The 72,089-nt window shown below is 43.2% G+C and overlaps 1 non-coding gene across 1 annotated transcript; it reads right to left on the reverse strand.

Annotated features, from left to right (window-relative positions):
* Window positions 1-20,582: 20,582 nt before the first annotated feature.
* On the reverse strand, window positions 20,583-20,716 carry LOC134603907 (small Cajal body-specific RNA 11). Its single transcript, XR_010090644.1, has one exon. It is a non-coding gene; the product is annotated as a small Cajal body-specific RNA 11 (non-coding RNA).
* Window positions 20,717-72,089: the final 51,373 nt, after the last annotated feature.

A 72,089-nucleotide genomic window follows, 5' to 3' on the forward strand; every position in this document is an offset into this window, starting at 1 on the left:
CAGCTGTTCCCTGAAAGTTTTGTAGTAAGCACCGTCGAACCCATCTGGGCCCGGGGCCTTCCCCCCCTTTAGGGCTGTGATTGCCCTGTCTATTTCATCGTGTCCTATGGGTGCTCCCAAGGGCGCAGTTTTGTGCGCTGGGAGTAGCGGCAGATGGGCCTGCCGCAAGAAGTCCGTAACAAGGTCTAGGTGCATGTTATTCGTAGTCGTAAGTGTCGGGGAGTGGTTATAGACTTGGGCATAACATTTAGTAAATTCTTCGTTGATATCCCTTGGGTTGTTAAGTACGTGCCCCTGAGTGTCTTTGATGGCTATGATGTTAGACGTTGTGCGTTTGGGTCTCAGGGCTCGCGCTAGTAACGTATCCATTCTGTTGGATTTTTCATAGAAAAAACGTTTGGAGCGGACCATGTCTCTACTGACCTCGTCCAGCATGAGTTCTCTGAGTGGTCGCCTAATGTCTGCTAGGTCTCTAGTGGTATGTGGGGTGGCTCCCTGTTGGTTTCGTGTTTCCGCCCTGCGTAAGAGCTTCTGTAGCTCTGCCAACTTCTCAAGCTTTTTCTTCTTTAGGTGTGTGGCTGTCTTAATAAGCAGTCCTCTAATCACAGGCTTATGAGCCGCCCACAGTGTAGTGGGTGATACGTCCGGGGTGTCATTGTCCTGAAAGTAGCGTATGATGTCTGCTAAAATTGCTTCCTTTGTCTGGGGGTGTCTGAGTATGGAGGCGTTGAGCCTCCACCTCCAGGAGGTATGGGGGCCCGGCGCTTTAAGGGTTATGGCAATGTCGGCATGATCGGACCAGCTGATGAGGTTTATGTCAGAGGTTTTCAACCACGACATGGCAAGCGAGTTAACTAGGAACATGTCTATTCGGGAATAAGTGGTGTGGACAGCTGAGTAAAAAGTGTAGTCACGTACACTCGGGTGCTGTATCCTCCAAGGGTCTAGAAGGCCCGTGTGGTCTAGGAATGCGTTGAAGAGTTTGTCTTGTCCTCCCTTATTCTGGGACCTAGGTAGTCCCGGGCCTCCACCCCTGTCTAATGCTGGGCATGGTGTGGCGTTGAGATCACCACCTAATAGCAGGATTCCCCTGGGAAGTCCTAGGATCAGTGTCTCCAGGTCTGTCCAGAATGCTCTGTCAGGGACATTGGGCGCATAGACATTGATCAGATGGTATGTGTTAGAATGAAGCATGCCTGACAGGACCACGTACCGACCCTCTCTATCCTCATATGTGTGAGTTACAGCGAATGGGCAATCTTTATGGATCAGTATCTCAACCCCATTCCTCTTACAAAGTGCCCTAGAGGCGTATGCTCTGGTGTACACATGGTTCGTGAGCTGTGGCCCTGCGATGCGTGAGAGGTGGGTTTCTTGAATATATGCTATGTCGGCCTTCTGCCGTCTGAGTTCGCGGAAGAGAAGCCGTCGTTTGTTTGGGCTGTTGAGCCCGTTAACGTTTAGTGACGTTAGTTTTAGTTCCATTTCGTGTAGTTACTTTGAACTGTAATATGCCTGGTTATGTGTGTTCGGTTGTCCGCACGCCCAGCTAGTCCAAGACAGGCGACCTAGTCGTCTCCCCCAGCAGGTCTGGGTGTGGTGGGTTGGGTCGGGGGGGGGGGGGAGGGGGAGAGGTAAAGGGAGAGAGGGTATGGGGAAAAAAAAAAAAAAGGCTATAGAGGAAGAGAGAGAGAGAGAGAAAAGAAGGAGAGAAAAAGAGAGAGAGCGAGATTTACGTTGGTATTTCCAACGTTAGAACAAAACACTTATATACACTGTACTGTACAATTCCGGGACTTATACTATGCCAGGAGCTCTGGGGGTGGGTCACCTCCGCGTCAGAGGAATCACCTCAAAACGGGGGGGAAACTCAGCCGAAGAGCACCCCGGCATTGCTCAATCAGAGCGCAACGTTGTATACCAGCTCCCGATCCCTGAGCCCTGTTAGCAATGAGGGAGGAGATGGGGGGGGGGGAAGACCTAGGGAGCCGCGCCAGGATATCCCTGCAGCGCCACGAGGCACGAGCGGCACCGTGAGTCACCCCACCCCCCTGCGCGCACCCGCAAGAGCACTCGCCAGAGAGGCTGCATGTGCGCCAGATGTGTAGAGGAAGCCACCCAACAGGCGCGTCTAAGTCAGGGTCCCACCCCCTCCCCGTGACTTTGCCTTGAGGCGGGCTCACACCCACCGGCCAATCAGCCAGTGTGGCCTGCGTCCCGCTCTATTGTTTGTATAAGGGTACTTGCCCCCTGCTTCCCGCCATCTATAGCATACCCCTCCGCTCACTATGTGGAAAGCGTTCGTTTGTCTGTCATTTTCTGTGCTGTTTCTTTATTTTTTGGTTTCTTTTTTTTTTTTTTTTTATTATTTTTCCCCATTATTTTTCTGGCGTGTTTTTTTTTTTGTTTTTTTTTTTTTTGGTAATTTCTTATTATATATATATATATATATATTTTATTTTTTAATTATTTTTCCCCCTGCTGGTCGTTAGCGAAAATAAACTATTAATAATAACCTGCCTCCTCAAGGCGTCCCCTCCACAATCAAGTCCCCCCCCCCCATCCCCCCCAACAGAAGTCACCTCTCGATCACCTCCCTCTCTCCTCCACCGGAGGTGAGCGTACCGGCAGAGGCCCGCGCTGGAGTGCCAAAGCGCGCCATATCATGGTATCCTCCCAGCCCATTAAACAGTGTCAACCTGTACCCTGCCTTCACCCCGCTAGCATCAGGTTGAAACGGGACCAGAATTATGGGATGAAAACCGGTGTCAGGGCATTTCAGGGCGCACTATCTTTGCCCACAGACTACCAGCATATAAAATATACATTATAACATTGCATGAGGAGCAGCGGCTGCTATCTCAGTCCCCTGAAGTATCATGCAGCATCAGCTAACTATGGGAGTACCAAAGCTAATCCCCTCGGTACTAAAGCCCAGTGTGCCCCCCAGGGTAGCAGAGGGCTTCAGGGGTAGTAGCATACATCTGATGACATGTCCCCACACTGTTATATTCCCCCATTATCAGAGTTTATGGAAAGAGAGGAACCTAAAACTAACACAAACCACTAACAGAATGAAACCATGGCATTTCTGTATACTTAAGTGATATCAAAGCGTCCAAAGGCTGTAGCAGGTCCCCCAGCCTTCTGCAATGGAGCTCCTCTGGGCGCTCCATCCCGGCGTCATTCCCGCTGGATATCTTGGGTTTCGGCGGCAAAGTCTAGCCTGGCGAGAGTCCCTGTGTGCGACTGTGGGGGCTGGAAGTCCTCCGGCAAGTCCAAGCCCAGATCAGCCAGAAACGTGGGTATGTCCATTGTAGGGAGCAGCACCGATGGCCTGGGGCCCTTGAAGACCAATATCTTGAACGGGTAGCCCCAGGCAAAGCGCAGGCCGTTGTTTCTCAGCAAATCAGTGACCGGTTTCCACTCCTTCCGTCGGAGCAGAGTGGCCGGCGCCACGTCTTGGTAAATTTGGAAGCTGGTCCCCTCGTGGGCAAAGGCCGTCGTCCTGCTGTGTCTCAAGATGACCTCCTTGGTCGTGTAGTAGTGCCATTTGATGATAACATCACGGGGCGGGCTATTCTTTGGTCCTCGGGCCCGCAGGGCTCTATGTACCCTGTCCACCATCCACAGGTGTGCCGGGATGTCGGGGAGGCTCTGTTTGAAGCAGGCGACCAGTGTCTCCTCAAGGGTCGCATCCGCCACCGATTCCGGTAATCCACGTATGCGCAGATTGTTTCTCCTGGAGCGATTGGAGACGTCCTCAAGCTCCAGTTCCAGGTTCGTCACTCTGGTAAGGAGGGTGTTTGTGACGGAAACCGCCTGATTGTGGGCTTGTACCGCCTTGCCGAGTTGCAGCTCGATGCCATTGTGCGGCCTCCAATGGCGGCTATCTCTGCTTTAACCTCCGTGGCCGTGCGCTGGATTTCTTCGGCCAGGTATCCTTTAACGTCCGCTAGGGACTGTAGGATGGCACTAGAAGCTGCCTCCGACGGGGTGTCGTGGGCCCGGAGGGGGTCCTCGAGGAGAGTGGCACTGGGGCTTGCGGTCGAGGGCACGCCACGTGCAGCAGGCCTCTGGGCGGCAAACATGTTCGCCACGGATAATGCTTCTGTGGTGCCTCTTTTCTTAGTAATTCTGCGGCTTGACATTCGGCCGTGGTAAAGGGGGTGCTCAGGGCACGGTTCACTGCTCCGAGATAGGGGCTGTAGCAGATTACAGGGCTTTATTGAGCGCCGGGGTGCGGAGCACTCGTTCTATGCGGCCATTTTCATCAGCGTCCAGGCCACGCCCCCCTAAACCGAAGGTTCTTGCTGGCATTTGACATACTAGAACCTGGTAATGCACTTATGAACTGTCTTCTATCTATATTTTATTATTTTTATATATTTTTTAATGTTTAATAAACTGGACTTTTTTTGATCACCTATCCAGTTTACTTTGCTTCAGTTCATCTGTTATACAGAGTATCCAAGCTTGCAGTTCCATATACTGTATCGCTTAGCAGCTTTTCATTGTTACTTTTTATCTTTGATAATACAAAGTATATCATCTTGAAATAGGCATCATCTACCCCCCACTTTGTTGGGGATTGAGATACCTGTATTATACATTTTGGTCCAAGGAGTTTATTCCATTATCTTGTGGTTTACTATTACTTTTACACATATTTATTACTATTATTATTGTTTAAATTAATTTTATATATCTTTCGCTTATATCTCAGACCTGAATCTTCACTCACTTTTTCCCTTACTGCAACATTTTAGTACTTAAAGGTACAGCACTCATTTCCTATTCACTCCTCATTCATTTATTTTTAACTTTTTTATTTATTTCTTTCTTTCACATCTTTTATAATTTTTCCCTCTTATTTTCAACTACATCTCTATTTTCTCTCTATCCTTATTTTATTTTTCTATCCTTATTTTATTTCTTCCTTATTCCTAATAGTTCTATGTCCCATGTTCAGGCATAGTAATCACTCATAGCTTTTCCACTATATTTACCACATCTTTAGCTATTAGTCACGAGCCAGCTCCTGGAGTTCACACACTCTTACTTTTAAGGTGGTTGTATATTTGTCTTTTATATCGGTTTTTAGTGAATCCCTATTTCTTCCAGTTTAAGCAACTCAGTGTCTCCCTCTTTCCTGTGTGTTACACTAGGTATACCAGAACTATCCTTTCAATAATTTATTATAGTTTTACCATTATTCTTAGTATTATTTGCGCTTTTTTATCTATTGACATATTTAACAGGTTTTGGGAGAAGCCCCAGAAACGCACGCAGACAGCCATTATGGGGTGGCAAGAAGTGGATGCGAAGGGTCACAGACAACCAGGAGAGAGGGGGCTACCCTCGGGCACAGCACCCAACAAGCCATCAATACTCACTCACCTTAGCCCACCCGGGCTAAAGGCCAAGTGGGTTCCAACCCAAAAGCATTGACCACACAGAAAGCAGCCCAAGCACCGCAAGTGGCGACTCACCACCAGGCTTTCCGACACCCCCTCACAGGGACTCAGTGGCAAGGAGATGTGGGCCTATACCCCAGCCTGGGGCTGGAGGGATACCCTCACTCACACCCATGTGGCAGCAACCCCCCACAACTCATCAGAGGGCTTCGGCTACCTACCGTCAGAAGGGATCGGATGAGAGAGGTGACTTAACACAAACTCTCCTACGACCCGAACACTCTCTCCACCGGGTTCTCGTGCATGTAACGCAGCTATAATGCCTCACATATTTTCACTCTGGATTTTTATTTTCACTCCTGATTTTTACTCTTGCTTTATTTCGTTTCGCACACTTAGGGTTTAGCATGTTCCCCTTGTACGCTACTAAAAAGCTCCGGACGGCGGCGACTTGTATTCCTCCACGTAGCCTGTTATGACAAGCAAATAGTCTTTACCAGCATAACCTGCTCTTGACAAAGCACACTCACAGACTAGATAGTAAAATGCATTTTAGTTGACAGCAATAGGCTACCTCTACCAGCACTTTTAAACAAACATAATTTATCTAGCGATACTCTACGTAATTACTGTGATTTCTATGTGCATGACTCCTCTAATAACGACTTAATCCTGTTTATATATTTAAAAAAGTGCAATGTTTTTTGATGCCATACTACTGCTACCGTATGTCTACATATTTGTTGGCACCAGCTGTTGTGGCAGTGCAAATCTGCTTGTTCAAGCACAACCCACAACTAACATTTATCTAGCTTTCAGATTGCTAAAATAAACTAAACTGGGTCAGTTCTACTTTAAACCTATTCTTGACAGAACATTATGTGAAGGGCTAATATGCATGGACAGCTATACTGGTATAATATACACCTCCCCAAAAGTAATCAGCAGCTGTTCTAGTGTAATGTATTCTTAATCATTAGCTCTACTGGAACAATATACTATACCCCAAAATTAACCAGTAGCGGTATTGGTATAATTCTCCACCCCAAAAATACAGGTTCATGTTACGGTGTCCATTAGTCAATCAAAGGCTGGACAGGATATGGATTTCACCATATAAAATGTATATTATCATGTAAAATGAAAAGCCTCAATATCTTTTTGTTGTTAACTTCAGTTCTGTGTCAAGGTGACTGCAACTGCTAGAATTTAGCTTCCAAGTTGTATGGTCGTAGCTTTCGCCAGTGCACCAGTTAGAACTTGTAGGCATGAGCAAACGGTGTTTCCTGTAACCCGAGAATGGTTTGCTACTCTATGTAGAGAACAATGAATTCCACTTCAGAAGGGACGTAAATGATTTAATAGTTTGTTTAACTTATCCCCGAGTTACTTTCACAGTCACACTGCTCTTTTGATAAAACTGAATGCAATATGTATGCAGTTATTAAAATTCTTATCTCAAGATGTAACATTTTCAAATAATATTGGATTCCACTTCCCATCTTTTAAAAGAACCCTTTAATTGCTGTGTGTCTCCTATTTATGCTCTCCAACAGATGGGATTCAAAACATAATTTCCCAGCAGATTCTCTGAGTCCTGATGGAAGTACTGGAAGTGCATATCAACCCTACAAAATAAACTGATTTTATTCTAACTAGCTACACTTGGTGTGAAACAGGAGAAACCTGTTGCAGCATATTTCAAAACAGGGTCCTGGGAACAGGGACTGGGAAAAAAATTAGGCCCGGGCATTTTTCAATCAGAGCGGCCCCCTAAGGGGGCGGGGCCAGAGATGGTGTGTTTTGTCATCACTAATTACAAGCAGGCCCCCTCTCAAAGTGAGCATGTTGGTTCAATGCGCAGAGCCGCACTGAAGAGCTCTAGCATTAGAAAAAGGCCCTGAATTTGTTCTGCGCAGCGCAAGCAAATTTAATAACATGCTTGCGCTGTGTTTCCTTTTAAATTGTCTCTGGTGTCTCCACAAGTGGGATACCAGAGGACAAAAGGGCCAGGAAAGTGTATGGTGCATGTTTTTGGAGCCTGCTTGAGGGATTGCGTGTGTGTACAGTGTGGTGTGGTATTGTGTAAATAGGTAAATTTAATTTGTGTTTGTAGTGTAATATGTGTGGCTAGGGGCTGTAGAGAGTGTGTGTATAGAGGGCATAGTGTTATAGGGTATGTAGCGAGTGTGTGTATACGGGCTGTAGTGTGTGTGTGTGTATAGGTGACGTAGTGTGTGTAGGGGTTGTAGAGAGGGTGTGTTTAGAGAATGTTGTATGTGTTTGCTGACAAGGAATGCAGTGTGTGTGTGTAGGAGTTCTAGTGTGTAAAGGACCCAGAGTGTTATAAGAGATTGTGTGTGTGTGTGTGTGTGTGTATATATAGAGGATTAAGAGTGCATATAGGGTAAGGGATCTAGCGTGTATCTGGAGCGTAATGTGTGTAGTGGTGCAGTGTGAGGGGTGCTGTAGTGTGTGTATATATATATATATATGTATATATATATATATATATATATATATATGTGGACGTATTGTATGTGTGAGGGGCGCAGTGTGTGTGTATGTAAGAGGGGTGCTGTGTGTGAGGGTGTTTTTATCTGCCGTCCCATTCTAGGTTTCTAATTTTCTTTGTTAACTCACTGAGGGTTATTTTATATATATATATATATATATATATATATATATATATATATATGTGTGTGTGTGTGGGAGTGTGCTTTGTGTGTGAGTGATGGTGCTGTGTTTGAGGGTGTGCTGTGTGTGTCTGGGTGCGCTGTGTGCGACTGGGTGCGCTGTGTGCGTCTGGGAGCGCTGTGTGCGTCTGGGAGCGCTGTGTGCGTCTGGGTGCGCCTGGGTGCGCTGTGTGTGTCTAGGGGTGCTGTGTGCGTCTGAGGGTGCGTCTTGGGGTGCTGGGTGCATCTGGGTGCTGTGTGTGTGTGAGGGTGCGTCTGAGGGTGCTGGGTGCGTCTGAGGGTGCTGGGTGCGTCTGGGTGCTGTGTGTGTTTCTGGGTGTGCTGTGTGTGTCTGAGGGTGCTGGGTGTGTCTGGGGGTGCTGGGTGTGTCTGGGGGTGCTGGGTGAATGTATTTTGTATTTAAATTAAAATATGTATTTTTTTATTAATAAGAAAAAAAAAAGAAAAAAAGTTATATCCCCCCTTCTCTTCTTACCTTTAGCTTGGTAGGAGGGGAGCCGTTCTGCCATGAGGGGGGACACCATGCTTCCTTCCCTGGGGGTCCAGTGGTGAGAGTAAACTCTAACCTGCAGGCTAGAGTTCACTCTCGCGAGGTCTGAGCGTTGCCGCGGCAACGCTCAGACCTCGCGAGAGGACCCGGCGGAGCTGCTGGATAGAGCTACGCTGGTCCTCTCTCCTGCCTCCCTCCCTCGCTCTCCTGCCAGCGGCCGCATGTCAGTGCCTGTGGGCCGGTGAGGGAGATCTTTGATCTCCCCACCATCCATGGAGGCACACAGCAGGGCCGGCGCTCGGGTTGCGCTGGCCCTGCAGGGGCTGGCAGGGGAGATCCTGTGATCTCCCCTGCCGGCCTCGGCCCCACGGCCATCGCGGCCCACCGGGCATTTGCCCGGTGTGCCCGATGGCCAGTCCGGGTCTGTTTCAAAAGTTAAAACATCTTAGCTTGACTGATGCAAATACAATGTTTAATTACACAGTTTTACAGGGATTAATAAACTCTGAACCCTGCCTGAATGGCCTCTGGAGAACTCTCAATTGTGTTACCTTATTATACCCTGCGTATTTTGGTCTTACATAGAGGAATAATATTCTAGTTAAATAGGGGTCCATCTTTGCGCTTTCTTGTAAAAGGACCTACAGGACCAAGCAATCCTACATGCTACATCATCTAGGAGGATACGTTTGAGATTTAGTCTTATTGTTTTCCGTTTCTCCAACTAAGGATGGATCCATCTTGTGTCTTGCCTCTTCCTTATGTAAGGCTTTTTGCAAATCGAAAGTGACTTGTGTCTTAACAGTCTTCCTATTGGTAGCTAGTCTAATTAACCCATTAAGGACACATGACATGTGTGACATGTCATGATTCGCTTTTATTCCAGAAGTTTGGTCGTTAGGGGTTAAAAGGTACTCTCACCACAGTATTGTGGGTTGACCACTTCGTGTATAGGAGGACCTCAGGAGTGGCATCGGTAGTGAAATATTCTTGGATTGTTTAGGTTACCTTCTCTACCAAGGCCTGTTCTTTAAGAATGGAGGAATTAGGTCTTCAGGATAAGAAGCAGAATTAAATGAGTGATCTGTAGTGTAGGGTAAAATTAGTGTGTCCTCAGTAATAGCAGAGACTGTATGTTATAGAATGTGCCCAAAATGACAGGCAGTGACCTTTGTTAAGTAAAGGTACAATGCCGAACCCCAAGGTACTTGTTGATCTAGACAGTCCAGGCTCAGGCTGGAACCTCCTCAGGTCGAGCGCATCAAATACTGAACTCTCTTCCTTGGAATGCCATTCCTTGGGCAAGGGTGTTAAAGCCTCTTTTGTTTCTAGCGGTTGTGTGTCTATTCTTTGTTCCTCAGTAAATTCTATATGTAACAAATAGAGATGAGCGAACCCGAACAATAAAGTTCGGGTTTGTACCGAACATTACGATTTTTGACCCCGAACCCGGACAATTCAGTAACAGTTCGGGTTCGAGTTCTGTGTTTGCCAATTTAATGGCGCGTTTTGAAAAGCTGCAGGGCAGCCAATCAACGTTTGCCCTTAGAAGCCATCACAGCCATGCCTACTAATGGCATGGCTGTGATTGGCCAGTGCAGCATGTGACCCAGCCTCTATATAAGCTGGAGTCACATGAGCTCTTATTAGTGTAGGGAGAGGATGCCGCAGCTGTGAGGGACAGATTAGGAAAGAATTCTGGTGTTGAATCTGCAAACGACAGCAATTATTTTTGTGGGTGCTATACTACATTTTTGTACCCTGCCCTGAGCCCAGTACCACAGAGAAATAAGCAGTCTGTTTGTTAGGTGGGCACTTGCAACTGCATGTGTGCCAGGCACATTACTTTAATCCTGTTCCGGTAGCTCAGTGGGCAACATCTAGGCATTTTTAAATACTGCTGTGACATTGCAGTTTGACAAATTCAATTTTTTTTTTGTTCTTGTGGCGTGCACTTTATATCTGAGAGTCAAATAGAACCGTCAAATACTATGGTTACATCGCACTTTAAAAAATAGTTTTTTTAGTGCTAAAAAGTAAATTTGTTGCATGCACTTCATATCTGAGAGTCAAATAGAACTGTCAAATACTGTGGATACATCGCACTTTGAAAAATAAAAAATTTTTGGGTGCTAAAAGTACATTTGGGGCGTGCACTTCACATCTGAGAGTCAAATAGAACCGGCAAATACAATGGGACCTCGGTTTATGAATTTAATGTGTTCTCTGGGACGTTTCTTATTGCGAAAAATTTGTAAACCGAAAAGCGGTTTCCCATAGGAATGCATTGAAAACCTATTAATCCGTTCTTAAAAAGGTCAGAAAAAAAATCACAATGAGCTGGCATGGAAACCAACCCACAATGCAGAACACACAGACAAAGCTCAGCTCCCTACCTTTCCACAGCTTGAGAAATGCACCAAAATGTCCCAAAACAACTGCAAACAATTTCCAGAATGGCTCCAAAACTCGATGCAAAAGTCGCTCCAACACCTCCACACTATGTCCCATGCTCAGCATAGTAATCACAGCTTTTCCACTATATTCACCACATCTTTAGCCATTAGTCACAAGCCAGCTCCTGGAGTTCACACACTTACTTTTAAGGCGGTTGTATATCTATTATAAATGATTAGCTGCTAAACACATAAAAGATTATTCCTAAAATCTTAAAACAAATAGTGCATTGAACGTGTAAGCGCTTAGTAGATCGGTCCCATAGTAAATTCTAATACAGATATATTAGCAATATTGTGCAGAGCCTATATTAGCAATATAGTGGGGAGGTGTGTATAGACATATAGGCTCTGCACAATATTGCTAATATATCTGTATTAGAACCCATTCGAATTTACTATGGGGCCGATCTACGCGCTTACACGTTCAATGCACTGTTAAATATGTAGTTGATTCGCTTCATATTATCAGCGTTGTGGTCATAGCTGGGCTTAAGATTTGCAGGCTGGGTCTGCAGTCGTTGAGAGCTCTCTGCCGCCATTTTTTTTTTTTTTTTAAGTTTGTATTTTTATTAAGTTGAACTCAACGTATACAGTTATGCAATATACTTAGTTGTGCAGTATATTTAGTTATGCACTATGTTTGGGTAGACACATTTATCACTATAGTCACTGTGGTATCACATTGGGGACCTATGTTGGTGCCCTGGTTTAGTGGCTCAGAGGCTCGGTGGCTCAGCGGCGGCAACCGCCATAACTCCCCTGCCTCAGCTTTGTATAGAGGGTTCGACAGTTAGGTCTCGGTGGGCAATGCGATATGGGGTCACTGTGGACTCTCTGTGGGGCTTTTTGGGTAGTTCTGGCTGGGTCAGAAGTGTTGTTGCTGTGGCTTGTGTAGGTATGCCGGTATCTGGGTCTCTGTGGGATTGTCAATCGGGACAGTGTCTGCTTGGTAAGTAGCGGGCTATTGGTTAGATGTTGCGATCGCCTCGGTGGTATATTCCAGGGTCATTGCGTTCAGCCCGTTTGCCAAAGGGAGTCTCTGTTAGCAGCAGTTTTTGGTCGGTCCTTCTTCTCTGAGGAAGGTCGCGGTTCTGTGGCTCTGGGTGCTGGAGTCAGTCTCTTCACTTTGAAGCTGGGTGATTTGCTCTGTCTGTGGTTGTTCTCACTGGGCCCCTATGTTTTCTCGGGTCTCTTGGTGGGTGATGGGGTTCCCTGTGCTGTGGGCAGACCCATCTTTTGCAGGAAGGGCTCTGGGTCATCTTCTGAGGTCAGGGTCATACTCTCTCCCTCTATTTCTATCAGAATGGATCCCTCCACTCCCCAGCGGTATCTTATTCCTGAGTCTCGCATTTTCCTGGCTATAGGTGCCAGTTTTCATTTTTCTGTGAGTACGGTGAACGGTATGTCAGGAAATATTGCCACCCTGTGCCCTTCATTAGTGATTATCCCCATTTCTCTGGAGCGTGTCATGATAACTGACCTTGTAGTTATGTCCAGGGTCACCACGATAACGTCCATGGGTGCTCCGCTTGGGGCTGCCGCCGATTTCCACACCCAGAATGCTGCCTGTCCTCACCACCCCCCACACCCATGTTTGTTATCAGCTTGTGAGCATAAGGCAGGAGCTGCTCATCTGTCACTGATTTGATCCCCCTGAGACTTTTTTTCACCGGTGCCTTGCCTCAATTGTGGTCACTGAGCGTCTCAGTTGTTGCAGTTGAGAGGTAAGTTGTTCTACGTGGGTGTCCATGGTCTATAGGTTGTTTTCTCTGGCGGACTCACGGATTTCCAGTACTTGGACTCTTTGGCGCACCTCCCCTACCTCTGCCTGGAAGTGCTTGAGGTCTGCTCCCCAGATTTTCCTCATTTCTGTTAGGAGTCTTTTAATATCCTCCTTTGTAGAGGGTGTTACATAGTTACATAGCTGAAAAGAGACTTGCGTCCATCAAGTTCAGCCTTCCTCACATATGCTTTTGCTGTTGATCCAAAAGAAGGCAAAAAACCCAGTCTGAAGCGCTTTGAATTTGGCAACAAACTAGGAAAAAATTCCTTCTTGACCCCAAAATAGCAGTCAGATGTCTCCTTGGATCAAGCAGCTATTACCCCACTAATTAGAAATTATAGCCCTGTGTTTTATGTTTTTGCAAGTATTTATCCAATTGCAGTTTAAACATCTGTATAGACTCCTGACAAAACCACCTCTTCAGGCAATGAATTCCATTTCCTTATTGCTCTTACTGTAAAAAAAAAAACACTTTTCTTTGCCTTAGATGAAATCTCCTTTCTTCAAGCCTAAATGTGTGACCTCGTGTCCTATGTATAGCCCTGTTTGTGAATAGATTTACAGATAATTGTTTGTACTGGCCCTGAATATATTTGTATAATGTTATCATATCCCCTCTAAGGCGCCGTTTTCCCAAACTGAAGAGATTTAAATTTTTTAACCTTTCTTCATTACTAAAATGCTCCATTCCTTTTATCAATTTTGTAGCTCGTCTCTGCACTTTTTCTAGTGCCATGATATCTTTCTTTAGAACAGGTGCCCAAAATTGCACAGCATATGCAAGGTGTGGTCTTACCAGTAATTTATAAAGAGGCAAAATTATATTTTCATCTCGAGAATTTATGCCCCTATTTATACATGACAAAACCTTACTGGCCTTAGCAACGGCAGATTGACATTGCATATTGCTACCTAATTTGTTGTCTATAACAATTCCCAAATCCTGCTCGTGTGTGGTTATCCCTAGTTCACTACCATTTAGGGTGTAAATTGCTTGTGCATTCTTAACCCCGAAGTGCATAACTTTGCATTTTTCTACGTTAAATTATTATTACTTTACAAAGTTTTGTGTCATCTGCAAACACTGATACATGGCTTTCAATGCCCATTTCAAGATCATTTATAAATATGCTAAATAGAAGCGGTCCCAAAACAGAACCCTGAGGGACACCACTTACCACTTTTGTCCAGCTTCAAAATGTACCATTTATGACAACTCGCTGTACTCTATCCTTAAGCCAATGTTCTACCCAAGAACAAGAATATTCATCTAGACCAGGGATAAGCAACCTTTGGCTCTACAGATGTTTTGGACTACACCTCCCATGATGCTTTGCCAGCATTATGTGTGTAAGAGCATTATGGGGGATGTAGTCCACAACATCTGGAGAGCCGAAGGTTGCCTATACCTGATCTAGACCAATTTGTTTTAGTTTGAAGACTAACCTATTGTGATGAACCGTATCAAATGCCTTGGCAAAATCCAAGTAGATCACATCCATTGCAACACCCTGATCTATATTTCTACTTACTTCTTCGTAGAATGCAATTAGGTTAGTTTGACATGACCTATGTTTCATAAAACCATGCTGATTATTGCTAATAACACAGTTCTTCCCAATGAATTCCTGAATATTATCCCTTAATAGCCGTTCAAATAATTTCCCAGTCACAGAAGTTAAGCTCACAGGTCTATAATTTCCAGGCAAGGATTTTGAACCCTTTTTAAATATAGGAACAACATCTGCCTTCCTCCAATCCTCCGGTACAATACATGGAACTAAAGAATCTTGAAAAATTAAATACAGAGGTTCACTTATTTCCCCACTTAGCTCCTTAAGTACTCGTGGGTGGATACCGTCAGGCCCCGGAGCTTTATTTACATTAATTTTCTTTAATAGCTGTAGCACCTTGTCTCGAGTTATCCAATCACAAGTTATCTGCAAGTTTGTTGCAGCAATCATATGCATATCTCTAATGTCTCTAACAGCAGTTCTTCCTCATTAATATTTACATTTGGTGGTTTGTAACATATCCCAACCAATAATGTATTTCCCTTTGTTTGCCCCAAGCAGATATCTACCCATAAAGCTTCCACATTTTCCTCGTCACACTCCACATGCCTAAGATTTGACTTGAACTCATGGCTTACATACAAACATACCCCACCACCCTTCTTGTTTTTCCTATCCCTCCTAAATAACATGTACCCATTTAAGTTAACTGCCCAGTCATGTGTCTCATCCCACCATGTTTCTGTTATGCCTATTATTTCGTATTGTTTAATGTATGCTATTGCCTCTAGTTCCCCCATTTTGTTATGTAGGCTCCTTGCATTAGTAAGCATACATTTAATATTACCATGAGTCATTTGTACTTTGTGAATTATCAATATTGCATACCTCCTCTGTTCTGAGCTTCCCCCTCCCCCCATCTCCACCTGAGCTAAAGCCCATCTCATTTCTATCCTAGCTCCATTTTCTATATTGCTTTGACCCTCCCCCCTACTACTAGTTTAAAATCTCCTCCAACCTTCTAGCCTTCCTATCCCCCAGCACAGCAGACCCTCTTCCGTTTAGGTGCAACCCATCACGACTTTACAGGTTGTACCCAAGCGCAAAATTGGCGTCTCATCCTCCTCCGACTCAGATAGGCAGGATGGTGTCTCTGACCGGGTGGAGGATAAGGATTCCTCTTCGTCCTGCAAGGCCTCATATGCCGCGTCATCGGGCGCCATCTTTACTGCCTGTGAGTTTGTCGTCCGCTCGAAGGAGACCCTAATATCCGGCTGGCGGGGAACAGCCGGTCCTTGAGCTTTCTTATTTTTTCTCCCCATTGTCTTGGTAGGGGGATGCCTGCTTCTAGGGCGAAATTTCTGTGTTTTTTGTGGCTGTTTGATGGTCTCGGGCCTGAGTGGAGCTCTGCTGGGAGACGTCCTCTCGGTATCGCTGTTAGCCACGCCCCTGCCTCTGCTGCCATTTTAGTTATGCCTCGTGCGTCGCTTGTCCTGATGTTTATCCGCTGTTCAAGGGTCAGTTCAGACAGGTAGCTCCGGTCACCTTGTATGCCACAGCTGACTTTTTTGGGGTTCCCGGGTGATTAGCAAGCTGATTCAGGTGTCCAGGTGTGTACCCAGGTGTCCCCAGCACGGCTATCACCCTCCAAAGCGTGTTTGTGCTAAGTATTTGGGGTAATTTCCTCCGAAATCGTGGATTTAATCAGGAGCTAGGTCTTGGCACGTCCACTTAGCCTGGAAGCTAGGCTCTGCCCTCTGCCCTGGTTTCTTAATTCCTGTCCTGCTGCTTATACTAAGCTCAGGATGAAGCTTAGAGTCTAGACCGCCCTTCTTGTAATTACATTTATTGGGCAGACTAGATGGGCCGAATGGCTCTTATCTGCTGTCACATAATATATATATTTTTTTTGTTTCTATGTTTCTTCGTTAAATTCACAAATTAATGAAAAAATATTTTCTAAGCATGAATTTCTACTAATTGCTGTAATTTCCCTTGTGTTGACTTAAAGGGTTACTCCATAGGTCCAGGTACTCAACAGATGTATAGAAGGAAGCCTTTAAAGTTCACTTGCCAGTAATATGCTTTGGAATTATTGGTAGTTGAATTTCTCTTGCAATATGGATTAATTTCATATGGTTTTTTGTTAATCACACTTACACTAAGCTTTTTTGTGGGGGGAGGGGTTTTCAGAGACTCTCTGTTCTTATCTATTTAATATTCTAAGGTATTGCACAATATAGGGACATTTATCTTTTCAATTGCATTAAAGGGACACTGTAGTCACCTGAACAACTTTAGCTTAATGAAGCAGTTTTGGTGTATAGAGCATGCCCCTGCAGCCTCACTGCTCAATCCTCTGCCATTTAGGAGTTAAATTCCTTTGTTTATGAACCTTAGTCACACCTCCCTGCATGTGACTTGCACAGCCTTCCATAAACACTTCCTGTAAAGAGAGCCCTATTTAGGCTTTCTTTATTGCAAGTTCTGTTTAATTAAGATTTTCTTATCCCCTGCTATGTTAATAGCTTGCTTGACCCTGCAAGAGCATCCTGTATGTGATTAAAGTTCAGTTTAGAGATTGAGATACAATTATTTAAGGTAAATTACATCTGTTTGAAAGTGAAACCAGTTTGTTTTTTCCATGCAGGCTCTGTCAATCATAGCCAGGGAAGGTGTGGCTAGGGCTGCATAAACAGAAACAAAGTGATTTAACTCCTAAATGACAGTGAATTGAGCAGTGAAATTGCAGGGACATGATCTATACACTAAAACTACTTTATTTAGCTAAAGTAATTTAGGTGACTATAGTGTCCCTTTAACCCCTTAAGGACACATGACATATGTGACATGTCATGATTCCCTTTTATTCCAGAAGTTTGGTCCTTAAGGGGTTAACGGTCATGTTTACAGCCAGCTAGGAAGTTTAGGATGCACATTGATATCTCACTATTGGATTCCTTTAACCCCTTAAGGACCAAACTTCTGGAATAAAAGGGAATCATGACATGTCACACATGTCATGTGTCCTTAAGGGGTTAAACAATGTTCATATACCGGATTTTAACTGACCTCCATAGCTGGAACACTTATTCAGCTCTGTTAACCCCCTACAGTGCAAGCATGGTCTAAGGACAGAGCTACAGTCGAATATGTAGAATATATTGTCGGTACTTTTTAGGTGAGCATTGCTTTCTCACTCACTGAAGGAGGAAACTCAGAGTCTAGACCAGGGGTAATCAACCTTTTAATACCTACCGCCCAACCATGTTGATGTTAAAGCTCCTTACCGCCCACCTGTGTTTTTGTTGTTGTTTTTTTTAGAAAGGAGGTTTTTTTTAAATATGTACTTTCCCCTTGTTTAAATTTTCTATTGTACTTTATTTTCTATATGTGTCTGTGAGGTGCTGTGTGTGTGTGAAGGGTGCTGTGTGTTTTTGTGTTCGTGTGTGTGAAGGGTGCTGTGTGTGTGTTTGTGTGTGTATGTGTATGTGAGAGGTGCAGTGTGTGTGAGGGGGCAGTGCGTGTGCGTGTGTGAGCGGTGCTATGTGTGTGTGAGGGGGCAGTGTGTGAAGGATCCATAGGGTCTCTGCTGTGTGTAGGTGCATGAAATGTGTAAATCTATCTTAATGTCTCCCCTCCCTTCTTCTTACCTTTTACCGGGGGGGCGGGAGTTATAATGCAGCACGCCCTGGTAGTCCAGTGGTCGCATGTTCACTTTAGACTGCAATTCCTCTGGCTGCAGGGTGACTCTCTGGTCCTCCTGCGAGCACAGAACTGTACTGGAGCACTGTCAAGGTAACAGGTGGCAACACTCCGACCAACCTGCTCGCAGGAGGAACACAGAGCCTCTCAGTCCCTTCCTTCCCTCTGCTGGAACTAAGTGCCAGCGGTCTGGTGAGGGAGATCTTTAATCTTCTCACCAGCCCAAGAGGGCTTACAGCAAAGCTGGCTATGCATGGACATGTAATTGCACAGTTTTAAGGTTCAAATTATTAATGATTTATTTACATTAAGAGCACTATAAGTACTGCACTATAAGCACTACAATTGTGAGGACTATACTTGTAAAACACATTATAATGGGTTCAAAATATCTGAATTGTTTGGCACTGTAACTGTATATTGTTACTAAAACACTGATTTGAAGTTTGTCTCTTTAAAAATCAATATATTGTGCATCTATCACTTTAAGTATTAATTTACTTTAGATTGAGCATGACTTCACTTATTTAGCGTGAAACATGTCTAGATTTTTCCTGCGTCCATATTGCCAAATGTATTGCAAGAATTGAATTGAATTGAATAAACTTTAAAACTAAGTTATTGGGTACATTTATTCCTGGGGATGCTGATTATTGGAATTCCATTTTGGCACCAACAGGAGGTTTCTGTCTGACGCCCTGTGCGTAAGATAAATAGTTTTCAAATATTTGCCATTTTTTCTAGTAAAGACCGTTGGGGCTTGAACCTTTTTTGAATTAATTATCAGCTATCACAGATTTTCTGTTCCTATCTTGTGCATCCTATTACCAGTGATATTGTAAATGACATGAAAAATTGTTACATATAGAATAGACACACAACCGCTGGAACCAAAGGAGGCTTTAACACCCTTGCCCAAGGAATGGCATTCCAGGGAAGAGAGTTCAGTATTTGATGCGCTCGACCTGAGGAGGTTCCAGCCTGAGCCTGGACTGACTAGATCAACAAGTACCTTGGGGTTCGGCATTGTACCTTACCTTAACACAGGTCACTGCCTGTCATTTTGGGCACATTCTATAACACAAACAGTCTCTGCTATTACTGAGGACACACTAATTTTACCCTAAACTACATATCACTCATTCAATTCTGCTTCTTATGGGATCTATTCCCACATTGCCATGTTCCTAATTCTGCTAGTAACTGGATCAGATATTAACACTATTTCATGGTCCAATCATGCGGACATAGCCATCTACCTCCCCCTGGGACCCAGTGGAGTAGTCCTGAAGACCTAATTCATCCATGCTCAAAGAACAGGCCTTGGTAGAGAAGGTAACCTAAACATTGCAAGAATATTTCACTACCGATGCCACTTCTGAGGTTCTCCTATCCACGATGTGGTCAACCCACAATACTGTGGTGAGAGGACCTTTAATTAGACTAGCTACCCATAGGAAGATGGTTAAGACACAAGCCACTTTCGATTTGCAAAAAGCCTTACATAAGGAAGAGGCAAGACACAAGATAGACACATCCTTAGTTGGAGAAATTGAAAACAATAAGACTAAATCTCAAACGTATCCTCCTAGATGATGTAGCATGTAGGATTGCTTGGTACTGTGGGTTCTTTTACAATAAAGCGTAAAGATGGACACCTATTTAACTAAAATATTATGCCCCTGTGTAAGAGTAAAACCAAGAACAGTAATAAGGATACAAAATTGGGAACTCTCCAGAGGCCATTCAGGCAGGGTTCAGAGCTTTTTACCAATCCCTGTAGAACTGTGTAATTGAATATTGTATTTGCATCAGCCAAGCTAAGATGTTTTTACTTTTGAAATATGCTGTAACTGTTTTCTCCTCTTTCACACCAAGTGTAGCTAGTTAGAATAAAGTCAGTTTATTTTGTAGGGTTGATATGCAGTTCCAGTACTTCCAACATGGCTTTAACAACCTGCTGGGAAATTATGTTTTGAATAGACATGTGCAATTTATTTATTTCCGAATGTCAATTCGGACGAATTTCGGGCAATTCGGACATTCGGATAATTTCGAATGTCCAAATAGCCGAATTGCCAAAAGTTCCGAAATTGGCGAATTTCTAAAGTGCTGAAGCACTAATATACCTACCCAGTGGAAGAATGAAGAATGTTACACTGTATACAAGTTTAAATAAAAAGTACACAAACATAGCCAGGATTCATCTGCAAGCATTTGCAACACTTACAACAATCAAGTAATACGCATTCATATAAAATGTAAGTTACTTAGCCAGTCAATGGAAAGACAGGAATGAATAAATAGATAACTCCCTAATTCCCACGGTATTAGGGAGTTATCTACTTAAAGGCTAAAAGATCTAAATTGGTCTTTCAGACAAATTTACTAATACCAAGTAAAAATTACTTAGTATTAGTAAATTATGCCCCTACTCGCTATACTGCGAGTAGGGGCATGCCTAGTAAACAGTGAGCAGCCTGTAGCTGCTCACTGTAAAAAAACAAAACAAAAAACACGTGTCCCCTCCTGAGCCCCCACTCGTGCCACGCGAGTGGGGACTTCTAACCTGAAGGGGGAACTATTGCCCCCCCCCCGGCCCCCACACCTGAATGGCGCGTGGGGGCCCTAAACTAGAATAAGGGGGGGGCACCTATTCTCCTCCCCCCCGGCCCCCACCCCTGAGCGGTGGGAGGGGCCCTAATTTAGAATAAGGGGGGGACCTATTGAAAGACCAATTTAGGTCTTTCGGCCTTTTGGTAAATGGCTCCCTAATAAAGGGCGAATTAGGTAGTTACCTACTAAGCGGCTGCAAGAGAAGTCCCGAAGTTCAGAAATTCTGAAATTCCAAAGTTGCTGAAGTTCTGAAGTGTCAAAGTGCCGAAGTACAGAAGTTCCAAAGTGTCGAAGTGCTGAATCGAATTGCCAAAGTCCCGAATTTCGACATTTCGGAACCAAACTAAATATTTTCCCCATGCACATCCCTAGTTTTGAGTCCCATCTGTTGGAGAACATAAATAGGAGACACTCAGAAATTAAAAGGTTCTTTTAAAAGATGGGAAGTGGAATCCAATATTATTTGAAAAATTTACATCTTGAGATAAGAATTTGAATAACTGCATACATATTGCATTCAGTTTTATCAAAAGAGCAGTGTGACTGTGAAAGTAACTAGGGGATAAGTTAAACAAACTATTAAATCATTTACGTCACTTCTGAAGTGGAATTCATTGTTCTCTACATAGAGTAGCAAACCATTCTCGGGTTACAGGAAACACTGATTGCTCATGCCTACAAGTTCTAACAGGTGCACTGGCGAAAGCTACGACCATACAACTTGGAAGCTAAATTCTAGCAGTTGCAGTCACCTTGACACAAAACTGCAGTTAACAACATAAAGATATTAAGGCGTTTCATTTTATATACAAACACAAAGATAAAGCACCGCGCTTACAGCAGCAGTAGCTTAGTATCCAACAGCTTAAAATACATAGTAAACACAAAGAGAACGTTACCTGCGCTCTGGCCTAAATCCCCATGTGCATTTAAACAAAATGGAGACTCTTTAGTTTTATTCCAATGGCCATTTGAATATATAAGCTCACCAGCCACGTCAAGGCAAGCCTCAATAGGTGAGTCCTACACTAGCCATTAGATATGCTGATATCAGCCAAGAATCTCCAGTGAGAGAGGAAGGGGTATTTTATAAACCCTTTAACATTTAACCCTTTATAGGGCTTCTACACATACAATAAACGTTGCTGATATCAGACAAAGTGAGACAGAAAGGAGTGTTTTATAAACCCTTTAACATTTAACCCTTTATAGGGCTTCTAAACATTCAATAAACTTTGCTGATATCAGACAAAGTTTAAACGTCTCTAATGAGACATGAAGGGGTGTTTTATAAACCCCTACATACTTTACCCTGAATAGGGCTATAACACATTATTAAGACTTTAAAAGTATGTAGGGGCAGCACCCCTTCCAGTCTCATTAGAGAAATTTGCCTTTTAGCTGATACCAGCAAGGTGATTTGTATGTGTTATAGCCCTATTCAGGGTAAAGTATGTAGGGGTTTATAAAACACCCCTTCATGTCTCATTAGAGACGTTTAAACTTTGTCTGATACCAGCAAAGTTTATTTAATGTTTAGAAGCCCTATAAAGGGTTAAATGTTAAAGGGCTTATAAAACACCCCTTTCTGTCTCACTTTGTCTGATATCGGCAAAGTTTATTGTATGTGTAGAAGCCCTATAAAGGGTTAAATGTTAAAGGGTTTATAAAATACCCCTTCCTGTCTCACTGGAGATTCTTGGCTGATATCAGCATATCTAATGGCTAGTGTAGGAACTCACCTATTGAGGCTTGCCTTGACATGGCTGGTGAGCTTATATATTCAAATGGCCATTGGAATAAAACTAAAGAGCCTCCATTTTGTTTAAATGCACATGGGGATTTAGGCCAGAGCGCGGGTAACGTTCTCTTTGTTTCATTTTATATGAAAATATACATTTTATATGGTGAAATCCATGTCTTGTCTATCATTTGATTGACTAATGGACACAGTAACATGAACCTATATTTTTGGGGTGGAGTATTATACCAATACAGCTACTGGTTAATTTTGGGGTATGGTATATTGTACCAGTAGAGCTAATGATTAATATTTGGGGAAGAATACATTACACTAGAACAGCTGCTGATTCATTTTGGGAGGTGTATATTATACCAGTATAGCTGTCCGTGCATATTAGTCCTTCACATAATGTTCTGTCAAGAAGAGGTTTAAACTAGAACTGTCACAGTTTAGATTTTTTTAGCAATCTGAAAGCTAGATAAATGTTAGCTGTGGGTTGTGCTATTTTAGTAATCATTTTTTTTCTTTTTTAGTTTGCATTGTGCGCCTCAAACACAGGTGCATGAATAGGTCATGCCTAGGATCTCAAATTGCTGCTAGTTTCCTTATTTTTTATTTATTTTTTTTAATATAAGGGGCATAGGGGACCTCTTATTTGTAGCAATTTTGCCCTGGTTTCTGTTGTCACATAATGTTTTTTTTTTTGTGTCAATGTTTTTTCGTTAAATTCCCAAATTAATGAAAATATTTTCTAAGCATGAATTTCTTCTAATTGCTGTAATTTGCCTTGCGTTGACTTAAAGGGTTACTCCATAGGTCCAGGTACTCAACAGATGTATAGAAGGCAGCCTTTAAAGTTCACTTGCCAGTAATATGCTTTGAATTATTGATAGTTGTATTTCTCTTGCAATATGGATTCATTTCATATGGTTTTTTGTTAATCACATTTACACTAAGCTTTTTTTTTTTGGAGGGGAGGGGTTTTCAGAGACTCTGTTCTTATCTCTTTAATATTCTAAGGTATTGCACAATATAGGGACATTTAGCTTTTCAATTGAATTAAGTCATGTTTACAACCAACGATGATGTGCATTGATATCTCACTATTGGATTCCTTTAAACAATGTTCATTTACAGGATTTTAACTGACCTCCATAGCTGGAACACTCATTCGGCTGTCCCCTAGCGCTCGTCGGCATGTATTAGCTCGAGAATTACTACAGTTATCCAAGTAACAGATGGAGTGATCAAAGGATCCATAATAGAGTTGAGCGAGCCCAAACTGCAAAGTTCGGGTTCGTACCAGTTTTAATGAGCCATTTGAAGTTTCACATTGAGGTCAGCAGTCCAGTGACCGGGATCCAGACACTGTCTTGGTGGCGGTCGGATGACTGGGACCTAGTATGCCTGATGTTGAAGTTAGGAGTCACAGAATGGATTAGCAGGGTCTGGTGCAGGGTAACCGCACGCCCCCTGGTGTTGAGCACCAGCGTTTGTGTGGCCACATACCAGGACCTTGATGCAGCTTCAGTAAAAAGAGTACTGAATACCAGAAGCCATCACCAGACTGATCCGCAACTTGGAACAGGATGTGACATTCACTGTAGCGGCTGTGCACGCTTTCAGCGTTCTCACCCTGCTGCTGCTCGCTGCAGCGTAACTTTGGCCTTCCCGCTCACCGCCTCATATGCGAAGTGCAAACAAGGTGGACATCCTTGCACATGCTGGAGAGACAGTGCGAGCAGCAGCAGGCGATAGTGGAGTTTCAGCTGCAGCACGCACGGGTCAGTCGCTCTGCACCAGACTTGACCTCCAATTGATTCTAGTTAAAGGATTTCAAGTGGACTCATTACAATTACAGGGCCTCTAAAGAGTCCTGTATTGTTATTTGTCGTCACTACCTCCCCACGTCAGGAGTGGGTAATTTGCGCGCCTGCTGCCTTCCTTGGATGTGGTAGCCGTTTCTCAGACTCCCTCTCCTGAATCGAAGCCTGATTTCCCGTTACCCGTGGTCACCATGGTAGGCACAGAAAGTCCATTGAAAGTTGATAGGGCAGACATCTGAATGCGTCACGGGGACGTGCGATGTGCCCGAGGTTCTCTAGAGTCAAGTGCCTGCGCAACTATAATGTCGACAGCTACTCTGCCTAACGGATCTTCACTAATAGGTAGGGGATGGAGGGGGGCCCTGTGCCGGCCCCTTCTCTTCCCCACTCTCTGGCTGACATCTGGTAGCTTGTAGGCCAGGGTAGTTATGCTTCCCAGAGCCCTATGCTCCCTTCTTCCTTCATCTGGGTTCATGGAGGCCACCCTCTGTCTATTGGCAAGGACATAGTCTTGCACCTCCAAAAAGGTCCTGCTGACAATCTCCTCTGAGGGTGGCTCTCGGTAATAAGCCAGGTGCCGTTCCACCTCCTTGCGCACTTCCTCCTCCTCTCCGGCCCCTGGCTGGGGTTCGTTGCCACACTGCAGCGTAACTTCGGCCTTCCCGCTCACCGCCTCATATGCGACATGCCCACAAGGTGGAACTCCACCTTGCACATGCTGGAGAGACTGTGCGGGCAGCAGCAGGCGATAGTGGAGTTTCAGCTGCAGCACGCACGGGTCAGTCGCTCTGCGGAACAGCACCACTTCACCACCAATGAGTGGGCCTCCATGCAAGACCTGTGTGCAATGTTGCACTGTTTCGAGTACTCCACCAACATGGCCAATGCCGATTACGTCGTTCTCAGCCTTACTATCCCGCTTCTATGTCTCCTTGAAAAAACGCTTTGGGTGATGATGGAAGAGGATGTGGCACAGGAGGAAGAGGAGGAGGAAGAGGGGTCATTTCCACGGTTATCAGGTACACAATTGTCCAGCATCTCCACACTGTCCCATGGAAGCGTTCAGCTGTCCATCTCCCAAACACTGGAGAGAAAGAGGACCCCCCTAGCCACCCACGATCCCTGGCCCTGAATGCCAGCATTTCAAAATTTGTGGCCTTTGAAATGCTGTCATTCCGTCCGGTGGAGACGACAGTTTTTGGACTCCAAGAAATGCACTCCAAGAAACTCCAAGAAATGCACCGCAGGCCGCAAATGTTTCTTTTTTTTTTATATGTCCTAATATTTTGGGGGCTACTCCAGTTAAAAAAAACAAAAAAACAAATAAAAAACAGTGTTGACTACCTCTTCCACCTACACCGCCACGGTCACCAAACTATGTACACAATAGCAGAGGCTTGTGAAGGCCTTTTCTCCATGCATCAGGTGTTTAGCTTAGTTTGAACAATGAAAGAGAATACCCTGCACTCCAACCCTCTCTCAAATGGATAATTCTGGTGATCCTCCTGACAGCCATGCTTTAGATTTTAATTTATGTTCTTCCAAAGCTAAAATCAAAGATTCCATCTAGTGCTATTTTATGGCTCAGCTGTATTTAAAATTTGTATGTATTTTATGTTATTTTAAGTGATGTCCCTATACACATTTGTTTGCAGGGCACTTGTCCTTCACTTACCCCCATTTTACTTTCTTTTGCAGCCCTCTAGTCCTTTCCAGGACTATTTTTTAGAGCCATTTTTGTGCCCAAAGGTTTGGGTCCCCTTTGACTTCAATGGGGTTAGGGGTCAAGTTCGAGCCCAAACCCGGACATTTTTCCGAAGTTTGGCCGAACCCGCCGGACCCGAACATCCAGGTGTCCGCTCAACTCTATTCCTTACCACCCACCAGTACAGAAGTAACTAATTAAATTGTGTGTGAATTTTTTTTTTTTTTTAGAAAGGAGTTTAAAAAGTACTTTCCCCTTTTTTCTATTTTCTATTCTACTTTTTTCTCAATGTGTGTCTGTGAGGTGCTGTGTGTGAAGGGTGTTGTGTGTCTATGAGGAGGGAGTGTGTGTGAGGGGGCAGTGTGTGTGAGGTGCTGTGCGTGTGTGAGTGGGCAGTGTGTGTGTGTGTGAAGGGGGCAGTGTGTGAAGGGTCCATAGGGTCTCTCCTATGTGTAGGTGAATGAGATGTGAAAATCTTAATGTCTCCCCTTCTTCTTACCTTTTACCAGGGTGGGGGGGGGGGCATAATACAGCTGCAGGGTGACTCTCCTGTCCTCCGGAAGCAAAGCCCTGTATTGGAGTGCTGTCATGGTAACACGTGACAACGCTCCAACCAACCTGCTCGCGGGAGGATAACAGAGCCTCCCAGTCCCTTCCCTCCCTTTGCTGGAACTAAGTGCCAGCGGGCTGCTGAGGGAGATCTTTGATCTCCTCACCAGCCCGAGAGGGCTTACAGCAAGGCTGGCTCTGCATGGACCGTCAGGGATGATGAATGGATCTTTCATGCCAGCCTTAGTCCACAGTCATCAAAGCCTACTCAGCATTTTCTGCAGAACCCACCACCGCCCACTTGAAATCCCAAACCACTCACTAGTGGGCCATAGGGACCAGGTTGACTACCCCTGGTCTAGACCATCCTTCTTGATTGAAATGCCCAAATTAATGAAAAATGGTTTATAAGCTTTAATTTGCTCATGATGCCTTAAAGTGTTACTCCAATCATTTCGCCCTCATGGGCCTTCCTAGCTATCATCCCTCCCCCCCCCTTAAAAAGTAAAAAAAAAAAAAAAAAACAATTTCCTGAAATCCAGTGCCTGGCAAAGCTCCCGACTCAGAGCTTTACACTTCTTTCTGACGTCAACACTGGCCTTGCGTGGTCCAATCATAGAGAACCCTGTGAATGGACCATTTTTCCAGCTCAGACCATGTTTGAGCAGAGGGAATGGGGAGGCAATGGGGAAGGGACAAGAAAAAAATTGAACTTACAGGGAGGGCTTAACTCAAGGAACGAGAGAGAGTGAGGAGAAACAAAAACTTCCCGTTGCAGACTCTGCCTGCAAGGGAGAAGATAATTACTCTGTTGCCAACATGCAGCGCATGCTTTAATTGGTCGGAATGTTTTTGCCCAGAATTGACAATTGGCAGTCTGGAATAGAGTCACGTATGTCTGGAGTATAACTAGCCCCTGGCTCACAAGTGGAAATATCTCTGGATGTGCAGTGTTTCAAGCAGAAATGCTGCACATCCAGACTCTTACCACCAATCATCACTTTAAATCACTGAAGAGGTCATGGTGGTTGGAGAAGGCCTTTAATTTATAGTGGAGATTCTGGAAACAGTGTGCTCCCCAGGTTATCTTTAAACATAAAATGTGTTGGCATGTGTAGAATGCCATATTCAGTATTTCACAAATTTTTCTCGTGCAATGTTTACTTATATTGCCGCTGGTAACCCCGTTGGTCCCATAATCAAAGTCTATCCTTTTCCTGTGAAGTATATTTTCTTCTAAATCCACTAATCAATCTACATGATTTTAGAAGTTTCTCCATCTTCCATGCACACAAGGGTGAAGTGTATGACAATGCTCGAATTTGCAGTGAGATTTTTTTTTCCACAACACTCTGCTATAAAGTTTACTCCTTAATCAATGGTTTTGCATATTGTAGAGGCATATATCTCAGTAGTTTGATCATGGCCAATTGGACAAATATATTGTTGGGGCTATTATTTTACCTTAATTGGACATTACGCAATCTCATGAACTTTATCTGCTCTTCAGATGGGCATCTTCATTTCATTTAGACACTTAGTGTTCCATAGGTCCACGTACTCAACAGATGTATAGAAGGCAGTCTTCAAAGTTCATTTGCCAGCAATGTGCTTTGATGTCCTGGTAATGGGTTCGTCTTACAAAATGGACTCATATGTTTTTTGTTAATCACATTTACACTGAGCTTTCTTTGTGTTAGGAAGGGGGTTTTCAGAGATTCTCTGTTCTGATCTATTTCATATTCTTAAGTAAAACACAATATTGGGACATTTATCCTTTCAAATGTATTAATTGTCATGTTTACAGCCCCTGATGACGTATAGGATGTACATTGATCACTAATGAATTCCTTTAAGCAATGTTCATTTACAAGATTTTAACTGACCTCCATAGCTGGACTTTGAAAACCGATCCCATATGTCCACCCAGGAACACTCATTCAGCTCTGTTAACCCCTACAATCAAAGCATGGACTAAGGGCAGAGCTGGGGTCAAATATATTTTGGGTACTTTTTACACATTCCTGCTACTTGGTGTTTATTTCATAGGAAAATGTTGCCCCTTCTCTACTTTCTCCCTTTCTCTGTCACCCTCTCTAATTTTGCCGTTAGATTTTTCCATTTCTTTTTTTTTTTTTTTTATTTGCTGCATCCCAAAATTTTGCACAGTTTCTTTTAATAATACACATCTGGTGTCATATTTTCAAATTTTGTAAAATATGATGAAATATGTGCATTAAATTTTCTGTTATTATATGTACTTTTGATGAAGAGGGATCTTTTTTATTTTTTTTATTCCATCTCAGTTGTAGGACCTTTTTTATTTTTTTGGTTTATATTGGTTTAAACTAGTTATTTGATTTGTTCATATTGTTACCCCTCTACAGAGTCATCTCTGTATCTGTTGGAAATAATCATGATGGTATTCTATATTACATACCTGTTGCTATTTGATGTATCCAACAATAAAAGACTAGCTATTTAAACAGTTTTCTCACATTGTGCCCAAGTTTTGCTATGTGGAGGCCAAAAGATAGATTGTGATCTAACAACATACCCAAGTATTTGAAAGAGTGGACTGTGGGCAGTGTGCTATTTGATTTTGTTTTGATGGATAGGTGGGAATTGTGTAATTTGTGGAATTTAGGTACTGTTCCAAAGATCATTGTGACAGTTTTGTCAGAGTTTAGAAAGAGTTTGTTTTTTGTGATCCACTTTTCTACCTCTGTAAACTGGTCTTGGAGCACAGCCTCAAGCAGCGGTAGATTGGATTTGCTTGCATAGATTATTGTCATCTGCGTACATGTGTACATTTTGAGGATTTGCAGAAATAAGGCAGATCATTTATAAATAGCAGAGGGCCAAGAATGGAACCTTGGAGAACACCACACGTGACTGGGAGAGGGAGGGAGTCGCTGTCAGAAATGGACACATATTGTGAGCGATCCGATACATATGATCGAAACCAGGTTAGCGGACAATCACCAATACCTGAGTTTTCGAGTTTGTGCAGTAGAAAGTTGTGGTCTTCTGTGTCAAAGGCCTTTGTAAAATTAAGGAAAATAGCTCCAGTTAGGTATCATTGTTCCATGCCAGTTTGGATGTCATTGCAAAGTTTTAAGAAGGCAGTTGTAGTGGAGTGATTCGGGTGAAAACCCGATTGATCGGAGTCAGATAGTTAGATTGTTGGTAATACTCACATAGGTGCGTATGGACACATTTTTCTAAGATTTTTGACAATTCCTGGGAGCAATGATATTGGGCGATAGTTAGAAACCAAAGTAGTGTCATCACTTTTGTGGATAGGCACTACTCTCGCAGTCTTCCTACGTTTGGGTATGTATCCAGACACCAAGGATTCGTACATAGAAACATAGAAACATAGAATGTGACGGCAGATAAGAACCATTCGGCCCATCTAGTCTGCCCAATTTTCTAAATACTTTCATTAGTCCCTGGCCTTATGTTATAGTCAGGATAGCCTTATGCCTATCCCACGCATGCTTAAACTCCTTTACTGTGTTAACCTCTACCACTTCAGCTGGAAGGCTATGCCATGCATCCACTACCCTCTCAGTAAAGTAATACTTCCTGATATTATTTTTAAACCTTTGTCCCTCTAATTTAAGACTATGGCCTCTTGTTGTGGTAGTTTTTCTTCTTTTAAATATAGTCTCCTCCTTTACTGTGTTGATTCCCTTTATGTATTTAAATGTTTCTATCATATCCCCCCTGTCTCGTCTTTCCTCCAAGCTATACATGTTAAGTTCATTTAACCTTTCCTTGCAAGTTTTATCCTGCAATCCATGAACCAGTTTAGTAGCCCTTCTCTGAACTCTCTCTCTAAGGTATCAATATCCTTCTGAAGATACGGTCTCCAGTACTGCGTACAATACTCCAAGTGAGGTCTCACCAGTGTTCTGTACAATGGCATGAGCACTTCCCTCTTTCTACTGCTAATACCTCTCCCTATACAACTAAGCATTCTGCTAGCATTTCCTGCTGCTCTATTACATTGTCTGCCTACCTTTTAAGTCATCAGAAATTAGAGTTTTGACAGGTTTAGCAATTGCTGAGGCACTGAGCTTCAACAGCATTGCTGGGATTTAATCAGGTCCAGACTGGTTTTTCATTTTCAGATTATTAAGGTATTTCTTAAAGGAACACTATAGTCACCTGAACAACTTTAGCTTAATGAAGCAGTTTTGGTGTATAGAACATGCCCCTGCAGCCTCACTGCTCAATCATCTGCCATTTAGGAGTTAAATTCCTTTGTTTATGGACCCTAGTCACACCTCCCTGAATGTTACTTGCACAGCATTCCATAAACACTTCATGTAAAGAGAGCCCTTTTTAGGCTTTCTTTATTGCAAGTTCTGTTTAATTAAGATTTTCTTATCCCATGCTATGTTAATAGCTTGCTAGACCCTGCAAGAGCCTCCTGTAAGTGATTAAAGTTCAATTTAGAGATTGAGATACAATTATTTAAGGTAAATTACATATGTTTGAAAGTGAAACCAGTTTTATTTTTTTCATGCAGGTTCTGTCAATCATAGCCAGGGGAGGTGTGGCTAGGGCTGCATAAACAGAAACTCCTACATGGCAGTGAAATTGCAGGGGAATGATCTATACACTAAAACTGCTTTATTTAGCTAAAGTAATTTAGGTGACTATAGTGTTCCTTTGACACTAATAGGTACAGGTCTAAAAATGAACTTGTCTATATCGGGTCTTTGCAAATTTAGTGGGGCCTGATCCACATTTGTAGTTTTAGGATGCGTGTCATTTATTAGCTTGGTAATCAGGGTGGTGGAGCATCAAACAAAATAATTGTTAAAGGCATTTGCTACATCTAAGGGAAGTTGCAGGGTTTGGTTATCCACTTTGACAGTGGAGGGTTATGCATGGATTGGGGGAGTTTGTAATTTATTCATGACTTTCCAAAAGTTTCTAGGGCTTGATATGTTATTGTATAGATTTTCACAGAAATATTGGACTTTGGCCAATTTTGTTTGTTTTGTACATATAATGCATATAATGTATTCTCTTTATTCTTGCAGCATTCTATTGGATAACGTTAATGAAATAGTATGAGAAACATGTTTTTCTGTTGCCTTCCTTTTTTTCTTACTTTGTATGTCTTGTAAACACCTGTTATGAATGTCGGTGTAAACCCTGGCACTGCATTTTTAATTGAAAATGTTATAATAAAGAATTTGCTCATGGCGTCATGTCCCTTTTTTTTTTTTTCTAAAACCCTAAGGCACTCTGAAGGATAGCATTAATAAAATGATATTAGAGACACTTTTCCTCCCAGTGTATCTATTGTTTTCCTTTATCCGCACATCTTGTACACGCTCGTTATATATGGCAATTATTTTTTTGTGTCAACTTTTACACAGCCTTATAGGCGTTTTCTAGGATGCAGTCCTATAAAATGAGAATGAAATAAAGTTGGTATCTTAGAGGAACATTCCAGCATCATCAATAAATACATTTCTAATGCTAGAATGTTGGGACGTTTACAAAGCCCCCATTTCCTCCACTTTCCTGTAAAAATAAAGAATTAACTTATCTGTAATAAAGTGGTAAGATGGTCTCTCATTGCACTTCCACTCCACCACTAGTGATGATCTCCTTGGTCAATCCAGTGATTCTCATTGAGGAGCATTTGGGTAGGTAGGGTATATGTGCAATGCTTCTCATGGAGAATCTGAAAAAGGGCAAGTTAGGAGCCTTACAAAGGTGCAGATGTCTCTTGAAATTGACAATTGTATAAAATCTTAAAGAAGGGACAGTAATTTAACACCTGGACGATTTCAAAAAGCTAAATTGTTCTGGGGATTTGAAGTTTTCCTTTAAAACTATTTCTCATTTGCATGAAATATTACTTTGTTGTCTGTGAACCTTTGAAAATTCACCACGTTTGGTGATAGCTTCTTAATTTGATCTGAGCATCAGAGCAGGTCTCCCCAGAGATGGGATAATGGGATAATTCATATTATGGGCTAATCAGTACAGAGCTGACAAATCAGTAATCAGTACACTCTACTCAATGTGTTCCTTGTAATAACAGCCACAATTCTATTTTTGACCAAAGTTCCAGCATATCATACTCAGCCCTGTATGATATAAAGAGCATCAGAGCTCAAATGTTTTTTTTTTATTATTATTAATTGAGTTTATTATTTTTCAATAACAAAAGAAAAAAGGTGGGGGGAGGGAGGAGGAGGAGGATAAAGAGCTCCCTGCACTAAAATCCTTTTTTTTTTTTTTTTTTTATATTGTAATATTATTATTAACAGGTGTGTGTATGAATTGGGTCTTAGTCCGGTTGATGTGCTTATGGGGGCTGGAATTGGTAGTGGCGGCACCAAGGTTCCCAGTTTTAAGAGATTTAATGTTTTTGGCTGGCAGTTATCGCAGAAGAGATGTCATACAAGTAATTTAGTCTGATTTTTTTCCATGAGGTTCTTTGCAGACGGGCAATTGGTTGATTTCCAATTGATCGCTATAAGAGCTCTAGCTGCTAGTATCACCTGTGCGGCCAGTGCCTTCTCCTGCTTCGTCCAGCTGGCGGGAAGGTCCAACCATAGGCAGGCCCCAAACTCCAGCGGGAGATTGATATCTACTTTGCTAAGTAACTTAGTAACCTCCATCCACAATGGCTGAATAAGGTCGCATCCCCACCATATGTGGAGCATCGTGCCTCTTTGGGTCTGACATCTCCAGCATCGGTCAGAAGTGTTTGGGTAAATTGTGTTAAGTTTGTCCGGTGTCAGATACCATCAGTACATTATCTTTCTATGAGCTTCCATATGTAAGTAACACGCAGTATATCCAGTCAGTGCATTGACTAGTGCTAGCCATTTGTGGGGAGGAATAGTTTTCCCGCTTTCCTTCTCCCATTTGGACATAAATGGCAGACATGGGGATAGTGGGTAGTTTGATATTGCCTTGTAGCACCTTGAGAGCAATTTAGGTCTAAGGGTGTGTTTCCAACATGTCATAAGGAGATCGCATTGCTGATTAGGTTCCCCATCCTTGCACTCTGTGGTCCTATCTACATGCTCCAATAATGCACTTTTAATTTGGAGGTAAGGGAATACATATCTAGGGGCTCGACTGTACTCCTGTTGGAGCTCAGCAAAGGGAGTGATTGCATTACCTGTAAATAGTTGGGATATATTAGTGATGCCTGCTTCTGCCCATTTGGATAGTGGGAGCCATGGTAACACTGTGGACATGGCGTTTAGTGGAGCCAGTCTATGGAATCTGGGAGTCTTAGACTGAATTGCTCGAAACCTATCCCATATGTGTACGGTCAGTTTTGTTGTAGAAAGGAGCGCACGTGCCCTCCTCCGTTTAGTTGGTGGAGATCACATATACTCTAGGAGTGTCTCATTAGGCCATTGTTTGCCTTCCATGTCGACCCAAAGCAGTTGTCCCTTGTCTGCATGGAGATTTACTGCTTGGGACAGTATGGCTGCCAAGTGATACGTGGCCACCTGCGGTACCCCCATCCCTCCCATCTGGAACGGTCTGTACAAGGTGTGACTCACTACCCTCGCTCGCTTGTTCTCCCATATAAAGCTATTAATAATGGACTGGGCATTTTTACAAAAAGTTTGTGGGATAGGTACAGGCAACATGCGAAATAAGTACAGTAGTTTAGGTAAGGCCATCATTTTCACTGCATTAACTCTCCCTGCCCACGAGAGCATCACGTCTTTCCAGGAGTTCAGGTCCCTGCGGGTTATTTCTAAGAGGGGGATATGGTTTAATTTGTATATAGTATGTATTGATTTAGCAACTCGCACTCCCAAATAGGTTACTGACTCCGTCCTCCAATCAAAATCAAAGGCCTTTTTCAATTCCTCAGCACTCTTCAAAGGGAGATTAATTGGCAAAGCCGTCTTAGCCGTATTAAGTTTGTAATACGAGATAGAGCCAAAAGTTTGTAGGATGGGCATGAGGTTTGGGAGTGATACCTCTGGTTTTGTAAGTGTTAGCAGAATGTCATCGGTAGTGATGTCCCGAACGGTTCGCTGGCGAATAGTTCCTGGCGAACATAGAATGTTCGCGTTCGCCACCGTGGGCGAACACATGCGATGTTCGGTCCGCCCCCTATTCTTTATCATTGAGTAAAATTTGACCCTGTACCTCACAGTCAGCAGACACATTCTAGCCAATCAGCAGCACACCCTCTCAAGCAGACCCTCCCACCTACTGGACAGCATCCATTTTAGATTCATTCGGAAGCTGCAACCATTTTATTTTATTTTTTCAATTTAGTATTATTATTTTTTTTCAGTGCATATAAATGTTACAAGCAGATACTGTGTTACTGCAGATACTCCCTCCAGACACCCTGTGTTACTGCAGATATTCCCTCCAGACACCCTGTGTTACTGCAGATACTCCCTCCAGACACTCTGTGTTACTGCAGATACTCCCTCCAGACACCCTGTGTTACTGCAGATATTCCCTCCAGACACCCTGTGTTACTGCAGATACTCCCTCCAGACACACTGTGTTACTGAAGATACTCCCTCCAGACACCCTGTGTTACTGCAGATATTCCCTCCAGACACCCTGTGTTACTGCAGATACTCCCTCCAGACACTCTGTGTTACTGCAGATACTCCCCCCAGACGCCCTGTGTTACTGCAGATACTCCTCCCAGACGCTCTGTGTTACTGCAGATACTCCCTCCAGACACCCTGTGTTTCTGCCCCCACCCACCGCGCAGGGGTGGGTGCCAGGGGGAGGACAGTAGGTCCCCCCCTCATTATTTTTATGGCCCCCACCCACCGGGCAGGGGTGGGGGCCGGGGGGAGGACAGTAGGTCCCCCCCTCATTATTTTTATGGCCCCCACCCACCACGCAGGGGTGGGGGCCGGGGGAGGACAGTAGATCCCCCCTCATTATTTTTATGGCCGCCACCCACCGCGCAGGGGTGGAGGCAGGGGGAGGACAGTAGGTCCTTCCCATTGTGATTTATGGCCCCCACCCACCGCGCAGGGGTGAAACCTTGGTTAAACAGAGATACTAAATGTGGGATAAAAGCAGTTTGGAAGGTTTTATAGTATATGGAAGAAAGTCCATCCGGTCCTGGCGATTTAGCATTATGTAAATCTTTAACCATTTGCGTAACTTCCTCAACTGAGATTGGTTTAATAAGGTCAGGGATCTTATCAGTGGGCAGCGAAGGTAGCTGGATTGTTCCTAGAAATTTGTTTATCTGTTCTTGTGTTGGTTGGGATGTCAGGTTATCATCTTTAAGATTATAGAGTGTGCGGTAAAACTGAGCAAATTCCTGTACTATTTTATCAGGGTTTACGATTTTCTGTCCCAGGGGGTTGTGAACGTAAGCTATTTTGGTTGCTAGGCTTCGTTTTTTAAGTCTGGATGCAAGTACTTTCCCTGCTCTGTTTCCCTGCTCGTAAAATTTTGCTTTAAGTCGTCTTAGGAAAAAATTTGTTTTAGCCACTTCCAGTTCTTGTAATTGCGTTTGTACTTCTGTAATCTCTCTAAGATGCGTCCTTGAGGGTGTTTGTTTGTTAAGTGAGGTTTATATATTTGGCTATACGCGCGGCTTTGGCCCTACTTGCGTGCTTAATTAGTACTCCCCTAATGTATGCCTTATGGGCTAACCACGTAATTTCTGTGGGTGTGTCTGGTTGAGAAATGGTCATAAAATAGATCTCCAGTTCTCTATGTAGATCTTCCAATACCTGGGGGTCACTAAGCAAGCTTTCATTAAGCCGCCAAGTTCCTCTCCCTTTAGCAGGGAATTGTTCATTCAGGTGGAGAATAAATGGCGCATGGTCCGACCACGTTATAAGGCCTATAGTTGTGTTGACGACGTTGCTGATCAGGGAGGTGGGTATCAAAAAGCGGTCTATTCGGGAGTACGAGTTATGTGTCACAGAGTGGAACGTGAAATCCTTTTCTTGCGGATGTGTCACCCTCCATGGGTCTGTAAAATTCTGCTCTAAGAGAAGTTGATTAAGGTGCCCCGTGGTTGTTTTCCTGCCTGTCTCAGTAGATGCCTTCACTGTGTGGGAAGAGGATGTATCAAGTTGAGTATCTAGAATGAAATTCGCGTCCCCACCTATCACCTACGTCCCCTAATCTGCCTTCGTCCAGTGCATTAAAAATATTGAGGAGAAATGCTGTCTGTGCTGTATGAGGGCCGTATAAGTTAATTAAGGTGTATGGGGCATTATTCAGTAGGCATTGTATAATTAAGTATCTTCCCTGTTTGTCTGTACGTTTTTTTACTAGTTCAAATGCCACATCTCTCCTGATAAGGATCGACACCCCTCGTTTCTTCTTAGAGAAACAGGAATGGAAGTCTAAAGGATACAGAGGGGAGTTGAATTTAGGTCTTTTACCCCATTGGAAATGGGTTTCTTGGAAGAATACAATTTGGGCTTTATCCCTTTTCGCTTCCAATAGTGCCAGCCTCTGTTTATTCGGGGAGTTGAGTCCTTTAGTGTTCAATGATAGAAACGTCAGCACAATTTTATTACGTACAACCTACTATGCTGTCCAGTATTGCTAAGCTGCAGTCCGTCCTCCTTTAAGTTAGTCCTCCAGTCAGTTACCACCTCCACGGGGCTCTGGGTATAGGCCTCCCTGTGTGTTAGCACTATGATTCCCTCGACCAAGACAAAAAAAAACATTAAGATAGAAGAACTTAAGATCAAAATAACAGAAAAAACTTATATACAGTTGCCCAAAAATCATGTGACGGGCACACGGTAGGCAATTAGTATTGGTGACGTATACCGCATACGTCGTAGTGGCCTGGCTCGGGCCACTAGGGGGTGAAGTGGTGCATAGTACTATCTATTGAGTATAACATGTCATAGGGGACCGTCCCTATCCATGGTTTTAACCCTAGACCGAGACAGAGATGTCGAGTCCCTAAGTCAAAATAGGAAGAGGACATGCGTTATGTATCGCGGTCTTGCTCTCTTTATATTACAGCCTACATTCCTGTGTCCGTTTGTACCTGTATACTTTCATCAGTATTAACTTATGGGAATATGCTAAACATGCCCAGTATGAGGGTTATCTTATTTTGTGACTACTTTATTATTATTGCTATTATTTATTTTATTTTTTTTGTTATTATTTTTATTTTTTTATTTTTATTAATTGGATTATTTTTTTTTGTCATCTTACTCCACTATGTTACTATAGGCACGCTAACTCCTTCTCACTTTACAATTATAACAGCCGGCATCTAGAACACTTTCTCTCTCATTCAAACAAAAAACAGTGACAATAAAAGTGTCTATGGTGTGCTATACACTTAGCTGCTTCAATTCTGTGCAGTCTCCAGCCACTCGAGATGGGTGGGCAGGGGTGTCCTTTTCCACCGACTCTGGCTGCGGCAGTGGAATGCTCCACTGTGCTAGTCCGTTCCTCCCGTCTTCTGGGCTAAGAAACACCTTCTCCACTCCATTTCTCCGTGTGATTAGGCGTGTCGGAAAGCCCCATTTGTATGGTATGGCTGCCTCTCTGAGTGCCTTGGTGATAGGGCCAAAAGCTCTTCTTTTAGCAAATTTTTAATGTATTAACAATAAATGTTATTTACTATTTTATACTTTAGTCCAAAGTCCTTTATAGCCATCAGGAACTCCATTGGGGAGAGTGCTATTCCCCCTCTAAAGTAGCACATTGTTTATCAACCTCAGAGCCGGGATTTCAGGGCTCTGCAGAAGGTGAGCACAACTATTTATATTTCAAAATACCATTATAGTATGTGCAATTCTACACAGTTGTTTTTCTGCTTTTCTTCTCGTTGTATACTCCTGGAGGGACACTACCTGGGATAAAGGGGTGTGTTGCTGCCCTAAAAGCATAAAGGATCCTTTTACGGAGCCAATACCATATAGGCTCCTGTCCATGTGAGTGGTTTCAGTCATTACTTACTACCAATTATCCATTTTGGAACATCTGCACTATATTTTTGTTTCTCTTGTTTCCTTTTATATGTACATTCAAGTTTTTCAAGACTGTCACTGTACCAAAGGGGTGAGTAAACCCCTCTACTGTTTAGAGCTCTCATAGTTTGTTTAAGGTCTGTCAGCAGGATCCTAATGTTTCCTTCAGCATGGGGGATGTGTTGGAGGCGAGATACTGAGGTTACATCACTTGCCTCTGATTCAGATGCTGGTGAGTGCGCCACGTTGGCGCCATCTTGGAGCAGCTTGCTCGATGTTGAGAGGGCCGAGATCTGCAGGTTCGCGGCTTTTTGCCTCTGCTTTCTGGCTGGCTTGTTTGACATCGCGGTCTGCCGGTATTTGACAGTTGAGGCAGCCGTTTTGTCCAGTCTAGTGCTGTGGTTACAGGCTTTAAGGTACTTAGTCCGACGGAGCTAGTCTCTCACACGTCCAGCTCCATTCATATCTTAGCCACGCCCCGAGCTCAAATGGTTTTAAATAAATATGATACACAAATACATATATTATCCCAAGCAAAAAATAAATGCATACAGATTAAAAACTTTACTATAGAGAAAATATTCTAATAGGAATAGCAATCAACAACAAGAGAATTTGCAGATCCACCAACAAAGACAAAATGTTTGGTTATTAATGAATCCCTTACATTGCTTGCCTTGTCTACATACTTTATTTTCTAAATATATTTTGTTTTATTGCTGGATTCCCACACAAACACATTGTACTTTCTGCCATGTTGATGGCATTTGGTGGTCTTTATCTATTACAAAATGGCCTTTGGTATGTAGTGGTCATTGATTTTCCCATGTGGCAGTCTAGTAGACTGTAGGTCACTGAAAGTGTAATTAGGAATCAGAAGGCAGGTCAAGACGGGAGACTTTATAGATACATGATCAGACAATGATGTGGATAAAAGACTCTAGTTTGTAAATGTTAAATGAACAATCCCGTCATGATAGCCACTACCCCACAAGACTTCACATGTGCCTTATTTACTAATATTCATTGCAGTACTTGAAATAACAGATGAAAGGAGTATCATATTAACATGTGATTGCTTTACATCATCTAAAATGTAATCTTTTAACAGCTCAAGGAATTATCTTCTAAAATCCTTTAGGGCCTTTAGGGGCCTTCTTCCTGAAAGCAGACATGATAATTAAAGGGGCACTGCAGGCTGGCATTGGCCTCCGTCTTTTAAGGCATTATGAAGATAATACATCAAACATGATTACAAATATGCTAACTACTAGATATACCTAGACCTCACTCTTTAGATAACTGCTAGAATATGTTAATTATTCAGGGCATCAGAAGAAACTATGAAATGGTTTAGATACTTAATAATCTAAAATGGTGTACTGTGCATATGCTATATACCACATTCACATTGGCTCATGCATCTTAAACCCCAGACGTTTGTGAACTACAATCCCTATGATTTTCTGACCATCTATTACATTAAAATAATTCTGGGAGTTGTAGGCAATTAACATCTGGTGGGAACAGGGATTGACATCTCTTCCTTAGCACCATGCACCAATGTTTTTCTTTCAATGGTAATTGTAAAGCCCTCTGAAATATATTGACACTATCTAAATGATTGTAATAACAGAGAGACAAGCTAGCCTAATGCTGAAAGAAATACCGAACATACACAACAGGCCTGGTCAAAAGAGTTTCATGAATGAAATATTTGCTATAGCTATAGCCTACTATGCATCAACGTATGGTCTGTACACATATCCCATCCAACACGTAGAAGAACTGTATTTTTCTTCTAAGACCTTCCCGGCTTTGATGTATATGAAATGCACAACTACACATTTCCTGCTATCTTTTCTGTTTATTCCATTTGAAAGTAGGAGCAAAGAGAATGGTACTAAAGTGGTTTATGCAACTTTTTTTTATTTATTTTTTTCTTATCGAACAGATTTTTATGAGAGCAAACCGTCGCCTGCGCAGAGGCTAAGGTATCGGTTCAAAAGGATCAATGCAGAATATCACCTGCGCAGAGGCGAATTAGTCAGTACATATAAACATATTTAAACTTTGCAGGAATGCATTTGTACATATTTCAGCACAGACTGCGCATAATGAACAGATGTATTATGTTACGCTAGCTGCTCGTGAGCGTTAAGCTACATGGTTAGGTATCGTATAACAGCGCTTTGCGAGCTTAGACACAAATATGCCTTAATAAAAATTTAAAGAAAACTAATAGTGCAAAAAAACTGTATGCATGGTACACACGCTCAGATTAAGGTATCGGTTCAAAAGGGTCAATGCAGAATATCACCTGCGCAGAGGCGAATTAGGCAGTACATATAAACATATATAAACTTTGCAGGAATGCATTTGTACATATTTTAGCACAGACTGCGCATAATGAACAGAAGTATTATGTTACGCTAGCTGCTCGTGAGCGTGAAGCTTCATGGTTATGTATCTTATAACCGCGCTTTGCGGGCTTAAACACAGATATGCCTCAATAAAAATTTAAAGAAAACTAATAGCGCAAATTTTTTTAATTAATCTCTAGTCTTATACGTAGTTAAATGAACATGCAGGCGAGTAAAGTAAGTACGCAGTAACCCTACAAAAATAGGTTTTGCTTCAGATAAAACCTAAAAACTATAGCTTTAAAACTAACAACAAAGAAGCTGAATTACCGTATTTATCGGCGTATAACACGCACTTTTTCTCCCTGAAAATAGGGAGAAAATCATGGGTGCATGTTATACGCCGATATCCTACATTTACTTACCTGTCTTGAAGCGTGGGCCGGCTTCACAGCGCGCACCGCGGAACTGGAACTTAAATTTCAGGTTCCGGTTTCCAGGGGGACTGAAAGGAAGTGTGCACACTATTGTGTGCACACTTCCTTTCAGTCCCGCCGGTACTGGAACTTAAATTTCAGGTTCCGGTTTCCGGCGGGACTGAAAGGAAGTGTGCACACTATTGTGTGCACACTTCCTTTCAGTCCCGCCGGAAACCGGAACCTGAAATTTAAGTTCCAGTTCCGCGGTGCGCGCTGTGAAGCCGGCCCACGCTTCAAGACAGGTAAGTAAATATGGGACAGAGGGAAAGTGCACTAGGGGACACTATGGGAGGGGGGGGGACACACTATGGGGGGTGGAGAATACTATGGGGGGGGAAGAATACTATGGAAAGGGGGGATACTATGGGGGGGAAGAATACTATGGAAAGGGGGGGACACTATGGGAGGGGGGGAGAATACTATGGGAGGGGGGAGAGAATATTATGGGGGGGAATACTATGGGAGGGGGGAGAGAATACTATGGGAGGGGGGAGAGAATACTATGGGAGGGGGGGGAGATTACTATGGAAAGGGAGGGGAACACTATGGGATGAGGGGGGGGAATACTATGGGAGAGGTGGAAATTTCCTGGAATTTCCTTCTGGAAATGAGGTGCGTGTTATACGCCGGGGCGTGTTATACGCCGATAAATACGGTATGTTTAAGAGTTGTGCACTTTATATGCGGGTTGTCAGGCTTAATATGCTGTAAATACAACTGCTGTGTAAGAATACACAATGGAGCTATCTGGTCAGCTAGTATGCAGTAGTAAACGGCTGCATTACAAGTGTAAGCTAATAACACTCCGATCAATAAGCATTACTACAAACTGTTCCAACTTTTAACCTAGAACGCAAACCCACAGAGGAGCGGACAAATGTAATCGGGAGCTGTTATCGCTGTTAACAGTTGCAGGGCTGGTCTGTCCATGAGACTAGAGCGCTGAGGGCCTCTCTTTGCGCAGCTGCCCCATCGTTCCTGGGGCGCCGAGCCGCTGTCTGTCCTCCCCGCAACAACCCCAGTCCATCACCAGGGTCCTCCGTAGCCCCGTGGGCACTCGGGGGCAGGGGCTATCCATTCGACTCCCACCTAGAGTCCACGGGCCCCTCGCTCCCTGCACCTCCCCAACACCACCCAAGATCCCAGACTCAGAGGAGCATGTTGCCCATTGTCTCACCCAGTGCCGGCCACTGTCGCAGAGCTGGTGCGCACCCCCCCGGCCACCGGTTTGCCGGAGGGGCCACGCAGACCCGCCCCACCGGGCTCATGGCTTTAGGGACATGGCCATCTGGGGACCCCACATACCCAGAGGCTGGGGCATCCACTCCTCCAGCGGGCAGGCAGTCATCACGGGGGTTCCATCTAGCGCTCGCCGGTGCTCAGGTCCGCATGGGCCGTTCAATATGGCCCACCATAGCCATTACTCTCCAATTTCACCCCCCCAGTTTTGTGGAAGTACCGTCGGTGCATGCTCTCGCCTGTGATGGGGCCAATCCCTTTTGCTCCCGGTCTGGGTGCCTCCTCGGGCAGGTGTTTCAGCCCCCTTGTGTGCATCTCCGATGTTGCTGGCTGGCTGAGTTACATGCAGCCGGTGCCAGTGCAGGCGGTCGGCATCCGAACCCCGCGGGTATCTCCGTTGCAGTCCGCGCCACCGCCTGGTAGCTGGGATATCCCCCGTCGGCCACTGGAGGGGGGCAGGGCCGTGCCCCGGGCCTGGTATCTCCCCCTGTCCAGGTATCTGTCACGGGATGTCACTGCTCGCCATTGCCGCGTTACCAGCAATGGCCGCCAGCATTCTGGTGCTCTGCCATGTGTGGGCCGGTTCCGGCCTTCTCATCTTGCCTGGCTTGCGTCGGGCATCATGCAGGCATCAGGGGTAAGCTGGCACTGTTCTCCCTTCATGAATGGCGGGGTTTCGTGCACATAGGCGATTATTTTAGGGCCTTTTTAGCAGCATATTGCAGGAGCCCATGTTAGTGGCGTCCAATCGGCCCGGCGGCCCGGCCCCACCCCCGGTTTATGCAACTTTTAAGCAAAATTATTCAGGTTGTGTTTTGTATGACACCTTCTCAGATACTTTTATTACATCTTAGGTGCCTGCAATGCTCCTTTAGTGGTTCTTACTTTTAAAAGGGAAAACGTCTCTTCTCAGGGTTTTTAATAGAATGGTTATTTATCCCCTATATTTAGTAAATACGTGTTTGTTATGTCTGAAGTATATACTTATTTAATATTTATTTCTATTCTAGAACCATGTGAAACCATCTTGGCTCCCATAAATCATTATTATAAGCCCTTACACATATCTGTTGTTGTTTCTTCCTAATCCAATGCAATGTATGTTCTAGCTATGCCAGGACTAAATTGATTGAAATGCAATTTGTTAAACCAAGAACATAAATTTAACACAAAATGGAGCATCTCATGAACAAACTAAAATAGTAAATAACATATATTCTCTAACTTTATATACTAATATACATTAAAAAAAATATTAATAACAATATTTTAAAAATGCTGGTGAAGGGTTTCATTATTTGCCAACTCCTTTAAAAGACATTGAAAAGTGGGTTTGTTATATATCTTCTTAAATGCCAAAGCGTGGTTTCGCTACACTGGACCAACTTTGAAACCCTTGAAAAAACAACAGCATCATTTAAAATCCCTTCAACCTCCTCCACATTTGCTAAACATTTCTGGCCTTGGGCATAGAGCAGCTAAATTAAGATTTATGGTCATAGAAAGAGAACACACATAAAAGCAATCAAGACATAAATTCAAGGGAAGAAAAATGTTTAACATTTATGATTTTGAGTTCCCACCCCCAAATTAAGGAATTGAAGATATGGCATTGTCATGAGTTGAGTTATTAGGGTTCTAAAGGTTCAGACATGTTTCCCTCTTCCTTCACAAATCAGAAATTACAACTTTTTGGGGAATGCTACTGATATGAATTTACTCTCTGGCAAAACAGAATTGTAATCTAATCTATGTCCATCTCCAGTCAATCTTAATCCTGGTACACATGTTTAACCTTTCAGGTTTTTCAATTTTCTTTATAACAGGAAGGCCTTGTTGCCCTGTGACGTTATTTCAGATCTACAACTGTCATGGTTATTTACTAAACTCTAGTTATTAAGCCCGAACTGTAAAACTGAGTCTAAAATAACTTGAAAAAATTAAGCTGTATAATTCAGATGTAGTCAGAACTTGGCTACTCTAGCAGTTAAAATATTTATGCACAAATCAGCCAGCTTTGTTCTAGATTTGTGCACTGTGGGATTTTTCGGTTCGGCCAAATCATTTTTCCCGAAATTTTACTTTTGTTTAGGATGTTCATGACAGTCCTGCTTGACTGAACGTTTTGCATGGAAAACTGTTTGTGGAAATATCTGGACAAACCAAAAAAGGTGCAAAAATGGGCCAACTAAATGTGAATTTTCCCACCTGAAACTTGTTTTAGTCTTCCAATGCTAGTTCATGGAACGTTTCAGCTACATAGAACATTGTCCATGGATCTGTTATAATACTCAACATTTAGTAGCTGTCCCAAAGCCATCAATCATTGTTTTTTGTTTTTTTACCATCAATCTTCTCTCTTTTAGCACCATGGGTAAAACCTTAATCCCGAAGAATCCAAAAAATATTTGGGCCTTACCTTGTCATTTCCTTAGTTTTTCATCCATATGGTACTTTGAAGACATGGTGTTCAGCAGTACAGACGATCGTCCCAAATTCACCCAAATTGAGATTTGGCCAAAACCAAATGCTCAGATTTACTTTGTACCCTATCTAATGTGCATGCCTGCATTGAGTCAACTAAATCCTACTTTAAAAGCATTTAAATTGTAGACATAATAATATCTTCCATTTAACACGAATGGCATCTAGTGCTGGTCAGAGTTCTGAATCACAATGTCTGTCTGGTTCTTTCTGCCACTGAGTCTCATGTCTCATACATATATATGCCATTGAGTCTCATTATTAGTATTATTTTATTTATATAGCGCCAGCAAATTCCATAGCGCTGTACAATGTCTCATAAATATTAATAATTACACACTATTTGTGTTTCGGGCAACATTGATTATGATATGAAGTAAGATTGTTGTTAGCAAACCTGTAATAGGAAAAGGTCGGTTGAGGTGAGCCGAAACTGACGTATGCTGTAGGCCAGTAAATAAAGTGGGCCTACATCAGAAGCGTATGGTGAATAAAGGGAGTGGAGGGTGGGGGAGCAGCTTGCCAGTCCAATCACAGTAGGGTAGGGAAGTGGGAAGTCTCTTTTAACCCCTTAAGGACACATGACGTGTGACATGTCATGTTTCCCTTTTATTCCAGAAGTTTGGTCCTTAAGGGGTTAAAGGCCCATAAACACCTCCCACAACTTTAGGCCAAACCTTCCAATTTGTGTTCGGGACAACATTGATTATAATATGAAGTAAGACTGTTGTTAGCAAACCTGTAATAGGCAAAAGTCAGTTGAGGTGTGCCGAAACCATCGTATGCTGTAGGCCAGTAAATAAAGTGGGAAAAAAGGAATACATATCATGCTCCAAATACATTTATTGAGTAAAGAACATAATACAACGTAAGTACATTAAGATGACATTTTAACAAATGCCCTTCGTATTTAATGTACCGGTTGGGGTATGTTTATTGTATATGCTGATGACTTCAAGCAAACTAGAGTTTTAATGACATGGACTGGAACGTCCTGGCTCGATGCCATAGATGCGGCCCCTATCCTAAATGATTGTCCTAAATAATGGCTAGGGTTCATACCGAGCCCTGTTAACAATAACTGTACATATAACATGAACTTAAAGGTAGTGAAAATAGCCCCGTGAAGTGACAGTAGTGGAAGAGATGCGAAATTCGGTACAGTGAGGAGGTCGGAATCAAAAACCTTCACCGGGTACCATATATTATTTGTGGGTATAGTATAGTATGGAACGTGGATGGGTTGACCCAGTTGACTCGTTTTGGTCACGGGTAGAGTCAGTATGTAATGATCTTAATGTTTAATTAGATAGGAGCTTTGAAGGCAACCTTGTGCATTGTGTTGGCCACTGATGGTGAATTCTCGTGGCCTCAGGAAGCCGTAAAGGGCCAGGTACATAGTGGTTTTAATGACAGTGTTAGTGAGTGATCCGAAAGGGTCTGAATCTAGCAAATCAGACATATTTTTAATACACTTAAGTATAGTTTGATTGGATAGGATGAAAAGGAAACTGGCATTGTTGGAAAGTAGAGAAACATGTGATGTTGGATGCCAGTCAGGCGTAACTTGGTGGTATAGCGAGATTGAAGGTGGTGAAACAAAAGTAGCGAACACAACCAGAGATGTAATAACCAACATTATGTAATGAAAACCACTTACCTGTGATGTGAATAGTAATTGAGAGACTTAGTGACAGCAATTGCTGGGAGACCACTAAGGGCACAACTAGAAATACCTTAGAACCTGGAGGAATCTGCCAGACATGTGAACCCTACGAGGGCTAAGGAAATTGTTGTAAACACGTAAGTGACAACCACTATATACCTTACAAACAATTGAGGGGTAACACAAGCGACTTAGAGTAAACCAGATGGCATGAATATGAAAATGCCAGCATATGACGTCAACCATAACATAGCATAGAGGCATATAGTAAAATACTAATAATGCAGAAACTCTGGAAAGTGAGTGAATTGTGAACCTGTCACATGTGTAAGCCCCTGTTACCTGAACATAATGGGATTGCCTGGAGACAGATAAATGATGTACGTAAATAAGTGATTAATATAGCGAGGGCAAAGCTGATAAAACCAACTTATAGAGGGGAAATAATAGAGTAGAAAGGGTTGAGAACGGTAAAAGTATCAGTACTAAAGAAAACAAATAGCATAGGTAACTAGTATCAGTATCAACAAGAATATACAATAAAAAGTATCTACAAGGACCATAATGGTGGACAATTCAAGCTAACACGTGTATGAGAAGCAAACCAACAACCCATAATTAGTATAACTAAACCAAAGTAAGCCTTTGTTAGCCGATGACACCCAATGAGGGTTGTAGTTAATGTAAGTACATTGAATGTATAAACAAGTTAGTTTATATTTGTGAGCCATATGTGTAGGCCCAAGTTGGGCTTGATATGATTGATCCAGTCAATAGCGACACTTAGCCATGTAGGGGGCCAAGACATATAATAGAACAGGCATAGGCAACCTTCGGCACATCAGATGTTTTGGACTACACCTCCCATGATGCTTTGCCAGCATTATGTGTGTAAGAGCATTATGGGGAATGTAAGCCACAACATCTGGAGTGCCGAAGGTTGCCTATCCCTGTAATAGAAGTTGATATGTTCCAGTAAGGGGCTTAACACCGGAAGCTGAAGAAGGCATCGCTGTGAAGCTACGTATTAATGAAATGCTGAATATGATAGTAGTGAGAATCGCCCTGAAAGAACAAACATACAGTTAGTAGAAACCGATAAAATCAGCCGTGGCTGGCTTCCATGTCGACTTCTATGAGTACTAGGTAGGCCTGGCTCAACTTAAAGATGACATGTTTTAGTATAATAATAGGTGTGGCATCGCAACTTATCTATTTCCTAATTCACCTACAGAAAGTCGGATAGCATGATAGAAAGTCAATATCCTGTTGGAAATCTGAACATACAGGTACATATGCTCAATATTGAATTGTGTTATGATCGTATGCGTACAGAGGACCCTGCGTCCTGTTGACGGCATGGTTCGACAACGTGTTTCTAGTCTTCCCAGTCTCTCATTTATTTACTCCTTAGAGGACATGAGTGCTGAGAATGTTGCATGGAGTTTAGTTTTGCTTGAGCAACTCATGCCTACTCCAGCATCAGCATTGTCCGTATCGGTACGCATGAGCCTGAACAGTTCCGCAATATATTAATAATTAGCTTGGATCAGGATCTGACCTGATCCTGGCTGGCTAGCTAGTGCCAAGTGGCGAAGCAATTCACTAGGTTGGTGACAGGTGAGGCCCCTCTAGTTTCCAAGTGGCTTGAGAGGCTCTATCTATGCTTTGGCGTGAGGGGACTCGTGGCCAACGAACGTAGTGGCGGGGTGTTGACCTCTCTGTGACATTTAAATCATGAGATAGATTGGGTGTGACAAGTGAGGCCCTCTCTATGCCACTGTGCGAGGGGGCTAACTATGTTTTGGCCTAGGGAGCGTAATATCTCATGCGTGGAGGATGGGGGCTGGCCTCACGGAACCACTCACTCCAAAGCAGAGATGCCAGAAACTTAACATCTATTGGTCACCTATATCCCTATAAGGCAGTAAAACCTACTCACTAAAAAGGCCTTTATTGCTGGGGAGCTAGCGTGGCGAATAACTTGGTTGTAACCTGTAACTAATATCTGCAGTATCCCCTAAAGGAGGCAGAGATGGGAAGGAGAGGTCTATAACCTACGGAAAGAACCGTAACTGACAAATGGGTGCGAGGTCTGAAGAGCAAATGATGTTCCAAATTGATAACCTGTAAAAGAATATGATTTGATAAGACATAAGGATTTGGATGTTAGCAAAACATCGTGAGTACCACCGTACCTCCCCATGTACAGACCCCATGGCATCCTGCAAAGCCACAGGACCAAATATCTGCAGACAGGAACTGTAGTGTTAAACCATGCAATCATATTTAGGGAAATCTCAAAATATGATTAGACATGACACATAAATATGTTTGTAAGCAAAACCGTAGACTGTGCAGAAATGCATATGTAAATATAGACAGTGTGGCCGAAGGCGTATTGTCTATCGTAACTAATCTAATATGCCACATCTAAGGTAATACCGGATTGTGGCATTATGATAATCAGATTGAGCGAATATTACCGCTACATAACTGATATCCGTATGTTGGGTGCCTATAGATTTCCTACCTAGAACCTAAAACAACAGACATTATATTCTTAATGCAAAATATCTAAATGTTTTAAATGAAATGCCCAAACGAGGTGCCGAATTAGCCTGCGGCAGGTTGCCCATTGCAGGGCACATGAGCACACGTTGTAAAGGCATAGTGATGTCAGGAGTAGGAAATCTGAGTATAAAACTGGGAGGTTGCATGATTTGTATTCCGAGTTACAGGGTGGCTGTGCGGGCTGTGTTGGCATTAATGTGGGTGAAGGTAGGATGTAAATCAGAGAATGGTTGTGGAGTTTGTGTATGTAACCAAGACATGTTGATGATGAGATGGTAGAGAACCCGATAGTTACTAATAATCATCTAGTTTTTGAAATGGTGAACAGAACAGAAACCGTATATAAATACTTATAAAACATTATATAATACATACCCACTGAGACAAATAAAATGGTTGTTGGAAGACAGAATCAAACCGGGAACAGAGGCCTCTAAAATGCCACAGTGGCTTTACAGGCTAGCGGCCGTGATGTCCGTACATAATACATAGGGAAAGAGAGGAGATATAAGACATACATTAAAAAGACCTACATGTGGAATGCTTAGGAGGATGATAAATACTTATGCATACACAGCTGGTATGGAAGATTAGGGTTGAAAGCAACTGGAAATGCTAGAATAATGCTAGAATATCTCAGTAATATTAGCATCAGATATAAAACGTCATTGCTTAAACTGAACATGACTGACTGATGTTCCTGATGCATGTAGACCAAACAAAGAAAGTCTGGGTGGTAGAAAGTGAGGGAATGCAAAAGCAGCAGACAAGAGAACTGCAGGTTTTGCTAGCTGTTTTAGATTATACCCCAATGAAAAATACATAATTAAATGCATGCAAGCTGTCCCTTGGGGCACATCTACTAAACAGTGAATTACCAAACAATGTTGGCCCAATGAGTACCTGAATACCCAGAGAGCAGGAAAACATTAAAATGTAGGGTGACTTACTGAAATGCATATGATAGAGTTTTATGAATTTTAGGTCATTTAGTAAGAAGATTTAAGACATTTAGAAGATATTCCCCTTTACAGAAAATAAGGAATTTACATTTATGTGTACGGAGAATGTATATACAAGTTTATATTTAATTTCCTTTACCACATGTTTAGGCCCACGTTTGGACCTGACATCAATTTTGAGAGTTAGTTGCAACACCTAGCCACATAAGTGCATGAATACCAAGGACAGACAAAGACAACTTTAAAATGTAGAGTGAAACATTAACTTGCAGGGTGACTAACTAAAATGCATATGATAAAGGTAAAATATGGGCCAAATACAGTAAGTAAAATGAGGCATGCTATGTACGATTGAAATAGGCTAAATTTGCTTTAGTAGTGAAATTCGCCATATGCGAATGGCTGAACAAACAAATGTACAGTTTTGTTGAAAAAACAACAGTTATACAGTGCCCCATTAGCTTCTAGTGAGGCGGCTGTTTACCAGAGTGAGGTGAAACAAATACTTGGGTGGGCCACACTAGGCCAAGACCAGCTTGTTTGGAGTTTAGGCAGTTTGTGTTGATGACCTTTGAACTGGAAGTAGATGGTTCTGCACTGAACCAGACAGTCTCAACAGCCTGCAGCTCGTCAGTCCAATCACGGTAGAGTAGGGAAGGGGGAATTCCTTTTAAAGGTCCATAAGCCCCTCCCAGAACTTCAGGCCAAGCCTTTCAATATATTGAAATTTATGCATTAATACATACATATACACATATAAATTCTAAATATATATTCTAATTCTAAATATATATATATATATATATATATATATATATATATATATATATATATATATAATGTGAATGTGATGGCAGATTAGAACCATTCGGCTTTCATTAGTGCCTGGCCTTATCTTCTAGTTAGGATAGCCTTATGCATATCCCACGCATGGTTGAACTCCTTTACTGTGTTAACCTCTACCACTTTAGCTGGAAGGCTATTCCATGCATCCACTACCCTCTCAGTAAAGTAATACTTCTGGATATTATTTTTAAACCTTTGCCCCTCTAATTTAAGACTATGTCCTCTTGTTGTGGTAGTTTTTCTTCTTTTAAATATAATCTCCTCCTTTACTGTGTTGATTCCCTTTATGTAATTAAATGTTTCTATCAAATCCCCCCTGTCTCGTCTTTCCTCCAAGCTATACATGTTAAGTTAATTTAACCTTTCCTTGTACGTTTTATCCTGTAATCCATGAACCAGTTTAGTAGCCCTTCTCTGAACTTTCTCTAAAGTATCAATATTTTTCTGGAGATACGTTCTCCAGTACTGCATACAATACTCCAAGTGAGGTCTCACCAGTGTTATGTACAATGGCGTGAGCACTTCCCTCTTTCTACTGCTAATACCTCTCCCTATACAACCAAGCATTCTGCTAGCATTTCCTGCTGCTCTATTACATTGTCTGCCTACCTTTAAGTCATAAAAAATAATCACCCCTAAATCCCTTTCCTCAGATGTTGCAGTTAGGACTCTATCAAATATTCTGTACTCTGCCCTTGGGTTTTTATGTCCAAGATGCATTATCTTGCACTCATCCACATTAAATGTCAGTTGCCACAACTCTGACCATTTTTCTAGTTTACCTAAATCAATTGTCATTTGGCTTATCCCTCCTGGAACATCAACTCTGTTACATATCTTAGTATCATCAGCAAAAAGACATACCTTACCATCAAGACCTTCTGCAATATCACTAATAAAAACATTAAAGAGAATGGGTTCAAGTACAGATCCCTGAGGTACCCCACTGGTGACAAGCCCATGCTTCGAATATACTCCATTGACTAGAACCCTCTGTTGACTTTCACTCAACCACTGCCTTATCCATTTAACAATATTGGAATCCAAACTATATATATATATATATAGTTTGGATTCCAATATTGTATCAGGTATTCTATTTTTATTTCTATGTATATATTTAACAATATTGGAATCCAAACTATATATATATATATATATATATATATATATATATATATATATATATATATATATATATATATATATATATATATATATATATAGTTTGGATTCCAATATTGTTAAATATATACATAGAAATAAAAATAGAATAATGATATATATATATATATATATATATATATATGACTATATTTTTATATATAAATATTTATTCTACTTTCTATTTCTATGTATATATTTATACATAGAATTATCTTCTATAATCCTTTAGGGCCTTTAGGGCCTTTAGGGGCCTTCTTCCTGAAAGCAGACACTTCAGGCTGGCATTGACCGCCGTCTTTTAAAGCATTATGAAGATAATACATCAAACATGCTTACAAATATGCTAACTACTAGATATACCTCGACCAGGTATAGGCAACCTTCGGCACTCCAGATGTTGTGAACTTCATCCCCCATAATGCTCTTACACCCATAATGCTGGCAAAGCATCATGGGAGGTGTAGTCGAAAACATCTGGAGTGCCAAAGGTTGCAAATGCCCGACCTAGACCTTACTCTTTAGATAATTGCTAGAATCTGTTAATTCTTCAGGGCATCAGGAGAAACCATGATCAGGAGAAACCATGGAGAAATGGTTTAGATATTACTATATATATATTTTATTTTATTTTTATATATATATATATTTAGAATTATAATATATATATTTAGAATTTCTTTGAGTATATTTATGCATTAATGCAACAATAACCAATGCTCATTTATGCATTAATGCACAATGATTAGAGCTCATTCTCCATGACAACTATTTTTGGTTTTAGGATGACTTCTACCTGCAGATGTGTGGCACAGCCATGGGCATTAAGTTTTCCCCCAGCTATGCTAATTTATTCAAGGCAATATGGGAATTGCAATACATGAATTTTGGAAGTAGCTGGGGGCAAAACCTGGTTATCTAAAAAAGATATATAGATGACCTAATTTTTATCTGGAAGGGTGGGTGTGATCTTTTAAAGGATTTTATAAACTATGTTAACTCCTACGATTGGGGGGTGTGCATTATTTTTAAGTATAGCAAGACAACAGTAGACTTTTTAGATTTGACTATTTATGTAGAAAATGGTGATATTAAAACTAAAACCTGTTTTAAGTCTGTGGACGTGAACAGCTACATCGAAACTTCTAACTTCTATAGTCCCTGGTTGATGAATGTGTCAAAGAGCCAATCAATCCGTATTCGTAGGAATTGTACTGATAGTGACACATGGACCAGGGCCATAAAATCATATAAGATTTTAAAATTAGGGGATATGAAGAAAGCCTTTTAAATTAATCAATAAAAGAGGTACATAAAATGGATAGGAAACCACTATTAGATTACAAAGTTAAGGATCAAGACAGGAATAAGAAGTCGGATATAGTACCCTTTATTTGCCTATTTTCTGGTAGTCAAAGCAAAAAAATCAGGTATATAATAAATGGGAATTGGCATCTACTTTTAAAAGAACCCGTACTTAAAAACTTCCTACCTCCATATCCCGTTATAATACATAGAGGATTTACTAACCTGAAGAGCATACTGACCATCTGTCACGATTCGGGGAACCCAACACGCTAACACACACACAGACACACACACAGAAAGTGTGCAGTACCGGTCCTTAGAGTGGCCGGGCTAAGCACACACAGAATAGTCAGGAGACAAGCCGAGTAAGGGGAACCAGAAAACAGAATAACGAGAAACAAGCCGAGGTCAAAGGGTAGGAGAAAGTCACAAAGTCAGTATAACAAGCCAGAGAGTACGTAACCAGAAATCACACGTTCAGAATCAATACTATAAAGCAAAGACCACAACAGGGCAGGGAGAAACAGGAAAGGTAAGTATTTAAACCATCAGGTTAATTCTGATTGGATAATTTCCAATCAGAATTAACAATCACACGTGGGAGATATCTAAACCTCCCACTGTGATTGAGGCACTGTGCCTTTAATGCCGGGTCAGGTGACTGACCCCGGCGTGACATATCTTGGGCAGTCTTCCAGCGTGCAGCGTCATGCATGCTGCCGCTGGGGGGCGTGGAGGAAGACGCGGGCGGCATCCGAGGCTGGAGGGATGCCGCTCGCCGAGCCCACGTGGAAAAGGGGACCGCGGACGGCTGGAGGGTGAGTGCCGCGAGCGGACTGCAGCCTCCCCTTGCAGCCGCCCGCGGGATCCTGACACCATCAAACCTGAGAAAACTATAGAAGGCTGAAAAAGTACCATGGGTATGTTTGCAGGTTTAAATAGAGGGTTTCATGGGTGTGGGGGATGTAGAGCCTGCCAGACTACCACATTACCTAAAAGATTTATAAATCAATTTAATATCAAAAACAAGACATACAACGTTAAAGAATGCATAACCTGCCACATTAAGAATGTTGTGTATTTGCTTACCTGTCTTTGTGGTCTACATTATGTAGGACGTACCATGAGGAAGATGTTTATAAGGATAGGTGAACATATGCACAACATCAGCAGGAAATATATGCAACACCTGGTCTCGCTTCATTTTAAGAACATCACAATGCAGACCCCACAGGGTTAAAATTTCAAGGGATTCAAAAAGTTACACATAACTGAAAGGGGGTGATTTTATTAGGAAATTGGGACAGATGGAAATTAGATGGATTTTTGAACTAAATACCCCCATTCCGTATGTTCTAAATAATGATTTTGAACTGTGTAATTTTTTACAGGATGGTACATCATCTTCCATCTGCCCCAAAAAGAATCTTCTTAATTTATATATTTTTTTATATATTTTTTTTTATATTTGTTTGGAGTGACTTTTAGAATGAAATCTTTTAAATTTTTTAGTCTACATGTTTAAAACAATGTTTTTTAATCTACATGTTTATCAAATTAATTATATTGGGCACACAGGTGATGGGAATATCTTAATTTACTGTATTTTCTATAACATATGTATTGCACTTTAAAAGAGGATTACCTACTCAAGTGTTTCATTCTCTCCTTCATTCTAATTTGTTATTGCTTCTCCTTTATCATCTCATTATTGCTCTAGCAAACTTTATTCATATAGACATATGTTTGCCATTAAATATATAATGTGTAGATAATAGCTTTTGATACACATGATAAGGACCAGGCCCAGGCAGGCCATCAGGCACCCCGGGAAAATGACTGGTGGGCCGCAATGTCCATGGGCCGAGACCATCAGGGGAGATCACAGGATCTCCCCTGCCGGTCCATGCGGGGCCGGCAGTATCCAAGCGCCGGCCCCGCTTTTTTCTATGATGAACCGGTGGGAATATCAAAGATGTATCATTTTAATGGTAGGCGTATTTTAACATTGAGAGACAGAATAACAAAATAAAAAATCCAGAAAAACGCATGTCAAAAAAGTTATAAATTGATTTGCATGTCAATTAATGAAAAAAGTATTTGACTCCGACTTAGTTCTTGGTGGCAAAACCCTTGTTGGCAATCACAGAGGTCAGATGTATCTTGTAGTTGGCCATCAGGTATGCACACATCTCAGGAAGGATTTTGTCCCACTCTTAATGTGCTTCTTCTTGAGCCACACCTGTGTTGCCTTGGCTATGTGTTTTGGGTAATTGTAATGCTGGGATACCCATCCACGACCCGTTGTCAATGCCCTGGCTGAGGGAAGGTTCTCACCCAATATTTGACAGTACATGGCACCATCCATCATCCCTTTGATGCGATGCAGTTGTCCTGTCCCCTTAGCAGAAAAACCCCCAAAGCATAATTTTCCACCTCCATGTTTGATGGTGGGGATGGTGTTCTTGGGGTCATAAGGCAGCATTCCTCCTCCTCCAAACATGGCGAGTTGAGTTGATGCCAAAGAGCTTGATTTTGGTCTCATCTGACCACAGCAATTTCACCCAGTTCTCCTCTGAATCATTCACACGTCCATTAGCAAACTTTAGACGGGCCTGTACATGTGCAGGTGGACCTTACGGGCGCTGCAGGATTCCAATCCTTCATGGCGTAGTAGGTTACCAATTGTTTCCTTGGTGACCCCGTGTAGTTCTTATGATCATTGAAACTCCACAAGGTGAGATCTTGCATGGAGCACCAGACAGAGGGAGACTGACAGTTTTTTGTGTTTCTTCCATTTGCGAATAATCGCACCAACTGTTGTCACCTTCTCACCAAGCTGTTTGGTGATGGTCTTGTAGTCCATTCCAGGCTTGTGTAGGTTTACAATCTTGTCCCTGACATCCTTGGGCAGCTCTTTGGTCTTGGGAATGATGGAGAGTTCGGAATCTGATTGATTGATTGCTTCTGTGGACAGGTGTCATTTATACAGGTAACAAGCTGAGATTAGAAACACTCCCTTTAACAGAGTGCTCTTAATCTCAGCTCATTACCTGTATAAAAGACACCTGGGAGCCTCAAATCTTGCTGATTGATAGGGGATCAAATACGTATTTCACTCATTGTCATGCAAATCAATTTATAACTTTTTGGACATGCGTTTTTCTGGATTTTTTTTTTTATTCTGTCTCTCACTGTTAAAATAAACCTGCCATTAAAATTATAGACTGATCAATTCTTTGTCAGTGGGCAAACGCTCAAAATCAGCAGGGGATCAAATACTTTTTTCCCTCACTGAATGAACATTAACTTGGGCCAGGTTTGTCACTAAGTGGCTACTAAAAGAGACTGGACATATCCCAGTTTGAATGCCCTGGGTTGTCTACTTTTGCAAATGGTATGCCATGATGTGGGTAATTCTCATTCCTGGGCTTCCATACGGTCTCAAAGGCAACATACTCCATGCAAACCAATCTGGCAAATTTCAATGTGTACAACACTCTTTATTTGACCATGTAGCTTTCGATAACACCATGAAACCTGGACATAAGGGACATTGTTGTACTCATGGGGCATTACAGCATACAAATATGTGTGTTTTATTGCAGTAAAATCTAACAGTATTATCAGGGGCGGGCCGGCCCTTTAAATGCTGCAGCCGCCTGAGCGCTCTGTAAAGAGCACTCAGGCGGTTGCAGAACAGATTCTGCCCTCCCTCCCCTCCCCTGTAGCGTGGCCGAGCCGGTCTCCGGTCCGCGGTCCCGGCCGGAGTGATGGGAAGGTGCACGCTCAGTGTGCACCTTCCTTTCAGTCCGGCCGGTTACAGGAAACAGAAACTCCTGTTCCGCACTGAGCGTGCACCTTCCCATCACTCCGGCCGGGACCGGAGAGCAGCTCGGCCACGCTACAGGGGAGGGGGTAAGAAGAAGAGGGGAGGGGGGAAGTAATAAGAGGGGAGGGAGGGGGGAAGTAATAAGAGGGGAGGGAGGGGGGAAGTAAGAAGAGGGGAGGGAGGGGGGAAGTAAGAAGAGGGGAGGGAGGGGGGAAGTAAGAAGAGGGGAGGGGGGAGTAAGAAGAGGGGAGGGGGGAGAGTAAGAAGAGGGGGGGGAGAGTAAGAAGAGGGGGGGAGAGTAAGAAGAGGGGGGAGAGTAAGAAGAGGGGAGGGGGAGAGTAAGAAGAGGGGAGGGGGGAGTAAGAAGAGGGGAGGGGGGGAGTAAGAAGAGGGGAGGGGGGAGTAAGAAGAGGGGAGGGGGGAGTAAGAAGAGGGGGGAGAGAGTAAGAGGAGGGGAGGGGGGAGTAAGAAGAGGGGAGGGGGGAGTAAGAAGAGGGGAGGGGGGAGTAAGAAGAGGGGAGGGGGAAAGAGTAAGAAGAGGGGGGAGAGAGTAAGGGGAGGGGGGGAGTAAGAGGAGGGGAGGGGAGGGGGGAGAGTAAGAAGAGGGGAGGGGGGAGTAGGAAGAGGCGAGGGGGGAGAAGGAAGAAGGGAGGGTGGTAAGAAGAGGGGAGGGGGAGTAAGAGGGGAGAGGGGAGTAAGAAGAGGGGAGAGGGGAGTAAGAAGAGGAGGGGAGTAAGAAGGGGGAGTAAGAAGAGGGGGGAGTAAGAGGGGAGAGGGGAGTAAGAAGAGGGGGGAGTGAGGGGAGGGGGGGAGTAAGAAGAGGGGGGAGTAAGAAGAGGGGAGGGGGGGAGTAAGACGAGGGGAGGGGGGGAGTAAGAAGAGGGGGGTAAGAAGAGGGGAGGGGGGGAGAGTAAGAAGAGGGGAGGGGCGAGAGTAAGAGTGGAGGGGGGAGTAAGAGGGGATGGGGGAGTAAGTGGAGTGGGGAGTAAGAAGAGGGGGGGAGTAAGAAGAGGGGGGGAGTAAGAAGAGGCGATGGGGGAGAGTAAGAAGAAGGGGGAGTAAGAAGATGGGAGGGGGGATAATAAGAGGGGGGGAGTAAGAGGGGAGGGGGGAGTAAGGGGAGGGGCGGAGTAAGAGGAGGGGGGAGTAAGAAGAGGGGAGGGGGGAGTGTAAGAAGGAGGGGAGACAAGAAAAAGAGGGGGGAAGAAGAGGGGAGGGGAGTAAGAAGAGGGGGAGGGGTGAGTAAGAAGGAGGGGAGATAAGAAAAAGAGGGGGGTAAGAAGAAGAAGGGGGGAGTAAGAAAAAGAGTGGGGAGTAAGAAGAACAAGAGTGGGAAGTAATTAGAAGAAGGGGGAGTAAGAAGAAGAGGGGGGAGTAAGAAGAAGTAGGAGGGTTAAGAAGAAGAAGGGGGGAGTAAGAAGAAGAAGAAGGGGGTAGTAAGAAGAAGAAGAAGGGGGGAGTAAGAAGAAGAAGAAGGGGGAGTAATAAGAAGAAGGGGGTAAGAAGAACAAGGGGGGAAGTAAGAAGAACACAGGGAGGAGGGGGGTAAGAAGAACACGGGGGTTTGAGGAGAACACACAGAGGGAGGAGTGAGAAGAACACAGGGAGGGTGGAGGGGGGATGAGAAGAGCACAGGGAGGGTGGGTGAGTGTGAGAAGAGACCGCTAGGGGAGGGTGGGGGAGAGGAGAGACCACTAAGGGGCAGGGGAGAGCTCTAAGGGACAGAAGGGACAGCTTCATAGGACAGGGGGCAAGACAGGGAGCTCTTTCACACTATGCGCACATACACAGAAACACACAATGCATCCCTATACATACACAGAAACACAACATGCTTCCCTTACACACAGAGAAACACACAATGCATCCATTACACACACACACACAATGCAACCCTTACACACAAAGACAATGCATCATTTGCACACATACACAGAAACATACAATGCAAACCCTTACACACACATGCAAACACACACACTGTTTTTCTTACATACACACAGAAACACAACGCATCTCTTACACTCAATGCACACACATACAGACACACACCTTGCATCCCTTATGCATACAAACACAGATTCACACAATGCATCCCTTACACACAACCAGAAACACATAATACATCCCGTATACACAAATACACGCTGCATCACCTGCACAAACTGGTATCCCTATACACTACATACCATAAGCACACATATTAGATCCTCTACAATAACACATAACACATCCCCTACACACTCCACTCCCTGTGAGCGAACTCATGGGTGGGTGGAACATATAAGTGGACTTATGAGTGGGCCTTATGGGCATACTCACTGTCAGACACTGGGGCCCAGACCTTGAGCTGTGTAAGAGGCCCCCAAAAAATGGAGCTGCTTCCAATTCTCCCAGAACATTGAATTTTGTGACCAGTTGCAAACAGCCTCCAGAGATCCTGTTCTACACCAGACCAGTGGAGCCAAACTGCAGCCCATCATCATCCTCATCTAATTGTAAGTAGGCAATCGAGTATATTATTAGTGACACTAATCTATAATTTACCTCACATTAAAGGGACACTATAGCTTAATGAAGTGGTTCTGGTGTCTATAGCTGGTCCCTGCAGGCTTTTTAATGTAAACACACACTGTGTGCAGCACTGGCGTTCGTTCATATGGCAGATCATATGGGTGGGGCATTGTGATGTCACATGGGGGGGCGGCAAATTTATATTTTGTCTAGGGCGGCACAAACCTTGCACCGGCTCTGATCCTGGGCAGGTGCACCAGTGTACTGGTGACCCACAGGAGGGGAGTGCACTGATTGCACTGCACTCTCCTTCTGCCCAGACCCGTCTTGACCGCAGTGCAAGTGCCCTCTGCCCCTAATTTACAGTGGCTCACACTCACAACAAGCAGTGCCTGGAGCCCTTTGCAGAGACGGAAACAAAGAGGTTCTGCGGCAGCTAGCCGTCCTGCAAGCATTACATTAAACAGCTGTTCCCCATGCAGCCACAGGTGGCGTTGTGCTGGGAGACTGTGATTACTCTTCACTTCCTCCCAGCCTACAGAGCAGCGCATGGGGGAGAGAGAGGAGGAGGCATGATTTAATCTTGAATAAATCCTCTAAGCAAACCTTTATAAATTTGGGGGGATCAGCTCTGTTTCCACAGTTTATTGGTGTTTACTCTGATGTCTGTATTAATATTGAGGGATGTCTAAGTAGTAACGTCAGTGTGTGTCAGCAGGGCCAGCCGTTGGGGTGGGCAAGCTGAACGGTCACGCAGGGTGCCATGACAACAGAGGCACCCGGCGGCCAACACAGCTCACAAGTTGGGTACACCAGCATATTTAATTTAAACGATTCGATGGTGGTCCACTGGTGCGCACCAGCAGTAGGTGCAGTCAGATCATATCCTCTCCCTCGTGGTTCCGGCGCTCAGTTAGTGAGTCAGAGCACAGGCTCAGAGATTCTCAGCCTGTGCTCTGACAACATTGAAAGTCAGAGCCGTGAAGGAGCGGGTATGGCAAAGAGCTACTGATTAGCATAACATCAATATCCGTTATAAAACCAGGAAAAGGTGATCATGGATGGTGAACTGATTTGGTGGCGCAATGGGCCACTTGACTGGTTTTGCCCCCCAGGCCTAAGGCTGCCAGCCCTCTCCTGAGTATTATGATATTCACAGTTACAATGTCATGCAGAACTTGTCATGCAAAACTTTAACATTTCTGAATTTCTCCCATGTTTTTAGATTTTATTCATATTAAATTGTGTTCCCTATACAGTATAAATATTTGATGTGAAATGAAATCACTATTTCTCCAGAACAAAATTATATATAGTAACTGTGGGTGCCCTTATAAATTATGGTTGAACAAACATATAGCTCAAATTCTCTGGTTTTGCCTTAATTGTAAGACTTCATATTTACTTTACCTTCTTTACTGAAAACCTTGGTCTTTCAGGCTACGAAACTCCTCAGTGGAGCAAAGCCTCTGGCCTAGTCTTATATGGGGTGACCCCCCCCTTTTATACTTTCCTACTGTTGGTACGCTGTATCCACTACACTGCTGGGTCTCACTAATGTGCCTGCGGCACTTTCTGGGTTGGGTGACCCCCTCCCTCTAACTGTACGGTTGGGTCCTATGATACTGACCCTGAGGGTGACCCCCTCCTTTATATGGCCTGTTTTGCATGCTATGCTTGTGCTTGCTGGGTGACCCCCTCTTGCATGCTGGGTGACCTCCATCTGGCCTAGCCGGTGACACATTGACTGTACCTTACTTTAGTTTTGGTGTCATCAGTCATGGCTACTGAAGCTGGCTTCAATGCACCTAAGGGCCTACAAGCCTGGCTACATGCCGCACTAGCGGACGCGCTACCTGAAGCTCTTGCTGCCATGAGCGGGGACGCCCTCCTGCCCCGGCGGGACCCACACCCGGCACCTCTGTGGCTCAGGATCCTGATTTTGACCTGGTGTTCACCACCTTTATGATGAGATCTGAGAAGGATCCTCACAAAGGCCTGGAACAGGGCCTATGCTCAGCCTGGGATAATCTGCTCTTCTTGAAGGAATTGAACCGTCACGTTTCCATTTCTACGTCTCATTTTTTTCTCAGTGGAAGGCCAATCACTGAAGATCTATGGGTTCTACAGACCATGTCTGGATTCCGGATCGATTTCATCGAACCTCTGATACGGGACTCTGATCCACGGCCGCAATGTATGGACAAGGAGACTTCTGGCATGGCCACTCTCGGTTTTCTTGGACAATGTTTTCCTAGTAAGAAAGAAACCAGGACACTTCCACCCTGTGATCAAGCTGTGTGCTCTCAAGGCACATGTCACCAACTGATATTTCAAGATGGAGGACATCTCCTCAGGGACCTGCTTTGTGGGGAGACTAGTTCTCCCGACTGGATCTAAGGACGCTTATCTCACGGTACAGATCCACCATGAGGACAGGTGTTTTCCTCCAGTTCCCCTGGCAGGGAAGCATCTGGCAGTTCACGTGCCTTCCTTCTGGCCCCGCTATTTCACCCGGTCTCCAAGTTTCTCCTGCAGGATCAAGTGGGGAATCCACATCTGTTGGTATTGGTCTGGACCGTTTCCAGGGTACGTGGGATGTGACAGGCCTATCGACAATGGCTAGAGAGTTACTCTGGGACTCTTGGGTGTCTGGCACCAGACGATCATATCTGCACGCATGGCGATCCTGGCATGGCTGGTGTCTGGAGAGACGTTTGGATCCCTTTATGGCCCCTACCATGGCTGTACTGAACTTCCTGGCCAAATTGTTTAGCTGTTTCTTTGCTGCTGGAGGTTTTCAGTAAAGAAGGTATAGCAAATTTTCACCTTCTGTCTTTAATAAAATTTAGATTATTCCCTCACAGAGGCTAGAATAATCCCTAATTCCCTACTCTGCAGTCATGTACGTGAACATGCATAGTAGAACCTAACACAAAACACATGCCTCAGAGAATATTTATTTTGTGCCGTGATATTTGTGTGAAATCATCATTAAAAACATGTGGGATTTATTTATCTATTGTTTTTAATATTCAAATACAGCTACCCTCTATATACATTATATTTAAAATTACGCACAATTGGCCAAAATACCTCCAACTGTTCCCAAGTTCCAAGAAGCAGGCAAACATAAACTAATAAATACAAGTTGAATGATTGAAAAGATAATTGATGTAATAAAAAAATAAAATAAAATTGTAACAAAATAATATAATTTATGTTCATGTTGAAGTAGTGCTTGGAGATAATATTTCCTCAGCCATAGAAACATGACCATAGAAAGTTCAATAATATTCCATATTCACTATTTACTAGTAGTGATGTAACGAACTGTTCGCTGGCGAATAGTTCCCGGTGAACATAGCATGTTCGCGTTCGGCACGGCGGGCGAACACATGCGCGGTTCGATCCGCCCCCTATTCGTCATCATTGACTAAACTTTGACCCTGTGCCTCACAGTCAGCAGACACATTCCAGCCAATTAGCAGCAGACCCTCCCTTCCAGACCCTCCCACCTCCTGTACAGCATCCATTTTAGATTCATTCTGAAGCTGCATTCTTAGATAGAGGAGGGAAAGTGTAGCTGCTGCTCATTTGATAGGGAAATGTATAGCTAGGCTAGTGTATTCAGTGTCCACTACAGTCCTGAAGGACTCATCTGATCTCTGCTGTAAGGACAGCACCCCAAAAAGCCCTTTTTAGGGCTAGAACATCAGGCTGCTTTTTTTTTGTGTAATCTAATTGCAGTTGCCTGCCTGCCTGCCAGCTTCTGTGTCAGGCTCACAGTGGATACTGTGCCCACTTGCCCAGTGCCACCACTCATATCTGGTGTCACAATAGCTTGAATTTAAAAACATTTTTTTTTCACTGTTATAGATTGAATAGCAGTTAGTTGTCTGCAAGCATCTGTGTGTCAGGCCAACAGCGTGTACTCTGCCAGTGCACAGTGCCACTCATATCTGATGGCACAATAGCGTGCATTTAAAAACCCCAAAACTTTTTTTCACTGTAATAGATTGAATAGCAGTTAGTTGTCTGCAAGCGTCTGTGTGTCAGGCCAACAGCGTGTACTATGCCAACCTCTGCCAGTGCACATTGCCACTCATATCTGGTGTCACAATAGCGTGCATTTTAAAACAAAAAACGTTTTCCACTTTTATAGACTGAATAGCAGTTAGTTGTCTTCAAGCGGGTGTGTCAGGCCTACAGCGTGTACTCTGCCAACCTCTGCAAGTGCACATTGCCGCTCATATCTGGTGTCACAATAGCATGCATTTAAAACCAAAAAACTTTTTTCACTGTTATAGATTGGATAGCAGTTAGTTGTCTTCAAGCGGGTGTGTCAGGCCTACAGCGTGTACTCTGCCAACCTCTGCCAGTGCACATTGCCACTCATATCTGGTGTCACAATAGCGTGCATTTAAAACCAAAAAACTTTTTCCACTGTTATAGATTGAATAGCAGTTAGTTGTCTGCAAGCATCTGTGTGTCAGGCCAACAGCGTGTACTCTGCCAGTGCACAGTGCCACTCATATCTGATGGCACAATAGCGTGCATTTAAAAACCAAAAACTTTTTTTTCACTGTTATAGATTGGATAGCAGTTAGTTGTCTTCAAGCCGGTGTGTCAGGCCTACAGCGTGTACTCTGCCAACCTCTGCCAGTGCACATTGCCACTCATATCTGGTGTCACAATAGCGTGCATTTAAAACCCAAAAACTTTTTTCACTGTTATAGATTGAATAGTAGTGATGTACCGAACGGTTCGCCGGCGATTAGTTCCCGGCGAACATAGCGTGTTCGCGTTCGCCACAGTGGGCAAACACATGCGCGGTTCGATCCGCCCCCTATTCGTCATCATTGAGTAAACTTTGACCCTGTACCTCACAGTCAGCAGACACATTCCAGCCAATCAGCAACACACCCTCCCTAGCAGACCCTCCCACCTCCTGGACAGCATCCATTTTAGATTCATTTGGAAGCTGCATAAATTTTTTATTTATTTATTTATTCATTCTTTATTTTTGTAGTGCATGGAGGTATAACAAATGAGCATGTGGTACCCCAATGGCATTCTTCATGCTTTTCAATTAACAATTGTAACAATAGGGTATATGTTAATACCATAGTCTGCGCGGAGCCCTCCATGGGTGAAGATGGATTAATTATGTTTTAGCGCTCGGGTTTTTTATTTTATTTTTCAGTTCGACGGGTATGATGGCTTTTTATTTGGCCTTTTTTGGGGCTGTAAAATGAAGATTTTAGAAAAAAGAAGACGTTGAATAGTAAGTTGAATTTTTGTTTACAGGGTAGTAATTTTATTCCCCCCTCACTATTTTTTAGGGTGAGGGGGGTAGGTAGGGGCTTTTTTATTTAGGTGTGTGATTAGGGGATTGGGGACCCCTAATCACCTTTGATGGGGGAGGGGGATTTTCATTTAGGGCCCCCACCCGCCGCTCAGGGGTGGGGGCCGGGGGGGACAGTAGGTCCCCCCCCTATTGTAACTTAGGGCCCCAACTCGCCGTGCAGGGGTGGGGGCCGGGGGGGAGGACAGTAGGTCCCCCCATTATTCTTTTATAGGGCCCCCAGCCGCAGCTCAGGGGTGGGGCCAGGGGGAGGACAGTAGGTCCCCCCCCTCTTACTGTAACTTAGGACCCCCACCCACCGCTCAGGGGTGGGGGCGGGGGGGAGGACAGTAGGTCCCCCCCCATTATTCTTTTATAGGGCCCCCACCCGCAGCTCAGGAGCCATGTTACTCTGTATATAGAGGGGAGCCATGTTACTCTGTATATAGAGGGGAGCCATGTTACTCTGTATATAGAGGGGAGCCATGTTACACTGTATATAGAGGGGAGCCATGTTACACTGTATATAGAGGGAAGCCATGTTACTCTGTATATAGAGGGAGCCATGTTACTCTGTATATAGAGGCAGTGGCGTACTAAGGGGGGGGCGGTGGGGGTGGTCCGCCCCGGGTACCACTCACTAGGGTGCGTGTGTCTTGTGTAAAGGGACCGGCCGCTAATAAGACTATCTACCCGAGTTTCCCATCCAGCAGCAGCAGGGTCCTCTGTTCTCGCAATCCGCGAGAGCGTTGCCGTGGGTTGCCATAGCAATGCTCTCGCGGATCGCGAGAACAGAGGACCCTGCTGCTGCTGGATGGGAAACTCGGGTAGATAGTCTTATTAACGAGCATGGAGAATACTGGGCCCCTCTAAACTGCCCAGTGATGCTGTGCCACCGGACCACCAGTAGAGGAGGACGGGAGGGACAGGTAAGTGACAGCACTTATTCCACACAACATACACACTGCATCTGCATACACTCTACACACACTCTACACACACTGCATACACTCTACACACACTGCATACACTCTACATACACTGCATACACACTACACACACTGCATACACACTACACACACTGCATACACTCTACACACACTGCATACACACTACACACACTGCATACACTCTACACACACTGCACACACTCTACACACACTGCATACACACTACACACACTGCATGCACTCTACACACACTGCATACACACTACACACACTGCATACACACTACACACACTATACACACTGCATACACACTACACACTGCATACACTGCACACACTGCATACACACTACACATACTATACACACACTGCATACACACTGCATACACTGCACACACACTGCACACACACTATACACACACTGCATAAACACTGCATACACACTATACACACTGCATTTACACTACAAATACTGCATACACTCTACACACATTGCATACATACATTATACACACACTGCATACACAATACACACACTGCATACACTCTACACACAATGCATACACACTGCACACACTGCATACACACTACACACATTATACACACACTGCATACACACTACACACTGCATACACTGCACACACTGCATACACACTACACATACTATACACACACTGCATACACTCTGCACACACTGCATACACTCTACACACACTGCATACACACTACACACATTATACACACACTGCATACACACTACACACTGCATACACACTACACATACTATACACACACTGCATACACTCTGCACACACTGCATACACACTACACATACTATACACACACTGCATACACTCTGCACACACTGCATACACTCTACACACACTATACACACTCTACAGACACTATACACACTCTACAGACACTGTATACACTGCACACATACTGTAAACACTGCACACACACTGCATACACACTACACACTGCATACACACTATACACACTGTTTACACACTACAAATACTGCATACACACTACACACTACACACACTGCATACACACTACAAATACTGCATACACACTACACACATTATACACACACTGCATACACTCTACACACACTGCATACACTCTACACACACTGCATACACTCTACAGACACTATACACACTCTACAGACACTATACACATTCTACAGACACTGCATACACTGCGCATACACTGCAAACACACTGCATACACTGCGCACACACTGCATACACACTACACACACTATACACACACTGCATACACTCTACACACACTGCATACACTCCACACACTATACACACTATACAGACACTGCATACACTCTACACACACTGCACACACTGCACACACACTATGCACACACTGCACACACACTATGCACACACTGCACACACACTATGCACACACTGCACACACACTATGCACACACTGCACACACACTATGCACACACTGCACACACACTGCACACACACTATGCACACACTGCACACACACTATGCACACACTGCACACACTCTACACACACTACACACACTGCATACACTATACACACTCTACACACACTGCAAACACTATACACACACCGCACTAACTATACACACACTGCATACACACTGCACACACCCTATACACACACTGCACACACCCTATACACACACTGCATACACACCCTATACACACACTGCATACACACTATACACACACTGCATACACACTATATACACACTGCTTACACACTATACACACTGCTTACACACTATACACACACTGCATACACACTATACACACACTGTACACACTATGCACACACTGCATACACTATGCACACACTATACACACACACTACACACACTGCACACAATATACACACACTGCATACACACTGCACACACTATACACACTGCACACACTATACACACACTGCACACACTATACACACACTGCACACACTATACACACACTGCACACACTACATGCACTACACACACTGCATACACACTATACACACACTATGCATACACTATGCATACACTATGCACACACTATGCACACACTATACACACACTATACACACACTATACACACACTGCATACACTATGCGCACACTGCACATTCTATACACACACTGCACACACTATACACACACTGCATACACTTCATACACTATACACACACTGCATACACATACATTAAAAAAATGCAGTTGTTTTTTACATTTCAAAGTTGGGGAGGGGGGTGCCAAATAAAGGATCCGCCCCGGGTGCCAAATGCTCCAGGTACGCTTCTGTATAGAGGGGAGCCATGTTACTCTGTATATAGAGATGAGCCATGTTTACACTGTATATAGAGGGAGCCATGTTACTCTGTATATAGAGAGGAGCCATGTTTACACTGTATATAGAGGGGAGCCATGTTACTCTGTATATAGAGGGAGACATGTTATTCTGCATATACAGGGAGCCATGTTTACACGGTATATAGAGGGAGCCATGTTACTCTGTATATAGAGAGGAGCCATGTTTACACTGTATATAGAGGGGAGCCATGTTACTCTGTATATAGAGGGAGCCATGTTATTCTGTATATACAAGGAGCCATGTTTACACGGTATATAGAGGGAAGCCATGTTACTCTGTATATAGAGGGAGCCATGTTACTCTGTATATAGAGGGGAGCCATGTTACTCTGTATATAGAGATGAGCCATGTTTACACTGTATATAGAGGGAGCCAAGTTACTCTGTATATAGAGAGGATCCATGTTTACACTGTATATAGAGGGGAGCCATGTTACTCTGTATATAGAGGGAGCAATGTTATTCTGTATATAGAGGGAACCATGTTTACACGGTATATAGAGGGAAGCCATGTTACTCTGTATATAGAGAGGAGCCATGTTTACATGGTATATAGAGGGAAGCCATGTTACTCTGTATATAGAGGGAGCCATGTCACTCTGTATATAGAGGGGAGCCATGTTACTCTGTATATAGAGGGGAGCCATGTTACTCTGTATATAGAGAGGAGCCATGTTTACACTCTATATAGAGGGGAGCCATGTTACTCTGTATATAGAGGGAGCCATGTTATTCTGTATATAGAGGGAGCCATGTTTACACGGTATATAGAGGGAAGCCATGTTACTCTGTATATAGAGGGAACCATGTCACTCAGTATATAGAGGGGAGCCATGTTACTCTGTATATAGAGAGGAGCCATGTTTACACTGTATATAGAGGGAGCCATGTTTACACGGTATATAGAGGGAAGCTATGTTACTCTGTATATAGAGGCAGCCATGTTACTCTGTATATAGAGAGGAGCCATGTTATTCTGTATGTAGAGGGAGCTATGTTTACACGGTATATAGAGGGAAGCCATGTTACTCTGTATATAGAGAGGAGCCATGTTACTCTGTATATAGAGGGGAGCCATGTTACACTGTATATAGAGGGAGCCATGTTTACTCTGTATATAGAGGGAGCCATGTTACTATCTGAGGTGGTTAACTATGATTGGCCCTGGTATGTTTGTTAGTCTGGCCTGCATGGTCTGGCATGAATAAAAGTAGCATGTTTCAACTATATTAGTAGTTAGACTAGTTTGCACTAAAACATGTGCAAATGGGGAGTTTGCGGTTGTGCAAATGGACTGTTTGCGGTTGTTTGCGGTGCGGTAAACGGGGAGTTTGGTCTGTCACTGTGAAGCGGGCGTAACCCTTACACTACTGGATCGATACAACATCATACCTGATGTTTTAAAGCACGTTATTCCAAACAATTTAGGAATGTTAGGTGATTTATGCCCTTTATGGATTAAAACTAGACTCTGCATCAACTATGTAATCTTCCATGGGAGTTTTGCCATGGATCTCCCTCCGGCATGCCACAGTCCAGGTGTTAGTCCCCTTGAAACAACTTTTCCCTCACTATTGTGGCCAGAAAGAGTCCCTGTGGGTTTTAAAAATCGCCTGCCCATTGAAGTCTATGGCGGTTTGCCTGGTTCGCCCGTTCGCGAACATTGGCGGAAGTTCGCGTTCGCCGTTCGCGAATCGAAAATGTTATGTTCGCGACATCACTATAGGTCAATCAATGTGATGCAATATATATATAATATAAATATTATGCATATATGCTGCAGGACACTGATATGTGTCCAGGCATTATTTGACCAGCTCTCAACATTCCCCGATGTAGATAAGGACCACAATAAAGTAACCAGTTTGGTAACCATTATTATTTTGTTAACACCTTCTTTAGGTTTTAACCAATGGAGAACCATCAAATAACAATGGTCATCAAGTCGGTTACTTTGCACACAAAACAATTCTTGTTATATATTTGCACACTAATACTTTGTCTCAGCCTCCATCTTGCCTCATTCTCAGGTCCTTCATTCTGTATTGGGGCATCAAAAGCGGCTTCTAGTAATCATATTCCGACACACATAATTAAGAATATGGGATGCTGAAAATCATCTGCATATAACAGGTACATTCCAAACCTAGAGAAAGAAACAGGCTTGCTTTCTATAAAATTACTAAATAATTGTTATTTGTGAAAAGAATAAATAAACTTTTTTGCATATTTTTGCCCTCTTTATTGCAGGTCTAACCTCTTGTCAGTTTTGGCACACCTCAACCGACTTATGTTCTTATCGAATTATATACACTTTTAATTATACTGCTTATAATATCCCAGACACAAGTGGAAGGCGTAATTCTGAAATTGTGGGAGGGGTTTGCCAGCCTCCTTAATCTCTGGTAACCCCTGCTTATCCGATTTCGGAAATTCCCCTTCCACCTCAGCCATTATTATTTATGTTAATATCTTCATGTTGGCTCTCTTTATTGCAGGCCTCTTGTCGGTTTCGGCACACGTCAACCGACTTATGTTCTTATCAAATTACCTACACTTATAATATCCCGAACCCAAATATATATATATCTGTATAAGTCCAGATGGGAGATACCACAAAGGGTAGTTAAGAATGATAGGACTAAGATCACATGAGACTTTCAGATCCAGACAGACAAGCAAGTACTGGCAACCAACCTGACATCGTGTTGGTAGACTAGGAATGGAAGAAACATTAGAAGATGGTCAAATACCAAGGACCGAAAGAAGAGCTAAAAAGGATGTGGAAAGTGAAGGCAGTAGTAGTCCCAGTGATGATAGGAGTGGCTACAACAGATTCCAGGTGTAACATCTGAGATGTCTGTCCAGAAGAGCGCAGTTCTAGGAACAGCTAAGACACTGTGCACAACCTTGAGAATCCCGGCCTGTGGTAGAGGACTCGAGAATGAGAAATATATACCACCCAGAAGGGGTGAGAAAATCAATTTTATTATATATTTATATATAAAATTATAATACAAAGTACCACCAGGGAATTATTAAAATGAAATAGTAGGGAAATCTCTATGCAGCAGCAAAAAATATGTCTCATCTGTGTATTAGAAGTCCTATAATAATGCTGGTTCCGAGTATTGCTTTACATACAACTGGTCACTGGGTCTGAAAAAATAATTAAAGACCCATAGTGTGCACTGTAAAACACCTTTATTTTCACATGCTGTATAGCTGGAATATCAGGATTACGCTATTACCCTCTGGAGTAGTGGATCGAATCCCAATGCAAGTTTCTGTTGCTGTGATGGATAAAATGGTTCACTTGAGTGCCAGCTCACGACTGATATTGCATAGCATGGGAAAAATAAAAAGTAAATTAAAGGTATCTGTGAAGGTATCTGTATACACACTGCTTACACACTATACACACACTGCATACACACTATACACACACTGTACACACTATGCACACACTGCATACACTATGCACACACTATACACACACACTACACACAC

The sequence above is a fragment of the Pelobates fuscus genome, chromosome 3, assembly GCF_036172605.1.
Source record: "Pelobates fuscus isolate aPelFus1 chromosome 3, aPelFus1.pri, whole genome shotgun sequence".
NCBI lineage: Eukaryota > Metazoa > Chordata > Amphibia > Anura > Pelobatidae > Pelobates > Pelobates fuscus.